Raw genomic sequence first — 72,089 nt, forward strand, 5'->3', positions numbered from 1 at the left:
TGAGATATTTGTTGAATTCTAAGATATGCCTCCAGAGATTATCTTGTTTGAAAATGTTTTTCTTCTTCTTTTATTTTCAAAAGTATGAAAATATCAATTAAAATAATTTTGAAAAATGTTTAATCAAAAGATATGAAAATATTGCCCCTTTCAAGGTTTCACAATTGACAAATCATAAAACAAGAGTTCATTGGATATCAAAGAATTAATTACACTTTTAATCCTTCAATAAATTATAGCTATTTGACAAGTGTCAAGATCAACGCTATCTTTGAGAGATGGTTAAGTAAGGGAGGATAAAAAGTCTCAAGTGGTTATCTTTGATCAAAAGTATAGTGTTCTCATTTATTTGATGTTCTCTGATCTGATGGAGTAGCTTCTGTACTCAGTTATTGGAAGTGTTCTCTGACTCCCAACTCTCATGTTCTCATTCATGTAGTGTGATGCCTCATCAAGGGATTTGAGCAATCGTCTCCTATGTAATAATTTTCATATTCGAGCCGCCCTTTCAGGTTTTCAACTCGAATCCTCCTTTGGTTTCAAGACGTTACTCAGAATTTTACGTCTTTAACCCCCCTTTGTTATTTTTCTCTATCATGCATTAAAGATTTTAGAAAATCTTTATAAGTAAAATATTTATCCTGATAGGCGGGATGAAATATGAGGATAGTCTCTTCCGCTTAGAAATCCATGTATGATTAGAAGGGACTTGTAAGGCACGTAATGTAGGTCATGGTTCAGGGTTATGAAAGAAAGGGATAAAAGGCCCAAACATGTGTTTTAAGGGTATTTGAACCAAGGATCAATTAACCCTGATGCCTTCAATCTTGTCTTGCTCCATTTGAATATGCTCGTATGAGTCCTTTGTCTTCTCTTGATGTTCTATGATCTTCTGGTGAACTAATTCTGGATCAATCTCATAGTTTGAAAATTGATGTGCCATTTGAGTCGAGAGACTCTTTGTATGTGCTCTTTGTCCACTTTCTCTTCTTTTTCTTTTCACTTTGTTTCTTTCTCTTTGCTTTTCTTTGATTTTGCTTTGATTTTTCTCTTTGCTCTGTGTTTTTTTTTGGTTTGATCTTTGCACTCTGCGTCTGGTTCACCTTCGGTATCTCATTTGGATCAATTTTCTTCACTCAGATTTCCTCACATTGCCCCCCAGTGTGGAGGGTGATCCTTGGTTAGGGTTGAATCGAAAGAAAATATCATTCAGGCTCAAAGGGGACACAAGGGATATTTTCTCCTTTTGTGAAGGGATAAAGAAAGAAAGCCGTTCATCATCTCATACACAGAAGTCCTTGCAGAAGAGGTATCCCTAGGGGGATAGATTTTCAGGATTTAATTTTATTTAAAAGAAAATAGTAATTAATGCATGATAGAATTATTTTGAATGAATTCTATTTTTTTCTTCGCTTCTTGCTCTCAACATGTCTCAATTGCTCATGCTCGTCTTCAGAAAATTGATGCGAGATGCCTCACACTGTGTCTTCTTTGTAGGAAGGTTTATGTTCAATTGAACATCTTGTACTCAATGTCTGTAGGTTTTATTGGTAGAAAATGTTGGTTTTACGTCTAAGAAGACGATGATGACTTATTGGCTCAAAGAAAGGTACGGGTATGACTTTGTGTCTTAAAAATAAATACAGTGTTTCAAGGTGGAAAGAATATTTCAAGGTCTCAAAGAGAGGGAATGTTTCAAGGTCGAAAAGAATATTTCAAGGTCTCAAAGAGATAGAATGTCAAAAATTGGTTATTTGGTAGTGACCAGGAATTATTTCGGGTAAAAAAATCGAGAGATTTTATTTTGGGTTTTAGACAGGATAAAATAGGTCTAATCTTGCCATATGTCAAAAATCTATAATTCTTGAAGAATTAAAAGAATATGTAATTCATTCGATATTCAAAGAACTAAAGATTAAAATTTGTTCAATTATTTAACCTTAGAAGGTAGCATCATTTCAGTCATCAAAGATTAAAAATATTTAAGCAAACATTGAAGAAAGAACAAAAACGAGTTCAAACAAAACAATCTCTATGGATGCAAGTGGTTGATGCAATGACTTCTCTGGCTTAGTATTAGGATACCCCTGAATAAATCATATTATGGATTTTGTGCTTTAGTGTCTTGCCGTTGTCAGTGGTATGCCCCGAGCTCCCAACATGATAGCTGCATATGGCGTTAATATCATGGCCTTCAGGATATGGGGTCTCTCTTGGTTTGGATTGAACTGGAGTCACAAGGTTCCTCTCAACTAGCATTGGGAGCAATTCCTCATATGTCATTGGGATTGGATTGATGCGACAGAATGCCTTATGAGGTTTGGTCCCCAGATTAGCTAGATAAGATCCTTCAATGTTAATATCATCTCTTTCCTCATTGTCGGAATGACTAGTGCCTCCTATCTGGCCATTCTTGACTGCTCTTTCGATCATTTCTCCACACATGACAATGTCAGAAAAACTCTTAGTGGCAACCCCTATCATGTAGTCGATATATGGAGACTTCAATGTATCGATGAATAGAGTGATGAACTCTCTTTCAGTCATTGGTGGATGCACTTGAGATGCGACATCCCTCCATCGTTGAGCATATTGTCGGAAACTCTCATAATTCTTCATCTTCATATTCTGAAGCATTGTTCGATCGGGGGCCACATCAATCATGTGCTTGTATTGGCCCAGAAAAGCACTAGCCAAATCCCTCCAGGAGCGGACTTGAGTATGACTCAGTTGATTATACCCCTTAGAAGCGGGTCCAATCAAACTATCTTGGAAACAGTGGATCAACATCGGATCATTGTTAGTGTATCCAGTCATCCTTCGAATAAACATCGTGAGGTGGGCATTAAGGCAACTGGTTCCACTATACTTTTCAAACTCGGGCATCTTGAATTTGGGCGGAAGCACCAGGTTAGGAACTAGTACTAGTTCTGTTGCATCCATCCCGTTGTGAGAGTTTTGTCCTCTCATTCCATGGAAAATGTCTCTGCACCACTGTTTCAAATTATCTGGGATCTCGTTCTTGGCTCTTCTCGTCGCTAGGTGACTAGGAGTCCCGTTGGACGAGATAATTGGTTGCGAACTAGCATGTGCTTTCACACATTTAACCGTTTCACGGGTCAAGGAAATCTTCTCTTTGCCTTTTCCTTGGTTAAGCTCAGTCAATCTTGTTACCATTTGATCCACCAGGTCACTTTGATTTTGCAAGATACAATCCACGGTAGTCTTTTGCATCTGCTCCATTTTAACCTCCCACTCAGCTTGTATCTTTTGCAAACTCTCGTTCAACTCTTTCTTCAATACCTCAAATTTTGCATCCATTCTCAGTACTGGTGAATGCAGTTGCACAGTTAGAAGTGCTTCCTCAAAGTTTCCCGCAATGTATGATTAATGCATGTAAACATGCTTAAATGGATATTGTGCAAAATGCAATGATGCAAATGCAAATGCAGAAATGTTGATCCCAACGATGAATATTTTAGAACAATTTTCACCAGAGATAAAAGCCTTCGCCTCACAAGACAATCCACTTTACAGACATGCATTCGCTTAGATGCTGAGTCTGAAATGGGTCGCTGCTTCATCTTGGACCTACATCCTTGAAAATGATGCCCCTCAAGCGTTTTGTAAACAGACTCTTTTAATGCCCCGGCGATGCTGAAGTCAGTGCATCACTCTTCGATGAATAACGTCGGAACGATCATAAATAATAATCTACTGCTGAATTAATCCCCAGTCTTCAGTCTTAAATGTTGCACGATCTTCGAGCTCACTGCTTTGTCTCGGATCTTTGTATTTGGAACTGATGCCCCTAAAACATTCTGTAACCTAACTCTGTTAATACCCCAGTGGTGCGGAAGTCAGTGTGTCGCTCCTTGATAAATAGCGATGAAATGATTGTAGATAAGACTCCACTGCTAGATTACTCCTTGAATCAGTGGATCATCATCTCAGTATTGAATGATGCACGATCTTCGAGAAAATCTCATTCTTGTACTCTGGACTTCTTTTTAGCCCTCGATGCATGTCTGTGCATGCGATCGCTTGATTGAAAACTTTTATCTCTTCTTGTGAAAATTTTCTCTCGAATATCCCCTTACGGATCAACACTTTTGCATTATGATGATGCAATGCAATGCAATGCAAATGACAAAATGACACAAACAAAAGAGAAGAAATAAGTTAGTATACACAAACAAAAGAGAAAAATAAGTTAGTACATGTAAAATAATTGATACAAATAAAAATGTAATTCAGAGATGGATATAACACCTACCCCGTCATGATATCTACCCAAACATGCTTTCAATTAAATAACAATCCTACCCGGACATGCTATCTACCCAAAATGATCTATTTTCAAGATATTGGTCCTAACCCGCATGGTATCTAGTTCGCATGCTTTTATTCAAAAAGAAAACAAATTCTACGAAATTAAAACAAAAGATAAGGGTTTAGAAACACTCCTCCTTTGTGTACACCTAGTTTGGGTACCTACTGACGGACAGAGGTTCGATATAACTATACCTAGGGTGATCGTTCGACGGTTCACTATATGCTTGGTTTCGGTTCTAACGAAAAAAAGGGACTCGAATTGTCCTTGATGTCGGTGCCCCCTTGGGCTGCCAGACCCTCGATCCTCACCCATTATAGGTTTCAAACGGAACGGGTTCAATTCGAGGGGATTCACTGTCATATACCCGTACGAGGAATAAATCCCTACGAAGGTATAAGGTATGTATCCCATGGGTTACTTGCTAAAACTCATACGAAGAATAAATTCTTACGAGAGTAAAGCATTCACCCCGACTAACTTGGATCGAAGCTCGTGTCTAGAGCTTATGTTATGCCAATGCGAGTGATGTGTGTGAAGAGGAACATACATACCTTTGACTCAAAATGAAAAGAAAAAAAACTCGACAAAAAACTTGGACAGAGCTGAAAGCAAAAAGATAAAATGTTAGTATGATAATTAAAAATGAAGCAATTAAAAATTTCAATAAACGGATCATAAGTTAACTATGTACTCAAACTTATAATTTCCACTAAGACGACAATGTGTAAACGACATACAGCCTGACTCTCTAAAAAAAGTCCCCAGCAGAGTCGCCAAGCTGTCATAACCAATTTTTAGGTATTACAATTAAATATTATTTTTTAAAAAACAATTATGACTTTAAATTGAAAAAAATGGGTGATTTTGAATTGATTTGAATAAAATTAAAAAAGAGTCGCCATCAACCTTTGGGTTAGGTAGGTCGAATACCTAAAAACGTCTTTTAAAATAATTTTAAGAAAAATCATTTTTTAAGACAAGATTCGGTCTGCGTTACCAAAGATTCATTTAAATGGGTTCGGGAGTCGGTTACGTGCAGGGAAGGGTAAACACCCCCACAACGCCCAAAATTGGTACTGTGTCGCTTACACCTCGTTGTAAATGGTGGAAATTATAAATCAAATATAAAGTTAAAATATGATCTATTTATCGAACGTTGATTAATTTGCTTCGAATTAAATAATTAGAGAAAATTCTTTAACTCGAAAAGAAATCTCGAAATTAGCAATCCTCCATCGGGAAAGCTAACTCGACTATTTCTCATCCATAAAGAATATTTCTCTCTTGATAAAATGTGAATCGAATATAAATAAAATTGACGTTTGCATACAACAAAATAAATTGATTAACTAAAATGTGAATTGAATACAAATGCAAATTTTGAAATTGACATTTACATAAAATAAAATAAATTACTATTTAAAATAACACACATTGCATCATTTGCACTAATTAATTAGTGAAATATACTCGAATTGTTGCAAGTTCCTATGTCGTTAAAATGCCGTATCGGATCGCACCACTTCGACCAAGTGATACTTTCCACGCTCATTCTACGCATACGTGTTCTTAAAAGTATTTGGATAATATTTAAATAAAGAAAAATGGAAATAAATAGAAATAAAAATATGTGAAATAAATATTTACAACAAATAGAATTAAGCATGTTTAATTACATATGGTATAAATAAATACATAACATGAAAAATGTACATACATAGGGGATTAAAAGAATGTTACAACCCAAAATATAATGGTCAAAAAGTAAGTATTTAATAATTACAATGACTAACATGGTAATAACAAATTAAAGTGCTAAAACAGAAAAATAGAAAATTAAAAGACTAAAATGGCAAAAACAGAAACGTAGGGACTAAAATAGTAATTAAACCGAATGCAAACTAGTGGCTAAAATGAACAGATTTACAAATCTTAGAGTCAAATTTGAACATCAGCCAAAACATACAACATATAAAAATCAATGACTAAAATGAAACTAATACAAACATTGTGGCCAAAGTAAAATATGAGTACAATAATATAACATGGGTTAAAATGTAAACATGCAAACATGGCAAACCATAATGCAAATAAAATAAAATAACTAAGCTTTATAGACAAGTGACTAAACTGTGTAAATTGAAACTACAATATTAGAAACATAAAATAAAGAAACTAGATTAATCAATGGCTACAATAAAACAGAACAAATCAGTGGTCAATTTAGAATAAACAGAAACTTAAAGATTCAAACAGTAATTATACCAAATACCAAACAGTGGCTAAAATATAAGAAACATAAATATCATGGCCAAATTCGAATAACACAAAGATTATAAAATACATTGAATCAGTGATCAAATTGAAATATTTGAAAATATTAAAACCAGAATCAAATATAGACAAAATGCCATAAAGCACGGATAGTGACCAATATGTAACAGTGAAAAGATGAAGGCCCAAAGTCAAATAAAATGAAACTTCATTCAATGGTTAAATCGTGAGATTACAAAGCTCAAGGACCTACAGAGTAGTTTACCCATAACTCAAAAATCAGATGATATTGGGGGCAAAACGACTGCGTTTTGCTCGGCATACCCCCCCCAAAACCGAGCTCATCTCCCACATTCCCTCATCTCTTCATTTCAACCAAAAACCAGAGAGAAAGAGTTGGAGAGAACTCTCCCAACTCTCTCATCGGAGAAGATGCCAACCGCTGCCGCCGGCGGAGTCCACGGCGACGCACGGTGGCCGGAGGGAACAACCTATCTCAAAAAATCCCCTCGTTCTCCTCAATCCAAATCCCCAACCATCTTAGTCTAAAACCCACTCTAGACCCCCAGATCTACAAGTTTACCTTTCGAAGTAATAAGACACCGTCGACCTTTGGTGTTCTCGATGGCTTCCTCCGACCGAGGTAAGGGTTCTATCTTTCTCTCCTTGTTTTTTTTGTTTGATTTGCTCTTTTTTTTTTTCTGTTTTTTTCAAAACCCGAATGCTCTCGTTCTTCTCTCTGTTTTTCTTTCAACCGAATGACCCCCCCTGTTCTCTGATATCTTGCTTGATTTATGGTTGATTTTTGCTTCGTTTGGTGAGATGATGATGCCTAGGAATAGGGGAAATTATGGGTTGTTGATTTAGGGTGACCAATTTCCCGATTTACCGGGATTTAGGCATTTTATATTTTAGGGTTTGGATATATATATATTTTTTTGATTTGGGTTGATTTGGGACTGATGGGGTTGTTGTGGTTTACTGTAGATGACGATGGTGGCGCGGGAACGGCGGCTGGACCATCGGAGTGGAGCGAGACGGGCCGGAACAGTGACGGCGGCGCGGCTGTTCACTTGCTGCTGGCGGCGGCGGCGGTTGGATGATGGGTTTAGGGTTTAAAACCCTAATTACTGCGTGATCTGGACCGTTGGATGGGTCCAGATCCAATGGCCAGGAATGAGGCGGCTGGAACATTTAGGGGATTAGGGTTTGAAACCCTAATCTGATTTAGGGTTTGAAACCCTAATCTGATGGGTTGATTGTTGGGCTCCGGGATTGGGCCTTTGGCCTGCAAAAATTGTAATATGTAATTAATAAACATAATAATAATAAATAATAATAATAATAATAATAAAATAACGATAAAAAAAACCCGGACAAAAACGGGTGTCCACATAATACATGTGACATTATGCCACTACCACAAGGAATGAAGCAAATTGGTAACAAATAGGTCTTTAAAATCAAGCGAAATGGTGATAATCAAGTTGAGAGGTATCGTGCAAGACTGGTGATCAAATGATATGCTCAAAAAGAAAGTGTTGATTTCAATGAAATCTTTTCTCCTGTGGTTCGACTAACAACAGTTCGAGTAGTATTGGCAATGTGTGTTATATTGAACTTACATCTAGAGCAGCTATATGTTAAAACAGTTTTTCTTCATGAAAATCTTAAAGAAGAAATTTATATGCTCCAACCTAAAGGTTTTGAAGAAGACGAAAAGAAGAATTTAGTTTGCAGGTTGAACAAATCTATGTACAATCTAAAGCAGGCGTCGAGGTGTTGGTACAAGATATTTGATTCCTTCATTATGTGTCTCGGATACAATGGTCTTAATACAGACCCTTGTGCTTATTTCAAGAGGTTTTGTGATAACGATTTTGTTATATTACTGTTGTATGTGGATGGCATGTTGGTTGTACGACCCAACAAAGATCATATTGAAGAATTGAAGGCACAACTGGCTAGGAAATTTGAAATGAAGGACTTGGGATCAGTAAACAAGATTCTAGGGATGCAAATTCATCGAGACAGAAGTAATAGGAAGATTTGACTTTCACAAAAGAATTACTTGAAGAAGATTTTATCACGATTCAACATGCAAGATTGTAAGCCAATTTTTACCACTCTTCCTATTAACTTCAAATTATCCTCCAGTATGAGTCCTAGCAATGAAGAAGAGAGGATGGAGATGTCTCGAATACCGTATGCATCGATAGTGGGAAGTTTAATGTTCATTATGATATGCACAAGACCAGACATTGCACAAGCCGTGAGAGTGGTTAGTCGGTACATGGTGAATCCAGGCAAAGAGCATTGAAATACAACAAAGAGGTATAAGGTGGAAAGAATGGTGTGAGATTGTTGAAAATTGATGCACATGCACTGAAAAAAAGGCTGCAGAAATTGTCAAAATTAGGCCACAGATTTTGTTGATTTTTTGGTATGGAAAAATTGTAAATTTAGTCTCTGCACTTTAGGGTATTTACAATATTAGTCTTTAAGATTCAACTATAAATACCCTAACCCATTTAACTTCAAAATCATCTCAAATCATTCTAGCTTTCTCCCAATAATAGAGAATTTAGAGAGTTTTCTTGAGAGTTGTTTTCTCCATTTTATCAAGAGAGAATTGTTATTGTTTTTCTTGTTAGATCGAGAGAAGTTGTAATTCTTATTTTCTCATATTAAAATTCTTCTACTGTTACCTGTGATTTTTACCATATATTATTTAAGGGTTTTTTACGTAAAATTTGTCTTCTTTATCTTCATTTTTATTTTATCAAATTATCAATTGCGATTTTACTCTATCTGATAGTTGTATTTCACAACATGTTGTCCATAGTTTGTTCTTAATCCTATACCATAACAAGCAATAGATTTTTGAAATATTTCAAGGTTTACTGCCCTGTCACTTTCCCAATAAAGGAAATCTAAATGCCGACCCTAAATTCCATCGGTTTGCTTAAATTTTGAAGGAAAAACACAAACCAGATAGAGCTAGTTAGCATCTAGGCTAAGGGCCTAAGGCTATCCCTAAAACCAGCAGCCAAACCATATCTTCCTCTCTTTTACGTTCTCCGCGTGACTTCCCTAGCAAGTTAAAAACTCGAGCAAGCTGACATGTCCAATGGTCCGAGGCGATATAGTAGACAAACTAAATTATGTATGTGAAGTTTCATGCTCGTTATGAACGACTGTTTGTAGCTTGGTCCTACTCTTACTGGTATGAATTACTGTTAAGAGAAAGTACCCAAGGCTAGCCCTGGTTCACTCATGTTATGCATGGTCCCATATTATATACAACTTGCAAGTCCTTGTTGTTACTGTTCCCTGCATTAACCTTTCACCCTCTTCTTCACTTTGAATCTTGATCCTCCACGACCTTTCAACAGTCATTTCGATCGGTGAAAACCCGAGATTCAACCCTACATGTTTATATATATCTGGAGTTTATTTCAATTGGTTCATGCTTATGGTAAGTCCGAGATTTGAAATCATTGAGCATATCCACATGAGTTACGATGTAAGTTCATTCATTCTGGGTCTAAAGAATCAAACGGAGAGCATAGTTTTATCTTGTGGGGTTGATGTAAAAAGGTTTTATAGAACAGGGAAGAATAGAAGATTATGTTTCATTGAATCTGTCCCAAAAATAAATAATAAAGAGGGAGCATTGGCCACCTCAAGTAGCTGACACTGCATTTTGTCACGGTTTGCCTGTGAAATGACTAAAATGGATTAATGGAGATATGAAAGAAGGGTATATATGGGTGGCTAGGATTGGGAGTTGTTTAGCCGAAAGAAGACAGGTCTCATAGAAGACTGAAACTGATATTTACATATACCATCCGAATGAGATGTACGGTGAATTTCCCCAAGTAATAAAAGGAAATGTTGATCTCTCTAGAGATTTTGGGTTCGAATAATAAATATGTAGAATGTTATGAGTTAAGAAAATTTTAAACAAATATTACATTGAAATCATCTCAGGCTATTCAAAAATAAATGATGCACAATGGAACTTAAACTATTCGTGTCGAGTCGAAAATGAGTATTTACCTAAATTTGAAAATAAATACAACATCAAATATCATAATGAAATAAAATTAGGTGAAAAATATTTAATTTTGGTGTGGAGATTGAATCGGTCACACCCGTCCTACTGGAAAACTATTGGTTTTCATTGATTTATTCATGAAAAGGAGATTGATAGAAGAAAGGTTAGCTGGGCATGGCTATGGTTTATGTGGTATCCTGCGTAGTAATGAATAAATTATAGGTATTTTCACTTTTCAATTGCATTTAAATCAACAAAACTACAGTAGATTAGTTGAACTTGATCATATATTATAAACTCTTAATTAACTTTGGTATTAATTAAAAACCGTCTTAATTAAAAACTACGGTGAATGGATTAATAACGGTGTTTGACTGTTATAATCCAAGGTGTTTGACTTGTTATAATCCAAGTTAACTTGTAAATATAAAATTACATAAATTAAAAATAATAATTTTCATCTATAATTAATAATAGAGCTAATTGTGTCACATGTCCATAACCTAAGATCCTCATTTTAAATCGGTCCCTAAACTTTGGGATATTTGATTAATCCCCTAAACTATGAATCTTATTCTAAATTAGTCCTTAAACTTTTAAATATTTTAATTTTATCCCTAAACAATTACCCTCTTTCTAAATTGGTCACCAAACTTCTAAATATTCCAAATTCATCCCCCAAATTCATCCAAATATAGAATTAGTTTCAACCAAAATTTAATCTAAATTTTTCTCTTTTTCAAAACATATAATAATAAACCCTAACAATTTTATTAACAATGAATGTGATTAGTATATATGCATAACTTGGGATAAAAGTGACATGTTCAAAAGTTTGAGGACTAATTTAGAGTGATAATCATATTTTACAGATGAAATTAAAAAATTTAAGGACCAATTTAAAATAAGGGTCATAGTTTGAGGACATGTGGTGCAGTTAATTCTTAATAATAAGAACAAACACTTGAATTAAATTTGAACATTTTTAAAGAACATATTTATATGTTTTAGAATTAATTAAAATTCAAAATATATTTATTCTAATAAATAAAACCGAACCAATGCGAGCATAGAACAATTCCTCATCTTACCATACCATATTCCCAAAAGCATTACATATAGAGATTTGGATTCCATAAATCAGGAAAGAATATTATTAGTGTTAAAGAATCGGGTAAAGAAAAACGAAAGAACACAAGAATTTTAACGAGGTTCAGCAATGTGCTTACATCCTCGGTGCTTAGGCGACACTAGAAGTTTATTCAATGTCTCATAGGTTTAGGTTACATATCTATTTATAATAGATAAACCTGGTACATAATTAAAAAATTAACCCTTGTACCGTACCGCGGGGCTGCACCCACATAATCGTAACCCCACAACGAGACTTTCTTCGTAAGGACAGTTGATGTTCGCTTCGTTCACTCCACTCCATCCCTTGTCCTATTTACCGATATATTTATGAGACATACCTAACAAATCTCCACCTTGGCGAATATCCTGTCCCTTAGGAGACATTCAATGTGGGTTGGTTACCTTACTTCTTTAACAACTCGAAACATTCAACAAGTCCAAGCAATGCTTGAACTTGTCTGTCGTAACTGGCTTGGTTAACATATCAGCGACATTCTCATCAGTATGTACCTTCTGAAACAAAATCTCTCCAGATGCAACCAAATCTCTGATCTTGTGAAAACGTACATCAATATGCTTTTGTTCTAGCACGATATACATGATTCTTAGCCATGTGAATAGTACTTTGATTGTCGCAAAGCAACTGAACTCCACCTTGCTGAACACCCAACTCATTCACTAGACCAGTAAGCCATAAAGTTTCTTTTGTAGCTTCGGCTACTGCCATGTATTCAGCTTCGTTGTATATAGTGCCACAACAGATTGAACAGTAGACTTCCAACAAATAGGCCCTCCACCAAGAGTAAAGACATACCCTGTCGTAGATCTTCTATTATCTAAGTCACCTGTATAATATGAATCCACATATCCTACAACCAAAGGATTATCCCGCTGACTACCAAAAACAATTCCATGTCCCACGGTACCCTATAAATATCGAAAGATCCACTTGACTACCAAAAATTACTGCTGTTGACGGCCGAACACCTAAAGTGCTAATATTTTTTATGTTAGACACCTTAATAAGCAATATATATAGACTCATTTAACACAAAAGACACTTATTTGGGAACTTATTTGGCCACTAACCCTTAAATAAAAAGCCTTTGGTAGTGTTTGTTTTTGTAGAGATAAAATGTCTGCAGTCTGCGGACCACATCTGCAGGCATCTGCAGCAGAAGAGATTGACCAAAAGTCTGCAAGAAGAAGATTGTTTGTTTTTTAACGTCTACAGACTGCTAAAATAAACTGAAATATAAATAAATTGATTTTTTAAACTTAAAAGAGTTTTACAATACTGAGATTTAAATAATTTTAGTTTTACAATACTGAAATTTAAATAATTTATACAACTACAATAATAATATTTTTAGAAAAACAAACACCACCTTATTAATTCTATTATAAGTCTCACATAATCACATGTATTATTAATTTTATAAGTTTTATAGAATAAAATTTATAAATGACCATTAAATTATATGATTTTTTAAATATGCAATTATGTAATACTTTTAATTTTTTTTAAATATATATTCATAATTTATTTTTTATAATTATATGATATTTTTAGAAAATATTTTTTAATTTATCAAATTATTTTATGATTATTTTTTATTTAATTGTAATTATATTTAAAATTTTAAAAACATAATTTATAATTTTTTATATTTTAAAATCTTAATTATCAAACAATGAAATCATTTTTTATTAAGCAACGTGGTTTAAATACTTACATTTTGTATAAAAAGTTTAAATATAATTTAAAAATAACAAATTCAAAAAAATATTATATTTAAACTTAAATCAAAATAATTAAAATAAATATAAAATTTTAATAATATATAAAATAATTTATATGATATAAAATTAAATATCTATAATATAATATTAAAAAATTAATATTTAATTTTATTTAAAAAATTAATATTAAAATTAAAATCAAATCAAATATAATATAAAATTAAATATAAAATCTCTTTGAAGAGGTTAGAAGACGTTTGCAGACATAAGGTCACGTTTGCGTCGCACAGACCACGTGCAGACGTTAGAAGAACTTATATCTTTTAAAAAATAAAGATCTTCAAAGCTCAATATATACGTAGTCTACACGACACAAATATAAATTTTACAAATCTTACACAATAAAAATAAACATTACTTTTATGAGTTGTAACAAGGAATTATAATACGCAGAATAAACCAACAAAACAGACGTAGCAAACTCGGCAATGGTTCCTTGGTCGACTTGGTCTCGGTACATAGTTCATAAGCTCGAGTATTCTCTCTCATACCTGGAAGGTCCCGTCTGCGTTAACTTCTCTCTTCCCATTTTCTATCGCTTTTGCTTTTGATTTGATTTTAGGTTTTTGTGTGCGTGCGCGTGTATGTGTGTGAAAATTTATGTTTTTGGAGCATTGGGTATGTTTTTTTCGTCCTTTTTAACGGTTTTCGGGATTTGAGGTATTTTGATGGCTGGCTTTTTTGGGTAAAGGTTTAGATATTTCTTTATTGTTTAGGGTATTTGGTTAGTTTTCCGATGTTTTCAATCTGTTATTTTAATGCATGAGAGCTTTTTTTCTGAATTTGTTTGGAGCTTATGCATGAGTTTTCTGAATTTGATGATATAGATTCTGACTGAATGTCATTCAATTTCTTTGTTGACCTTGATTTTCAATGGGTTTTAATGGAGTCTTATGCTGGTATATTGTCTACATTACATGATAAATTCTTAGACTTTGTTGCAAAAGTCTATTGAATATAATGATAGATTGTTATCGATACAACTTGAAACCTGTTTCCCAGATGGAATGCTGATATCAGTGTTTGAATCTAGGTTTATTTGTAGCGAAGAATTTGATGTATTCACTTGCATTATTGTCTTGTTGGGCATCATACATTAAATAATTACTTAAATGTCATTTGGTACCCTTTACATATTCCAGTTCAGCTCTAAGATCTAGTAGGCAGGAGCAGGACACCAAAGTCATTGTTGAGGCATGTTCAAAGGAAAAACCCTTGTTTGAAACAATCTGATTGTCTGCACGCACCAATCTTGCAGCTGATTAACACTCTTTTAACACTCTTTTAGATCGACTTTTGTAATCAGAAATGATGCAATAAAGTGATATGAAAACTTTGTGGTACACAAGATGTTAGGTCGCTTTATTTCAACATTGGACTTGAATAGTAAAGAGAAAAAATTAACTTTTAAAAGTTATTTTTTCCTTGCACTTGCTTCCTATTTCAGGAGATCCCAAAGGGCTTAGGTGGAGAGGAAACTTCAGTTTATATTATTACCTTAATGATGAACTGTGATGAGATTTGTTATTATACAACTTTTGTGGTCAATCAGTCGCAAGAAAACATCATTTTTGCAACTCTTGCATTAGTTAACAACCACTATGCTTATTGTTAGGCATTTACATTTATGGAAAAATTTCAGCAAACCATGCTTGTGGCTTTAGCCTGATGCGCAAAAGTGGAATCTTTCTGTACCTTCAGTTTATCAAAAGTTTTAAGAATAAGGCAGCAACTTCAAGTTTCACTACCTCAAGACAACCTTGAATTTTATGCACTTTGTCAGTCATTTAATTTTTCATATCAGTACAACTTCTTACTCAGAAATGTTGGAAATTTGAAGAGGATTAGATGAATAATTTTAAATATAAAAAGGTTTATCAGCATTATTTGTAAAATCTCCATGCTTAACTTATGATGCAGAGCTACTTCTGTTGATAATAGAACTTTTAAAAGTTTAGACAGCTTTTGTTCTACTGCATAAACTTTACTGGTTTCAGAAATGAAGAATTTAGGATAGGTCTCTGCTTTCTAGCATTCTTTATATTACCATAACAGAAGTCTTGACATGGAACAGAGCTATAAGAGAGGTCAAATCAGTGACCGGGAATTACAAGATGCAGTTTGGAAAAATCTTTTTCAGGGAAAATTGACTTACTTACACTGGAATAAAGGAAAGGCAATGGCCCCAGCTATTGGAGAACAACAAAGTACTCTTCTTGTCCGGAAGATTCCAATTGCTGCCCAACGCAATTCATCTTTCGCTCTCTCTCTCTCCCACCTTGGAGTGAACAATTTATCTCTTTTCAAACTGCAACATTTTCATATTATTATTCTTGGGAAAGCTTCCAAAAATCACTATGCCTTGAAAACGTAAATGTGCAAGTTCTTACTGCATCTGAGAAATAAACTTGTGGTTTTGTAACACAATGAATCCATTCAATCACTCAAGTATCTATGCATATAGACGTCTTTTTACCCAACCTCTGTGAAAGGTTATACTTTTCATTTAAGTTTAATTTTTGTCCATTATAATTTGTAAATTTGCATGTCATGCTCTCATGTGAAGGTATGCCTGTATGTACATATAATGTGACTTGCAGAGGTCTCTCAATGAATCATGAATCAATGACATCTAAACATAATATTTTTATGTTCATTTAACTTTAAGCATAACTTTTGGGCAGTCGAGTTTTTCTTGGAGATGTCATTGTCTTGAAGGACCCTGACAATTCCGAAAACTATCTGGTCAGAAGATTGGCTGCCACAGAAGGATATGAAATGGTGTCAAAGGATGAAAAAGATGAGTAATTTGTTCTTGAAAAGGACCAATGCTGGGTATTGGCTGACAATGAAAAACTGAAGCCCAAGGTATAAAATATAAGTAATACAGCCTAGAGAAGTTTTAGTTTCTATATTAAGATGTGGGGGAAACAGAAAACAGAACCTAGTTCATGATCTTGATTCTAGAGGCTGTTTATCTCTTTACTATTGTGAGCCAAGTTCTTTAATCCTATCTGTCCGAGTAATAAATTACATTAATTTTCCTTTGTTTTCTTTTTCTTCTTTTGAGATGGTAGGAAGCCAAGGACTGTCGGTTATTTGGTCCAGTTTCTATGACCGACATAGCTGGCCGAGTTATATATTGTCTGCAAACTGCCATTGATCACGGTCCCGTGCAGAACAGGTAGCTCCATTTTAGTGATTCTTTGTCTCAAACGATTTGATTTTGCATCAAGTAAACTTTGCTGGTTGCCGAAACGTTTGTATTCCTCAAAAAGTCAGTACAGCATGCAAAAGGATTCTCCAGTGCTGCAGGTAGAGCTGGATGTCGACGATATGATGAAGAATCACAAAGCTTAAACTGCCCATCACTTGATCCCGACTCCTTTATTGCATCTATAATCTTAGTCGCCCATATTCCTCAATGGGTATCGTTTTAGTTTAACATGGAAGTGAAAGGGAAGGGGAATAAACAGAAATGGTGTTGGATAATTTCTTCATTATTTGCAGCCTGTGTTGAATTTTGAGCTTCTACTATAATGAGCACTTGGGTAAAATATCTTCCCTGAAACTCTGTTATTTTTTCTCTGAAGAGTCTTGCAATGTTTTGTGCTAGGATTTTTCTTTTGAATGAATGGGTTCGGTTGATAATATATGGTCCGAAAATGTATACATCATGGATACTGATTGCCTTGTTGGTAAGGGCACTTTTAACCCCTGAAAAGAGATTCTATAAAAAAAAAACCCTGAAAAGAGAGAGAGGGAAAGTTGGCCAGAAATGGAGTCGGAAGCTTTAAATGATGTCCCAAGGTAGATAAGATTGTCTTCTTTAAAGTAGAAGCAACAAAGGAGCCCCACCACCAGTTGACGACATAGGATTTCATATTTAAGGAATAATTTATAGTAAAACTTTAGGTATAAAAACAAATTTTTAATAAGAACATATTTAAAATATATAAGAATTTGAAATTTTTATAAGACGACAGTCTCTACTTCCTCATTCGGTCTATCCCCGCTCAAAATCAACTATATAGTACAACTTTGTTATAGTTTGATTCTGCTAAGACCATTGAAACAACTTCTAGTATAGATGAATTATTTGATGGTGTGGCTAGAACAGGTTGTTTCACTTGGTGGCCATGTTCAACATAGATTAAAGGAATGGAATGGAATTTTTGATGAGCAAAAGATGTGAATTACATTTTGTTGGTTTGAAGAAGACAACCAGAGCCTATATCTGCCATTTATCTTCTCCTTAAAAAATGTCAAATGAAAATGACAGAAGATGGATGCTTCTTCCTTCCTGATGGAATCCCGAGAAAAAATAGAGTTTCAACATCTACCACTAGACTTGTAAACGAATCAAAAGTTCAGTGAACCGTTCGACGGGAAGTTCGTTTATGTATTAAACAAACGAACATGAACAAGATTTTGTGTTCATTTAATTAAATGAACGAACACGAACATAGGGCTAGTTCGTTCATTTACGTTCGTGAACGTTCGGTAATATGTTCGTTTATGTGCGTTCATTTATGTTTAGCACAATCTCTCTAGACTCATTTCAAATATTAAAGCTCAATAAATTTTAATCTGATACCTATAAATATTTTTAAATTCAATTAATTATAAATACAAATAAAAAAGCTCAAAATAATTAAATAAAATATAATCCTAAAATTGTTAGGAAAGAAAAAAAATCTATGTTCATTTATTGTGTTCTTTTATGTTCGTTCATTTGTGTTCTTTTAAGTTTGTTTATTGTGTTTGTTTATAGTTGTTTATATTCGTTCATTTGTGTTCGTTTATCATTTAAATGAACAAACATAAACGAACACGAACAAGCTACATTCCTTAACGAACAAACACGAACAAATTTTTTTTTGTTCGTTTATTAAAATTAAAAGAACGAACATAAATATATTTTATTCGTGTTCATTCGATTTGTTTACAGACCTATCTCCACGCATCTCTTGCCCAAAATTCCCATTGATTTTTTGTTTTATTTATTAAATATTATAGAATAATTATTTGAGAATATGAACAAAAATGGCTATCATCAACCCAAAGCCGGAATTTTTATTCCCTATGACATTAATCAATTTGATGGCAAACATTGGAATCGAATGAAAGTTGAGATCTTTAGAGAAAAATTTTGTGGTTGGGGGATAAGGACTTTATTTTATCATGATTAATCTTAATTAATTAGCTTAATACCACAATAAGTACCTAAACTATACTCATTTTCTCAAATAGGTGCATAAACTAATTTTCGTCTCATCTAGGTGCTTAACATTACAAACGTTATCTATTTAGGTGCATGGACCGATAACGATGTTAATTTTCCCGTTAAATGTCACGCATCACAACCTGTTAATTTTAAAAATTTTACTTAAAATAAAAAAATTAATATATATATATATATATATATATATATATTAAAAATAAAAAACATAAATTTTGAAATAAACTTAAAACTTTGAAAACCTTCATTTCAACCCCTAAAAACACGCCAACCGCCACCTTTTTCCATCGACAAAGTTCCACCCGACCTCCCCTCCCTCGACAACCAAAACCCCCATGAAATCATGATCGATCGATGGTCTATCAACGACGAATCAATGTTTTAAATTGCTCGAACCCTAGGATTAAAATTGCGATTCCACCCGATTCTAATGACCAATCGACAGAAAATACGATAGAGTATGAGTAGGATGATGCATGAGCTACGTCAGTGGCGGTGGTCGGTGCTAGTGGATTAAGGTTAGAATTTGAGATTTTGAGCTATTTTATAATATAAAAAATTAGTTTTTTTTATAAATATCATAATATTTTTAATATTTTATTAAAAAATTAATTTCAAAATCACTAGATAATGACATGTATCATTTAACAAAAATTAATTTAAACACCTATTAAAAAAATAGTACAATTTAATCACTTATTTCGATATTAAGCCTAATTAATTCCAACTCTCTCTCTCTCTCTCTCTCTCAACACCCAACAAATCTTCCACCACATATGGCCCCATCTGGTTTACTCCTTTGTTTTCTTCCCCCCCCCCCCCCCAAACACTACTTCCCTATTTGTTTTTCCAGTTTTGTTTCTTTATTTTCTTGTTGCAGCTCTTTCTCTCTGTCATGCAGCTTTGTTGAGAAAGGGGAACAAAAAAGGAAGAGAAAGAGTTGAACTTGAGGCTATTATGTTTGATGCTTAAAGGTTTAATATTTGGTTATCTTCCATTGAAGATTTTTGATCATTCGAATGTCTATCAAGATCCGTGCTTCTTCTGTTTCGCCAACTTAAACCCATTTAAAAAAAAAGGGTATGGTTTTAGTGACAGGAACATCATTTTTATTGTGTGTTTTAAATGCTTTGCTGGTTTTTGATTACATAAACTGGTGGCTATTGTCTTGGGATTGAATCTTAAGAGAAATTGGGAAATTCTTCTGCTTTTAAATTGAAGTTATATATATATTAAACCCCATTTTATTTGTTCTGTGAATTTGCATAATACCCTTTTATTTGATGCTCACAAGCTGGAAATTTTGGATCTTAAGGTAACTATTTGATACATACTTTTTGATGGTGTTGAACTTGAAACACTTATCAAGCTTTCTCAAGTTTCTAAATGAAGGGTAAAGAGTTTCTTTCATCTTTGGAGTTTTGAGTTCTCTATTTATGTCTCTTTCACTCCCATAACATAAACAATGGTTTTTTTTCTTCCTTTTTCGCTCTGCATGACCACAATTGCTAGCTGTGTTTGTTTCTCATGAGGTTATTAGTCAAAAGCTTCTTTCACAGGCCAAGCTAATATCAGCTAGTGGAGACCTTCTAATTTATTTTATTTCATGGTATTATATTCTGTTGGAAAGCTAGCTTTCTTATATGGGAAAAAAGTCGACATGGGGACTGCCATGAATGTGTGTTCAACCCTTGGGCATTAGTCAAAAACCTTCCTTTTTTTTAATTCTTGAAGTCTTGAAGCCATGGATATTGAACATTGAACCTTGACTATTGGAACTAAGAGTTCAACAGTCTACAAATAAAGCACACTGTTTTTGGCCAGTATAAAGCCTTTTTGTTTACACTGAATCTTATAAAATTTGATATTTTGTTTGAATTTTTAATTGAAAATTTAGTCAACTGGACTTCCTTAGATTATGGAAAAAAGTCAACACAGACAATGATGCAAGCTTAAGATTTTTCAAAATCACTTCTGTACTTATAACAGATCATGCCTGAGCAGTATTTATACTACTTTGGATTAGATATATATATGAATTAAATTCTGTATGTTCCATTAAAATACAGGTCAAATGGACACAACCTTGGTGAAATGTCTTATCAACAGTATTGCTCGATTCATTCATCTCGTATCATGCATGGAAATAAAAGTTACAATTGAAAAGGAATACAGGAATATGGTTATGGTGTCAAAACATTTAAAACCGCTGCTTGACGATGCTGTTGATTGTGAGATACCTTCGGATGAAGATTTGTGCAAAGAGTGTGAAGAGCTAGACAGGCTTGTTAACGAGGCTCGAGAATTCATGGAAAACTGGTCGCCTAAGATGAGCAAAATCCAAATGGTATGTTTAATCTTTATCTTTACTGCTGGGGGATCATACCTTGTAAAAAGTAGTAGTGTTGGAAACAAGGATTTGTGTATCCTGTTAATTTATCTGTGTTTCTTGGTTCTAGTATTAAAATGGCACGCTTTTTAGAACACTCAAATTATAAAATGGCAAAGGTAAGATAATCCCGTTCATTATAGATTACTATAAAGCGCATATCTTTCCTCATGTTTTTCTTTCTGCAACCAAATGTTGCGTGTAGTAAAACAAAAAATGAAGGTGCCAGCTATCCTAATTGTTAAAGTTATTTGACAGTATACTGAGAACTCGAAACAGTGCCTCATCATGGGAGGGGGTATTGTCCTAGTTCATCTGAAAGAAAAGAAGTAATATTTGATGTTGATATATATTATGCATGCCTTTCCCTCTTGAATAAAAGAAACATGATTTTCAGGCTTCTGCAACTATTCTATTTCAACCACTTTTTTTTTTTCTTGAAAATGTGTACAGGTTATCCAGAGTGAGCTTTTTTCTGATAAAAATGCAAAGCTCTTCACTTCAGATATGTTGCATGTTATATAAATCATTGCAGTCACCACCATCGACTTCAAGTATAACTAGTGTTGAGGTAAGAAAAAAATCAACATTATTGCTTAACTAGTATATTTAGATGACAAAAGTGCTATTCGTTTTCTTTTTACGATTTTTTTGCCCTTGTAAAATCTGTTAAGGCAGCCGGATGTGAACTGCTATCTCTTTCTCAGGGCTGAGTAAGCTTTGAGGAGAGTGACTAGTGATACTAATTGATGTTCAACTGTTTCAGCACTGTATTCGGGAAATTAAATGTCTGAAGCAGGAGAGACAATCGGAATATATAGGAGAGGCTTTGAGCAGTCTAAAAGAAGGTGCTGTTCCTTGCACTGATCATCTGGTGAAAGTTATCAAGTCGCTGAACTTGGCGTCAAATCATGAACTGTTAAAAGAAATCGTGATTGTGGAAAAAGAGAAAATGAATGCGCAAGCCAGCAATGCGAAAGGGAAATTAGATCAAATCAATCTGATTGTGAACCTCATCTCTCATATACGTGATTATATGCTTAAAATTGAGCGCCTTGAACCCACAAGTGGCATTTTGAAACCTCCACATTTCCTTTGTCCCCTTTCATTGGAGCTGATGATAGATCCGGTTAGGGCAAACTTATGACAGGACCTCCATCCAAAAGTGGCTTGATAGTGGACTGAGCATTTGTCCAATGACTCGTCAAACGCTCGAACATACAAATCTCATTCCGAATCACACTGTCAAAGCTATGGTAGCAAATTGGAGTGAAAAACACTTGCAACTTTCGAATAACACTGCTAAACTTGTCTCGATCTCTTCTCCTTCAAATCATATACCCTCACAAGATTTAACCCATACTGATAGTTTCCATTGCTTAGCAAACAGTAGTTGTTCCACTTCAAGATCATCTCTCGAGGTCGGGAATGGTTTAGAGAAGCTGAAGATTGAAATTTCATCTAGATTGAGTGGAGAATGGAATAGATGCCAAAGCAGGGAGATTGACAAGTATGACCAGTCCTCTAATCATTCATATATTCACAGCAGAACTGAATCAGCAGTGAGTGAAGTTTCCAGTATTGATTATGCACCCCCTGCTACTATTGACTTGTCAAGAAGGCTGAAGAAACATGAAATGCCGGAGGTAGCTGAAATTTCATCCGAGTGCCTTGGTACTTTTCCTTCAGAAAAGAAATCTGGAATCTCTTCCTGGCCAACGGGAAAACAATTGCAGGTCTCTGGAACAAAAGAAGAAGAGGCAGTTAACGGAAACTGTGATTATAACAGTGCATACTCCATTAAATTTTCAGTGTCTCGATGTGATGATTTGACCACAAGTTCACATGTGATGGAATTGGTGGACAACCTTAAAAGCCCCTCAAATGAAGTCCAAACTATAGCTGCTGCAGAATTGCGCTTTCTTGCAAGGAAAAACATGGACAATCGTATAATTATCGGTCGCTGTGGTGCTATTGCACCATTACTATCTCATTACTAGTTGAAGTTGTTGAATCAGGATCACAGAGGGGTAAGGAAAACGCTGCCTCTGTATTGGTGCAACTATGCCTTAATAGCCCCAAGTTCTGTACGCTTGTTTTGCAAGAAGGGGCTGTGCCACCCCTCGTCGCATTGTCCCAGTCAGGCACGCCAAGAGCAAAGGAAAAGGTATGCATCTTAGTTTTCCCCCTCGTCTGTCACGGTGATGCGGTCCTTGCATTCTCTGCTCCTGTATCAGCTCTTAATAAGCAAATTGTGATTATATTCCTTCTGTTGTCTTCGCCTTGTAAGTCGAGTTGGGATTATACTGCTTGTGTGATGAATCTATTCAAGGGTTCTACCACTTTTCCGTTTACTTATTAGAAATGGACCTAGCATTTGTGATTCTAATTTTGACATATTAGAAGGGTAGGAGCAATGTGTTATTTTTCCAAAACTCGTTGCGGAAAGTAGTGAGTGACTTCACAGCATAAAGGTATAAGATTTCTTGTAACGCTCATTCAGTCTTAAGAATTAGAACTGATGACTGGTTATTAGTTACTTGTTCGATTACATTTTAATCCGAGAACAAAATTTCTACTTGCGCATGCGAAAATACATGATATGTTCTTTCCTCCTGTTGTAGCAGGCACAACAGCTTCTCAGTCATTTTCGGAAGCAGAGAGAAGGTGGTGCCACTGGGAAGGGCAAGAGATGAAAACTGACTAATTTTGTTATATTTTTCTTTTCTGATTTTTGGATATCCTACTACACGTAAGTTGTTCTCCCTCCATTGGTCCTTCTGGAGCTCTTGTTTCATATATTATTTAGTCCTCCAGCTATATGCATTAGTGTTATGCACTCTATTCTTTGTTTTTTGTTCTATAATGCCCTTTTTTAATGGTGGTTAGAGGGTGGGGAAATAGAGAGTATTGCCGTTCCCTCGAGGCGGTGCGTTGTCTATAATTTGCTGCAATATTTTCCTTAGAAAACTTGGCTTGCCATAGCATCGAGTGTAAGCTTCTGTTTAGTTTTAGTTTTTATAGTGACGAATTTGGCCTTAGATTTGTAGATATATTTGTACATATGCTATATATACTTGTAATCTGCTTTAGGACCTCGTTGAATGATATTCTTTTTGCTGTTTGTTGTGTTGAAAATTGGTGCACATGCACCGAAAAAAAAAGTTGCAGAAATTGTCAAAATTAGGCAGCAGAATTTGTTGATTTTTTGGTATGGGAAAATTATAAATTTAGTCCCTGCATTTTGGAATATTTACAAGATTAGTTCTTAAGCTTCAACTATAAATATTCTAACGCATTTAGTTTTAAAATCATTCCAAATCATTCTAGCTTTCTCCCAATACTAGAGAATTTTGAGAGTTTTCTTAAGAGTTGTTTTCTCCTTTTTATCAAGAGAGAATTGTTATTGTTTTCTCCTTGTTAGATCGAGAGAAGTTGTAATTCCTATTTTTTCATATGAAATTCTTCTACCGTTGTCCGTGATTTTTACTCTATATTATTTAGAGGGTTTTCACGTAAAATTTGTGTATTCTTTATCTTTATTTTTATTTTCTCAAATTATCAGTTGTGATTTTGCTCTATTTGATAGTCGTATTCCGCAACAATTGGCATTAGAGCCAGATTTGAGTGTGTAATATCTATTTATTGTCTTTATGGTTGCCACCAAAAGGTGGATCCTCCAACATAAGAAAATAAGAAGGTATTATCCATTCTTTGAAGGTTCCAGGGAATTATTCACGATAGTAAAATAGTGAGAGTTATCCGTAATAGAAGTTATGATAACGAAATTTGATATTAAATAGTTCAATGGGAGAAATTTCTCGTTGTGGAAATTGAAGATGAATGACATCTTGAGGAAAGACGGTTGTCTAGCGGCAATCAGTGAAAGGTCAGTAGATTTCAAAGATGACAATAAATAGATCGAAATGGACAGTAATGTTATGACAAACTTTCATCTAGCATTAGCAAATGAAGTATTGTCAAGCATCGAGAAGAAAAAGATAGCTAAAATGATATGGGATAAAAAAAATCCAAGAAATGCAAATTCTTAGGGTATGTCGATGGAATAAAGAGGTATCGCTTGTGGGATCCTACTGCCCGCAAAGTGATCATCAGCATGGATGTTATCTTTGTTGAAGATAAACTACAAAGAAAAGAAAAAGATGATAGCACTGAAAAGTCAGAGACTACACAAATACATGTGGAAAAAGAGTTTGAACAAAGAGATTTTTCTGAAGCAGAACCAGCACATGATGAACAAGAACCAGAGAGTTTTGAAGCTCCAACAACTCGTCAATCAGATCATGTGAAAATACGTCTCAATTGGCACTTAAATTATGTTATAGAAAGAAATATTGTATACTGCTTTTTAACAAAGGACGATGAGCCATCAACATAACAGGAGGCAATAAATAACTCAGATGTTTCATTGTGGATAATGGCGATGTAAGAAGAAATTGAAGCCCTTCATAAAAATAATACATGTGACATTATGCCACTACCACAAGGAATGAAGCAAATTGGTAACAAATAGGTCTTTAAAATCAAGCGAAATGGTGATAATCAAGTTGAGAGGTATCGTGCAAGACTGGTGATCAAATGATATGCTCAAAAAGAAAGTGTTGATTTCAATGAAATCTTTTCTCCTGTGGTTCGACTAACAACAGTTCGAGTAGTATTGGCAATGTGTGTTATATTGAACTTACATCTAGAGCAGCTATATGTTAAAACAGTTTTTCTTCATGAAAATCTTAAAGAAGAAATTTATATGCTCCAACCTAAAGGTTTTGAAGAAGACGAAAAGAAGAATTTAGTTTGCAGGTTGAACAAATCTATGTACAATCTAAAGCAGGCGTCGAGGTGTTGGTACAAGATATTTGATTCCTTCATTATGTGTCTCGGATACAATGGTCTTAATACAGACCCTTGTGCTTATTTCAAGAGGTTTTGTGATAACGATTTTGTTATATTACTGTTGTATGTGGATGGCATGTTGGTTGTACGACCCAACAAAGATCATATTGAAGAATTGAAGGCACAACTGGCTAGGAAATTTGAAATGAAGGACTTGGGATCAGTAAACAAGATTCTAGGGATGCAAATTCATCGAGACAGAAGTAATAGGAAGATTTGACTTTCACAAAAGAATTACTTGAAGAAGATTTTATCACGATTCAACATGTAAGATTGTAAGCCAATTTTTACCACTCTTCCTATTAACTTCAAATTATCCTCCAGTATGAGTCCTAGCAATGAAGAAGAGAGGATGGAGATGTCTCGAATACCGTATGCATCGATAGTGGGAAGTTTAATGTTCATTATGATATGCACAAGACCAGACATTGCACAAGCCGTGAGAGTGGTTAATCGGTACATGGTGAATCCAGGCAAAGAGCATTGAAATACAACAAAGAGGTATAAGGTGGAAAGAATGGTGTGAGATTGTTGAAAATTGATGCACATGCACTGAAAAAAAGGCTGCAGAAATTGTCAAAATTAGGCCACAGATTTTGTTGATTTTTTGGTATGGAAAAATTGTAAATTTAGTCTCTGCACTTTAGGGTATTTACAATATTAGTCTTTAAGATTCAACTATAAATACCCTAACCCATTTAATTTCAAAATCATCTCAAATCATTCTAGCTTTCTCCCAATAATAGAGAATTTAGAGAGTTTTCTTGAGAGTTGTTTTCTCCATTTTATCAAGAGAGAATTGTTATTGTTTTTTTCTTGTTAGATCGAGAGAAGTTGTAATTCTTATTTTCTCATATTAAAATTCTTCTACTGTTACCTGTGATTTTTACCATATATTATTTAAGGGTTTTTACGTAAAATTTGTCTTCTTTATCTTCATTTTTATTTTATCAAATTATCAATTGCGATTTTACTCTATCTGATAGTTGTATTTCACAACATGTTGTCCATAGTTTGTTCTTAATCCTATACCATAACAAGCAATAGATTTTTGAAATATTTCAAGGTTTACTGCCCTGTCACTTTCCCAATAAAGGATATCTAAATGCCGACCCTAAATTCCATCGGTTTGCTTAAATTTTGAAGGAAAAACACAAACCAGATAGAGCTAGTTAGCATCTAGGCTAAGGGCCTAAGGCTATCCCTAAAACCAGCAGCCAAACCATATCTTCCTCTCTTTTACGTTCTCCGCGTGACTTCCCTAGCAAGTTAAAAACTCGAGCAAGCTGACATGTCCAATGGTCCGAGGCGATATAGTAGACAAACTAAATTATGTATGTGAAGTTTCATGCTCGTTATGAACGACTGTTTGTAGCTTGGTCCTACTCTTACTGGTATGAATTACTGTTAAGAGAAAGTACCCAAGGCTAGCCCTGGTTCACTCATGTTATGCATGGTCCCATATTATATACAACTTGCAAGTCCTTGTTGTTACTGTTCCCTGCATTAACCTTTCACCCTCTTCTTCACTTTGAATCTTGATCCTCCACGACCTTTCAACAGTCATTTCGATCGGTGAAAACCCGAGATTCAAACCCTACATGTTTATATATATCTGGAGTTTATTTCAATTGGTTCATGCTTATGGTAAGTCCGAGATTTGAAATCATTGAGCATATCCACATGAGTTACGATGTAAGTTCATTCATTCTGGGTCTAAAGAATCAAACGGAGAGCATAGTTTTATCTTGTGGGGTTGATGTAAAAAGGTTTTATAGAACAGGGAAGAATAGAAGATTATGTTTCATTGAATCTGTCCCAAAAATAAATAATAAAGAGGGAGCATTGGCCACCTCAAGTAGCTGACACTGCATTTTGTCACGGTTTGCCTGTGAAATGACTAAAATGGATTAATGGAGATATGAAAGAAGGGTATATATGGGTGGCTAGGATTGGGAGTTGTTTAGCCGAAAGAAGACAGGTCTCATAGAAGACTGAAACTGATATTTACATATACCATCCGAATGAGATGTACGGTGAATTTCCCCAAGTAATAAAAGGAAATGTTGATCTCTCTAGAGATTTTGGGTTCGAATAATAAATATGTAGAATGTTATGAGTTAAGAAAATTTTAAACAAATATTACATTGAAATCATCTCAGGCTATTCAAAAATAAATGATGCACAATGGAACTTAAACTATTCGTGTCGAGTCGAAAATGAGTATTTACCTAAATTTGAAAATAAATACAACATCAAATATCATAATGAAATAAAATTAGGTGAAAAATATTTAATTTTGGTGTGGAGATTGAATCGGTCACACCCGTCCTACTGGAAAACTATTGGTTTTCATTGATTTATTCATGAAAAGGAGATTGATAGAAGAAAGGTTAGCTGGGCATGGCTATGGTTTATGTGGTATCCTGCGTAGTAATGAATAAATTATAGGTATTTTCACTTTTCAATTGCATTTAAATCAACAAAACTACAGTAGATTAGTTGAACTTGATCATATATTATAAACTCTTAATTAACTTTGGTATTAATTAAAAACCGTCTTAATTAAAAACTACGGTGAATGGATTAATAACGGTGTTTGACCTGTTATAATCCAAGGTGTTTGACTTGTTATAATCCAAGTTAACTTGTAAATATAAAATTACATAAATTAAAAATAATAATTTTCATCTATAATTAATAATAGAGCTAATTGTGTCACATGTCCATAACCTAAGATCCTCATTTTAAATCGGTCCCTAAACTTTGGGATATTCTGATTTAATCCCCTAAACTATGAATCTTATTCTAAATTAGTCCTTAAACTTTTAAATATTTTAATTTTATCCCTAAACAATTACCCTCTTTCTAAATTGGTCACCAAACTTCTAAATATTCCAAATTCATCCCCCAAATTCATCCAAATATAGAATTAGTTTCAACCAAAATTTAATCTAAATTTTTCTCTTTTTTCAAACATATAATAATATAAACCCTAACAATTTTATTAACAATGAATGTGATTAGTATATATGCATAACTTGGGATAAAAGTGACATGTTCAAAAGTTTGAGGACTAATTTAGAGTGATAATCATATTTTACAGATGAAATTAAAAAATTTAAGGACCAATTTAAAATAAGGGTCATAGTTTGAGGACATGTGGTGCAGTTAATTCTTAATAATAAGAACAAACACTTGAATTAAATTTGAACATTTTTAAAGAACATATTTATATGTTTTAGAATTAATTAAAATTCAAAATATATATTTATTCTAATAAATAAAACCGAACCAATGCGAGCATAGAACAATTCCTCATCTTACCATACCATATATTCCCAAAAGCATTACATAATAGAGATTTGGATTCCATAAATCAGGAAAGAATATTATTAGTGTTAAAGAATCGGGTAAAGAAAAACGAAAGAACACAAGAATTTTAACGAGGTTCAGCAATGTGCTTACATCCTCGGTGCTTAGGCGACACTAGAAGTTTTATTCAATGTCTCATAGGTTTAGGTTACATATCTATTTATAATAGATAAACCTGGTACATAATTAAAAAATTAACCCTTGTACCGTACCGCGGGGCTGCACCCACATAATCGTAACCCCACAACGAGACTTTCTTCGTAAGGACAGTTGATGTTCGCTTCGTTCACTCCACTCCATCCCTTGTCCTATTTACCGATATATTTATGAGACATACCTAACAAATCTCCACCTTGGCGAATATCCTGTCCCTTAGGAGACATTCAATGTGGGTTGGTTACCTTACTTCTTTAACAACTCGAAACATTCAACAAGTCCAAGCAATGCTTGAACTTGTCTGTCGTAACTGGCTTGGTTAACATATCAGCGACATTCTCATCAGTATGTACCTTCTGAAACAAAATCTCTCCAGATGCAACCAAATCTCTGATCTTGTGAAAACGTACATCAATATGCTTTGTTCTAGCACGATATACATGATTCTTAGCCATGTGAATAGTACTTTGATTGTCGCAAAGCAACTGAACTCCACCTTGCTGAACACCCAACTCATTCACTAGACCAGTAAGCCATAAAGTTTCTTTTGTAGCTTCGGCTACTGCCATGTATTCAGCTTCGTTGTATATAGTGCCACAACAGATTGAACAGTAGACTTCCAACAAATAGGCCCTCCACCAAGAGTAAAGACATACCCTGTCGTAGATCTTCTATTATCTAAGTCACCTGTATAATATGAATCCACATATCCTACAACCAAAGGATTATCCCGCTGACTACCAAAAACAATTCCATGTCCCACGGTACCCTATAAATATCGAAAGATCCACTTGACTGCTTCCCAATGTTGCTTACCAAGTTTAGACATGTACTTACAAACTTGACTAACAACATGAGCTAAATCAGGACAAGTACATATCATTACATACATCAAGCAGCCAACAACATTAGAATACGGAACCTTTGTCATATCTTCAACTTCCTTATCTGTCTTAGGGCACTGTACTGATGAGAGCTTAAAGTGATTCTCCAATGGAGTGCTAACTGGTTTTGCACTGCTCATCGCAAACCTTTCTAGCATTTTCTCAACATAACCTCGTTGAGATAGCCACAGTTTCCTTGAGTCTCTGTCCCTGCAAATTTTGATTCCAAGAATTTTCTTTGCAGCACCTAAATCTTTCATATCAAATTTCCAACTCAATAAAGTTTTCAAACCGATAACATCATTCATGTTCTTCACAACAATTAACATATCATCAATGTACAATAACAGAAAAATAAAAGAACTATCATCAAGGCTCTTAACATAGACACAACAATCATACTCACATCGCTTGTAGCCAATCTTGATCATATAGGAGTCAAACTGTTTGTACCACTGTCTCGGAGACTGCTTCAACCCATACAAAGATTTCTTCAATCTGCAAACTAAATGCTCGTTTCCAGGTTGAGTGAAACCTTCAGGCTGTCGCATGTAGATTTGCTCCTCTAAATCACCATGTATAAAAGCAGTTTTTACATCCATATGCTCTAAATGCAAATCCCAAATAGCCACCAAGGATTGAAGTGTGTCTGACCACAGGAGAGAAAATTTCATCATAATCAACTCATTTCTTCTGTGAAATTTGCTACCAAACGAGCTTTGAAATTATCCCCCTCTTTTTCTGTTACTGCTGGTTTCTTCTTATACACCCATTTACAACCAATCGACTTCTTACCCTCAAGAAGGTGAACTAACTCCCATGTATGATTGTGATTCAAAGACTCCATCTCCTCAACCATGGCAGCCATCCAGTTGTCGTTTTCCTGACTAGTAACTGCATCATTAAAAGTAACTAGATCATCACTACTAACAGTAAGTGCAAAAGAGACCAAGTCTTCAAAACCCAATCTGTTCGGAAGCTTTATATTCATTTGTCTCACCCTGTCTATGGCGAGACTATAATCCTGCAAATCATTTGTAGCGGAACCACCGGAAGTCGGTTGAGAAGTTTCTGTTTTCTCAACTGGAAACTGCTCGAAATCCACTACTATCGTGTCTTTCTTCTGCTGTAACATGGGATGTTCATAAAAAATAACATCTCTACTGATCACGTTTTTCTTCGCAACTGGATCCCAGAACTTGAATCATTTGACACCTTTCTTGTAACCCAGAAAAATGCACTCATTCGATTTTACATCAAGTTTGGATCTCTCATCAGCAGGTACATATACATAAGCAAGACACCCAAAAATTCGTAAGTGATCAAAAGTAACATCATGAGCAGTCCATACCTCTTCTGCAACTTTCCCAGCCAATGATGCCCTTGGCGATCTATTGATAAGATAACACGCCATGTTAACAGCCTCAGCCCAGAAGTCAAATTCAACTTCATATCTTTCAATTTAACCCTTGACAAGTCAAATTCAACTTCAAAATCTATTAACTCCTTTTATTTCACTAATTCACTTAAAAACTCTTCATATTTGATCCTTCATAACTCATCCATTTTGAAGTTTCGACATACTTTAATCTCTAAATAATCCTTCTTAGCACCCCAAGAATCAAAACTAAGCTTAAAACTTAAGAATTAACCAACTGAAATTAAGCTTACCTTTGCTTGAGCTCTCGCGTGGAGGAGGAAGAAGAAGGGAGAAGAGTTTCTAGATAACTCTCCCCACAAGTTTATCTCTTTATTAAGAGATAAAATACTTATCTTTAGATAACAAAGACCATTTTTCCCTTAATCTCTTTTAATAATTACTAATAATTTTCAGGAAATGTCTCCACATAAATCATTGAACTATTCAACTTTTCTACTTTTATCCCCAAATTCCTAAATTTTACAATTTAGTCACTAACCCAGTATTGAGGATGTTACAAATCTCCCATCATTTTAAGAACATATCTTTTAATGTTCTTATATTGCTTTCACAATTTTATTCCTTACGCAATTGTAACTAATGATTTACCTTCAATTTCCAAATAACTCAATCCATTTCGATCTTTTCTCTTCTTTGGTTATACACTTACTTTTGACCGTTGAAAATCAATTTCCAACCAATGACTTACTTTTGCCTCCATTCTCATCACTTTATATCATAAATCAATCTATTTCTTCATTAATCTCTAATTATCTTATAACAATAACTCAAACTCTTATTCCATTATTATTTGACCAAAGCACAACCTTAACTCTTCTTCAAATTTGATTAAACATGCATTTTACAAAATCAAACAATCTTTTCACATCACCTTGCACACTTTTCTTACTTCTATAATAAACTTATCGTCTACTCATCCATATAACTTTTATCATATCTATCCTTTAAACTCAATTCTTTTCATTCTTTATTCATTCCAAATCAAAATCTCCTTATACACAAATCGTATATTTCCTTTCATTTTCACACATTCTTGCCCTATCACCTATACTCATCTCTGTGTATCAATCTTCATTGCATCCTCGTAACTTTGATAACTCAATTTACGTATAAAAAACTTTATTCTTTACCATCTCTTATTCATGTATTTCCTTGTCTACATCATATCTATATGATCAAAACCATATCTAAATCCACATCATAATTGATTAACTCAACTTTATATTTTCTTGCAATCTTATAACTCTATCACCTTTACTCTGACAGCTAGTCAACAACATCTATTCAATCTAGAGAACATGCCCTAATTAACCAATCATATCCTCCAACCTTTCATCATTTCTAAATTCTTATCTGTACTTTAAGGCACATGATCTTTTCATATTACTTTATACTTCTCTTTTAATTATTATTTTCCCTGAAACATAAGAATCGTTATTTCCTTCACTATATCACATTCATATGATTAACACATTTTTCATCGTGTAATCTTGTTAGCCAACGCTAACTCTTTCTTCTAGAGTACAAACCCTTATTATTCCCACATTCTTGCTTATACACAGTACTACCCCTTGGTTTCCTATCCATAACTCTGATTTTATTCATCTTATAAACGTATCACTGATGCACTTATTCTTGAATCCTTTTTCAAATTCTAACCACATCACTTGATCTTTTAACATTCTTATGGTGATATTTGTTCACCATATTCTATATTATCCACGTAATAACGAACTTCTCAATTTAATTTCTCCATTTTGAAGAAATGAACACCTTCTAGCATTATCTTAATATCATTTATTTAAAGGTCTATAACAGTAGAACCTTCCTCAAATTCAAACTTGAGCTCGGGTGCTCATAACTCTTTTAACTATTTCGATACATTCGTTCTATGAATTAACGAAGTATATAATTGAAAACGTATTGGAACATCTTTCAACATCATGATTCACTCTCTAATCATATACAGGCATTCCCTGAGGTTTTCGCTCTTCTCCCTGCCTGGCCAGGGCAGGTGAATGCTATTACCTTCATGTCTATCGCCTTGTGCTTCACTTTGGAAGCTCTCATAGATTTATGTGCTCATATTATTTCTTCTATCACATATCACGTGTGTATATGATCATCCAATTCATATTATATAACATATGTCATTTGCATATGTTCACATATCTTCTATCATATCATATAAACACATATATCTCATAAATCATTCTTAAGTATTTACTTATCTTATATAACATAACAATTTAACTTATTAACAAGATAGCACACTCATTACCCTATCAGATCAGAAAATTTTCCACTTTGTGTTGGCAAGTGTATTTTTTTAAAACACTTTTTGACTTCGTTTTTAGCCTAGAATCGGCTAAACCTTAGCTCTGATACCATTAAATGTAACACCCCCAACCCGAATTCGACCTTGATCTGATTTTAAGGTGTCACATTGACTTTTTAAAACATTTACTTGTATAAAATAGTGAGTAATTTAAAAACTTTTATAACATAGAACTTATTCAAAACGTTTACAGAAATATTTAGAGCTTATACAATTCAAATCTTTTAAATACATGCAAACTAGACTTTTATACCATAAAATACATTTAAATCATCTATTTTCTGATCTGAAACTTTGTAAGGAAAAATGCTGACCTGACTTGCACCTCAAAAATCCATAAGCTTGTAAGAACCTGCGTGTGAAACACACGCTAAGTCTATAACTTAGTGAGGCGAATAAATATATAATGTAAACTCTAACTTGTAATCATGCAGGAACAACTATTATGATCATATCATATACATCATATCAAATCATCTCACTCATATGCTTTTCATATAACAATTACATACATCTCATCATTTATATTTTTATCATGCTCCTATACTATTCTACTTCATATCTCTTATTTCTTATTCATATGATCTTTTATATTCATATTCTCTAACTTATAACAAATTCTTATATCATCATACATAAGTCATTTATACTCACTCACATATACATCAACATCTATTCCTGTAACAGATACAATAACCCATATCACACATATATCATATCATGTAATTCATATACATATATCACATACATTGATTTCATAATTATCTCTTTATTAGCCCATGTACACATGTGAGAACTATAGATATGTGAGTCTATAGAGGTTGTGCACTAATATTGTCACCACAATTCGTATAAATGCACCGAAGTGCCACGTAGAATTGCACCGTAGTGCCGCGTAGAAATGCACCGAAGTGCCATATAAGGTTGTCCCTATGGACCTCGTAGAAAATTCCTTAAGAATCATATAAATATGCCAATGATCAAGTATGTGTCTCAAAAGACCTCACACATGTTCCAAAGAATACATATATGTCCCGAAGGACCACGTAGACCCTCGACTCTTGGCATGCCAACTATACCCCTAGCTCTCATGACACATAACATGGGCATTATTTTCATGTCATTTCATATTCACACATTCCTAACACTTATCTCTTATCGCATGTTTGATCTCTTATAATCATGTAATCACATAGATATTGTCATTTCTTGTGAAATCATACATATCATGTAAGACATATCAGACATGTACACACAAATCACTTCCATATAATTCACATGATTTATTATCTCGTAGATCATATCACATTTTCATAATTTCTATCAACTTTTCATGTTATTTCACATTTCTTGTATCCTATTCTTATGACTTCTCATAGATATATATTATTTATAAACTTGCATTCCCATGATTTATAATCTTCTCTTAATCAAATATCTCATATTTAGTAACATATATCATATAGGTATATACTAACTTATATAATTTCCTATAGCTTATTCTTTCTTTTCTTATATTCACCTAAATCATGTAACCTATGTCATACTTATAAACACATATCACTTCTATTATTCCTCTTATATATCAATATAATCTCTTTACTTAGTTCAGTTCCACATAGCTCCTATAATGTTTCTCATATGCCTTCATAGATATTTACCATCTACCTCATACCTTAGTTTCATTTAGCCCATGAAATGTTTACCATATAACTTATTTTACTTATTCATATAATCACTTATGTCTATGCATCCTAACTTAATTATTATTCTCATAGAGTTTTATAACCTTTCTCATGTACTCACTTATACCATATAGTATAATTTATACTTGGTCCTCTTATGCTCACATATTCATTTCTTTCCTTATGTCTTTCTCACATAACTTATCACATATGCAAGTCTTCTAATAAATTATCATCAAAAGTTCCTAATATATATATATATATATTATTCTCATATTGTTCTTAGGTCAATGTTATTTAAATTATCCCACTTTTCCTTTCATCCTTTAAGTTGATTATACCAATTCTCTTATATCTAACTCAAGTAATTTATGTCTTGTTTTATGTCTTATGCCACATTCTCTTTTTATCAAATAAGTAATTTGTATTTTACATAGTTCATGATCCTATAACTTATATCCCCATTTCATATAGCTCGTATAACATTTTTCCTATAATACCTAAATCATTTCCATATAACACAGATCATATAAATTTATACCACATAACATGTAATACAAACAAAACATATTCACGAAATATCAAGCATAATTATACTTCTAATCATACACTCATATATTCAACATATTGGAAACAGACTTGTCGCAAGTCCAATTTCCATATACAATATGCATATTCTAATAATATGCACTCACCTTGGCCTCACTAAGTTCCAATCCAGTTTTATAATTTCCTCTCTTGCGATCGAATCATAACTTGATAATCATTCCGGGACTTGTTCGTGCTCAATATCTATACAATCATTCATTGATACATATTAGTATCCAATTGATATACACTAATCTATCATTTCTTAGACCAAAAGAAATGTCTATTTCAATTTCCCCTTGAAGGGCATCGATGCATTCTACAGTGCATCGATGCATTCTTTAACATGTTCATCGATGCACTACCCATGCATCGATACACAAATTACCTTCGATGTTTTCATTTTAAAGGGATGCATCGATGCACTCCTTATGCATCAATGCACCAATTGCATTCAATGTTTCTTCTTTAAAGAGTGCATCGATGCACATTCAATGTGCATCGATACACCTTGCCCAGAATTTGCATTTTAAGCCCGAAAATCCATTTACTTCAACTCAAATGCTTTATATTTCATCCCCTTTCAAATTCCTAACTTATATATACATGTTTAAACTCATTTATATTCATTTACCTTTTCTTGAACCTTAATATCCTCTCATCTTTATTAACTTCAAGAATGATACCAGATTTTCAACATGTTTTAAAACTCATTTTATCACTTCATATCTCTCAATTTAACCCTTGACAAGTTAAATTCAACTTCAAAATCTATTAACTCCTATTTCACTAATTCACTTAAAAACTCTTCATATTTGATCCTTCATAACTCATCCATTTTGAAGTTTCAACATACTTTAATCTTTAAATAATCCTTCTTAGTACCCCAAGAATCAAAACTAAGCTTAAAACTTAAGAATTAACCAACTGAAATTAAGCTTACTTTTTCTTGAGCTCTCACGTGGAGGAGGAAGAAGAAGGGAGAAGAGTTTCCAGATAACTTTCCCCACAAGTTTATCTATTTATTAAGAGATAAGATAATTATCTTTAGATAACAAAGACCATTTTGCCCTTAATATCCTTTAATAATTACTAATAACTTTCAGGAAATATCTCCACATAAATCATTGAACTATTCAACTTTTCTACTTTTATCCCCAAATTCCTAAACTTTACAATTTAGTCACTAACCCAGTATTGAAGATGTTACACCAAACATCTGTCAATTGAGTCGTTGAAATATAGAGCATATCACCCTCGCTGCAATCAGAATTGTCATCCTCGACCATATTCACAGACTTGGATGAGTCATCATACTTCTCATCAGTCTACTTTTTCAACTTCGGACAGTCTCGCTTCATATGTCCCGCCTCCTTGCACTTGTAACAATGAATTGTCTTCTTGTCGCTGGATTTGGATATGGAATTTTGCTTCTCATACCCTTCCTTCTCTAGCTTCCGTCCACGATCTTGTTTACCCTTGACATATAAACTATCAGCTTGAGAGCTTTCCCCTGCATTCTGTTTCTGCTGGTTGTGAGCCAACAAGGCTGCAGTAATCTCCTCAACTTTGATAGTCTCTTTCTCATGTGTAAGAGTAGTCACCATGTGTTCGTAAGAGGGAGACAACGAACATAATAAAATCATCGCTTTGTCTTCATCCTTAATTTTCACATCAAGCCGAGCCAAATCAAAAAAGATTTGATTGAAGACATTCACGTGTTGCGTCAAATCATGATCGTCCTGCATCTTCAGCCCATACAACTGGTGCTTGAGATACAATTTAGTCGTTAAGGATTTCGACATAAACTGACTTTCCAATTTCTTCCAAATTTCATCTGGAGACGACAGATGCATGACGTGATACATGACCTCGTCCGCCAAACATAACCATATGATTCCTGCCGCTCGCTGTTGCAATTCTTCCCAATCTTTCTCCTCCATCGACATAGGCTTTGTAAGTTGCAAAGCCTTCAGGATCCCTTGCTGCACCAACAGATCATTCGCCCTTGTTTGCCATAATCCGAAGTTAACCTGACCATCTAATTTCGCAACTTTAAATTTTGCTCCTGACATCTGATACCAATTGTTAAAGAATCGGGTAAATAAAAATGAAAGAACACAAGAATTTTAACGAGGTTCAACAATATGCTTATGTCCTCGGTTTCTAGGCGGCGCTAGAAGTTTTATTCAATGTCTCATAGGTTTAGGTTATATCAATATTTATAATAGATAAATCTGGTACATAATTATAAAATTAACCCTTGTACCGTACCGCGGGGCTGCGCCCCCGCACCCCAACCCACATAATCGTAACCCCATCCCTGTCCTCTTTATCGGTATATTTATGAGTCATACCTAACAATTAGTAATTATTTAATGATTAAATAAAGATTTAGCTGAGATTTGATTAATTTATAACAAAATGATTAAAGCTTTGACCAACCATAATAAAATAAAATATTATTATTCCTCAAGGTAAGAAGAATTAAGAGAATGAATCAAGTGACTTTAGTAGTAATTGCGATTGTAAATGGATCGAGTTTAAATGAAAATGATTGTGCTTGTTTGTTTGTTTTTAAAGGTATTCATGTTCGATTCATGTTCATTTAAAATTTTAATATCATGTTTGTGTTCGTTTATTTATTTTTTATGATGTTCATTATTTTAGTGTTCGTGAACATATTTATTTATATGTTTACGAACACGTTCATTTGGAAGCTAAAAATGATGATGCTCGTTGTGAAAACAAACAAAGAAGATATTTACTCTCATAATTCATTCATACTTTCAACGTTTACACAGTGGCCATTATTAGATAGAAGAAGATATACAACTGTCTAAGGTAAAGTCATAATAACCATCTAACAGAATACGGCTCAGTAACAATTATAACAACATTCTCTTTCTTTCTCTCTCATGATAACAGCTCATGCAACTCCATACTCCTTGTTATGCATAGCCTCTACATTCTCCCTGTAGTCCCGTTCCTTCACCATCTGAAACATGAATACGCTGACGAAATGAAATAAATAATGGCTTGGTTAGACCATCTGCAACTTGATGATCTGCAAGTACATAGTTCACGTAAAGTTCTTTACCCACCATATTTTCTCGAACAAAACACATATCCAATTCCACATGATTTGTTCGAGCATGAAACATAGGATTAGCGCTCATCAACACCGTGCTTATGTTGTCACACCAAATCACAGGAGGCTCTGCAAGCTTCTCACCCAGATCAGCAAGCAAGATCTTGATCCAAACAACTTCAGAAGCAGCGTCAGCAACACTTCGAAACTCAGCTTCTGTGGTGGATCTGGAAACCATCTTTTATTTCTTGGAGCTCCACAAAACCAAATGCTTTCCAAGAAAAACGTAGTAACCCGAGATAGACCTTCGATCATCAAAATTGTTGGCCCAGTTGGCATCACTGAAAGCTGTGACTTTGTTGTGTGAGTTATCCGCATAGAAGACGAGACCATGATGCAATGTACCATAAAGAATTTGTTTGACTGCCAACTAGTGTCCCTCATAGGGATTATGCATGTATTGAGTGACTCTGTGAACGCTAAAAGTAATATATGGGCGCGTATGTGTAAGATATAGAAGAGCCTCTACAACACTTTGAAATATTTGTGCATCGGCTAGAGGATTGCCATCATTTCCCGTGAGTTTAGGTGACAAAACCATTGGACTTGGAGTTGGTTTGGCACTACTCATCTGTGTACACTGCAGTAGATCTCTTATAAAGCTCCTCTGATGTAAAACCAGTTGCTTATTACTCCTGGATACTTTAATGCCAAGAAAGGATCTTAGCTTGCCTAAATCCTTTACAGAAAATTGACTGCCAAGTTGGTGAATAACTTCTTCAACATCATCATTTGAGTTACTTGTGAGAACTATATCACCAATGCAAATTAAGATGAATATGTGAGTAGTATCAGTATGCTTAACAAATAATAAAGCATCTGCTGCATATTCTTTGCACCCTAACTGTAAGAGAAATTGTTTTAATTTGTCATACCACATACGTGGAGCCTATTTTAAGCCATATATGGCTTTCTTTAATCTGCAAACTAAGGGAATATCATGAGAGGTTTGTTGCTAAAAACCTGAAGGTTGTATCATGAAGACCTCCTCATTGAGATCGTCATGAAGGAAAGCATTATTGACATTGATTTTTCACAATGACCAATTATTCAAAACATCAACATATAAAACAACATTAATCATGGAATAACGCACGACCAGACTAAATGTGTCAGCAAAATCATGGCTCGGAACTTGGGAGAAGCCTTTGGTGACCAGACGTGCTTTGTGTCTTGCCACAGAGCCATTAGAATTCCTCTTCAATTTAAATATCCATTTACACCCGATGGCATCACGATTGGGTGTTAAAGGTTCAACTTTCCATGTCCCGTTTGCTAACAAGGCATTATACTCATAAAAAACAATTTGTCTTCACTTTGGGACTTGGAGAGCTTGAGAAATCGAAGTCGGTTCAACCTCATCAACTAAGGATGAACCATCAGAAAATAAATTCTTAGGTTTATAGATGCCCATTTTGCTTCGTGTTATCATAGAATGTTGATTTGTAACCGGATTAGAGATCGGAACAGACACTTCAGACAATGAAACTAGATCAGTAGGTGTAGTGGAAGAAGAATAATCATGAGTGCATTTCTGAGTTTGTACCACAACATCATCCACAAGAGGTGTACTACTTATAGTATTAAGCACGCTAGCCAGTTGCGCAGAACATGAAGTGGAAGTTGGGGCAGTTTCAATAGCGCTTGAGCATCGATCAAGAACTGGTAAAGCACCAGGAATTGTGTCCAAGGAAGAAACAACTTGTTGAGGGGAGCTAACAGAGAACTTGTCACATTCTTTTTTACTACCATATGGAAAAACACATCCATCAAAGACAACATGACGAGAGACATATGTTTTGCCATCCTTAGCCAAACACAAGTATCCTCACTTATTTAAGCTATAACCGAGGAACACACATGGATTAGAATGAAAATCAAGCTTATGTGATTGAAATGGACTAGTATATGGGAAACATAAGCAGCCGAAAACCTATAAATGCTCATAAGTTGGTTGTTTTATAAATAACTTCTCAAACGGTGAACATCCTGGTAAGACAGGAGTTGGCAATCCTGTAGTAACCGTATAGGACCAGAACCGATAGGGTAAAGAAGCACGAGCAAGCAAGGTCAGTTCCATTTCAATGATGTGACGGTGTTTCCTTTCAACAACACATTTCTACTGAGATGTGTGAGCACAAGTGATACGTTGTTGTATCCCAGCTCGAGTAAGAGCATCTGCCAGCAGCCGAAACTTACCCCCAATCGCTTTGAGCATCCAAGATAGTTGTACCAAATTGAGTCTTTATCATTTTTCGAAACAAATGGAAGATACCAATTGCTTCACTCTTATTCTTTAAGAGAAATAACCAAGTTTGCCTAAAGTAGACATCGACAAAAGACAAATAATACCAAAAACCATTAGAGGTTATGCTTGCAGGTCCCCAAAAATTAGTGAAAACCAATTAAAAGGGTTTAGTGCAAATAGTGGTCGAGAGTGAAAAAGGTAAAGCATGGCTTTTGCCCAGTTAACATGCAATAATTATATTCTTCAAACAAAGACTATTACAAGTAGTACTTAGTCTATGTAAAACATCATCAGATGCATGACCCAACCGATCATGCCAAACACCAAAATCAATAGCAGGAGTATTTGCTAAGAATGAAGAGCATCATCCTATTATTCTAATAAGCATAATTTTCTCCATTGAAATAAGGTAACTTGTTGATCAATTGAGAATCTTTACTGTAGTATGAGTCGGAGGTTAAAGTCATCTTTATCGGTTGGTTGAATAAGTTGATAGAGCTCTCATAGGACATTCTCAACTTTTTTAAACCATCGATAGAGACACGCTCTGATATCAATTGTTAGTTTTATCGATCAACCAAAAACCTCCAAGAGGGGATGAATTGGCCTTTGAATGATTTGTGGTGGAAGCAATTGAAATTAAAAACTTTGCACAACGATTTAGAGTGGTTCGACTTCTAAACCATGTCTACATCCACTACCTTAGCTATCCACACTAAGGATTTTTCAAATCCACTAGATTTGCTTACCTTTATGGACAATGTGTAACCTTACAAACAATTTAAGGTTTATGCCCCAAAATCTTGAATACATACTCTCCCAAAGAGTAATTACAAATTTGGTAATTAAAAATTTAGCAAACTAAAGAAAGACCTCACAAAGGCAAGTAAGTTTGCACAATTTAAGCACTCACTCAATGCACACTTGAGCAAAATTAATAATGTAACTCACAAGTGTGTAACAAAAGATTTGATATTTTTTTCTCTAAAACACTATTAATGTTGGATTCATCTTGCAATTGATTTTCTAATTATTCTCAATTTGAATCTTGGTCTCTTTTATGTCTTCTAACACCAATCTAGTCATTTTGAGCCATTGGGGATTTAATAGAGCCGTTGGATTCATTAATTTTGAGGATTTAATGCTCACCTGCACATTTGGTATCGATACCAACATGTTGGTCTCGAGATCGAGCCTTCCAACAATCAAATTTATAGCCGTTGAACCTTCAGTATCGATATTGTTTGAATCAGTAATCCCACCGGTCTGGAGACTAAGACCATGGTATCGATACCAAAATACATTCTGGAATTTTGGTATCGAGATTGAACATAGTCTCGAGGCTGGCAGTGGTTTTGACAAAAATTAAGTGTTTTGAGCTTTAAAAATAATGTTTATAAAATGTGGATTAACTCAAAAACACTTGGGATTATATTTTACACTTAAATATGATTTAAAATTATTTATGACATTATTTTCATGAAATGTAAATTTTAACAACTTAAAATATTAAAATAATCATGTTATATCAAAATCAAAATTTAGTTCAACATAAATGTATCAACAGTTTCTAAATTATTTTTAAAATTTATTTTCCATTTTGTATTCTTGTACAATTGAATTTTTATATAATTTTTATTTGAGAAATTTTAATCCATTATTTTTTTAACTTTTATTAAAATTATAATGATATAATCAACTTTTAGTGTTTGCACTAATGATCGCTTTATATTTTCCTTTTGAGAGTATTCAATCTCTTAATATTTCAATTTTTTTTATTAAAACATACTTGTTTGATGGAAAATGTTAATTGATTATAGGTCTACGCATATTACTGAACTTGACACATTTCACATCATAATTATTAGTGACGTGATACATATCATGTCATTATATCAATTTTAATGGCATAATATATGTCATGTCATCATTTTGGTGATATAACACGTCAAACAATCAATTTTAGTGACGTGACTCATATTATATCATTATTGTGGGTGACATGGCACATCAATTGAACACGTATAAAAATGTCATGTTAATAATGTTGGAACCGTCGGCGCACCCCATGACGCAGCGGAAACAAAACTCGACAATCTCACCAGTGATCCAAGTACGAAAAACTAAAATCGGGAGGAAGGGATGCGAATACTTACAGCGGGTTCCTTGAAAAACAACAAGGACAACAGTGAATACTGGTGGTGTAGATCGGTTCAAATCGTAAGCCTTCACGAAATCACGTCTCGACCTCTACTCAGTTCACCCAATTGAGAGCAATATTTTCTTCCCCAAAACAGTTTTGAGAGAAAAACGGCTGAAGGTTTTGTGTGTGTGTTCTAAAACGGCTACTAGACCTAACACGCCCTTTTATAGCCAAGTTACCCTAATCATATTAGGGTTTTATTATTTCAAAATAATTAATTCTATATTTAATTAATTGGAATTTAATAATCATTTTATATCTAAGTTACCCTGATCATATTAGGGATTTTATTATTTCAAATTAATTAAATCTATATTTAATTAATTGAAATTAAATATTCGAGATTATTAAAACATATATTTAATTAACTCTAGATATATATTTTAGTAACGTACAACAAATTGTACATCTTTGCTCGTTTCAATCCTAAGGTGTGACCTTGTAGGTTCTTGTAACGTTAGCAGTAATTATTAGAACAATTCTAATATTACATACAATGAGTGACATCTAGCAATATATCATTGTCACCTAAGTTACAAGAAAATATGATTCGACATATCATCTTGGTGATTAACTCTTTTATGTAATACATCCTTATGTCCTTTATATCTAGAATAGGCACAAGTCTAGGAATAGTCACACTTGTATAGCCTTTCTATTGTTTCTTGATATCTAGAGTAGACTTTAATTAACGCATAGTTTATGATATCTCATATCAACTTATTCGAGCATGGCCATGCGTTTCTAGTCTTACTCAATCAAGTGGCCTGTGATATATTTCCTATTATGTAGGAATGACAAATCATATCTTAATCATACACACCCACTACATATATTGAGATATATTCAATAACAGTCTTTATAGAGCAACCAGTTACGGAGCTTGTTTAGCTGCATCAAAACATACAACAATATATGTTAGGATAGTATTGATCTCAAGTCTGAGGATCATACATATAGTCATCACCATGAGCAATGTTATGATTATCACATAATAATTCAAGACATATGCTCATGGTCAGTCAATCCAATACATTGTTCTCTAACAATATAATCATGTATCAATTCTGACATCTCTATGTCAATGACAACGAGTTGTCATCAATCAATAACATGTTAGTCTTAAGCGTATTATTATTATTCATGCCCATAATAATACTTGAGTAGGGATCTTTTAATAATAACAATTATGTCATTATATGGACTTTATTATCTTCCAGTTTATGTTAAACACACATATATAAATGAAAATAATAGCGGCAATGCCTTTATTCAATAAAATTGGTAAATAAAAGTATTATTACAATCATCATATGATTGATCTTTGGGCATACTCTAACAAATAACATAGGTTGATCATTAGTTAACTAACGGTTTTCATCCATCATGGTCTATTTTAACCAAAATTAAAATGTTAGGAAGTAAAATACTCTAAAAAAGGGTAAAATGACCATTTGTACAAACGTTGGGAGGTATTTTTGTTATTACGCCTTTATTTAAGTCTAGGAGTGTTCACTTTTCGGTTTTAACCAAATTAACCGATCAAACCGAATTAGTTCAATTAATTTGATTGGGCACCGAATTAGTTCGGTCGGGAAATTGTTAATATTTTTTTGAATATTTTGTTAACAATTAATTCAATTCAAGATCTATTAATTAACCGAATTAACTAAAATTATTAAATATTATATATGTTAAATACTTACTTTAAGCTCAAACTCGTTAAGAATTAAGACTCAATTATTATTTAATCACACTATACTCATTAAATTATCAATACTAATTAAATTTTAAGCCAAATAAAAAATATATATCTATTATATTCAAATTAATCTAATTAAAATTTATTAAAAAGTTATGTTAATTCGATTAACCATAATTTTTCTCGGTTCGATTAATATTTTCAAAAAAAGTTTGGTTAATCCAATTCGGTCAGTGGTCAATTTAACCATTTGAACACCGCTATTCAAGTCTAGAATCTGTTAAGTGACCTCAGTGATAAAAGAGAATATTGTTATTTTAAAAATCCTTAATTTAAATAATTATATATATAAAACATGTGTACATTATTAATAACTAATAAATATTCTAAACAAATAATACTTTGTAATAATCTCATATTGTTAAAAGAATTATGAAAATTAAGAAGTAAACTTTAAAATAATACACCAACCTTTTAACATATTTAAACCTAAAATAAAAAGATTTTATGGTAGAAAAATGGCCGAAGGGTATTATTGTCAATGAAAAGGGTCTGTCATGTCGAAATCACATGCTCAAGAAACAAAATTATGTGATAGCCTTAAATTTAACCTATTGCAGAACCATTTTATTTATTTATTTATTTCACTATTTATTCTATTTCCAATTGTCCTAACCTATTAACTATTCCACCGAGAATTTGGCTTAATTTTAATTCTTATTATTAATTTTACAGTAAAATATAATTAGCGTAAGGAATAAAATTTTAAATATAATATTATTAAAAAATGATCACAAATAATAAACATATACAGTAAAACAGCTTAATTTATTAAAATATCAATCAATAATTACCAGGTCCTTCCTTTGTTCATTAGTTCCCCAGTTCTTATTTTTTCCCCCCTTCATCTTGCTTGTGTTGTTTTCGTATAAACAGTAGAAATCTGCCAAACAAAAAGTGGAGTTACCTGGTGGCTTATAGCCGAGTTTTCAGTTCCTTCACTTGTCTTGCAGCAAACAGTTTGATTTGCTGTCTTTCATGAGCTCTATAATAGGCTGTGTTCTGGCAAATGAGAAGCTCTTCTTATAATCAAAGCCCTAGTTCAAGATCCAAAGCAAAAGGAACATCCCCATTACTCTGTAACGACAAAGACCAACGAGATCTTCTTTCTTTCATGGATTCGATTCGAGTAATGGATCACACCGGCGGCGAAAACGGCGCCACCAACCTTGTAAACGTTAGCCATGACGGTGGCACTTCGTCTTCTTCTCCTCCTCCGACCTCGAGCCGCTACGAGAACCAAAAGCGCCGTGACTGGAACACTTTCGGGCAGTTTTTGAAGAATCATAGGCCGCCGCTTTGCTTGTCCAGGTGCAGTGGAGATCACGTACTCGAATTCCTTCGCTACCTTGACCAATTCGGCAAGACTAAAGTCCACACCCCAATCTGTCCTTTTTACGGCCACCCGAACCCACCAGCTCCTTGCCACTGCCCGCTTCGTCAAGCCTGGGGTAGCCTCGACGCTCTCATCGGCCGCCTCCGTGCCGCCTTCGAAGAAAACGGAGGAAACCCCGAAGCTAACCCGCTCGGGGCACGAGCCGTGAGGCTTTATCTTCGTGAAGTTCGTGATTTGCAGTCGAAAGCAAGAGGGATTAGCTACGAGAAGAAGAAGCGTAAACGACCACCACAACCTCAACAAATCCCATCTCTCCCACTCCCACCACCGCCACCAGGTGCAAGTTAAAAAAACGCCGCCAAAAACCCATCTCTCCTTGCTTGGTCCATGTGGGGTGGTTTTTTTATCTTTAATTTTGCCATATAAGTACATTTCTAGGGTAGTTTTTCCACTTTCCTGTGCTCCCAGTTTCCTATTCGCAGTGGTGAAAACTGGTAATATCACTAGCTTTTTTCTACAGATTTCAGGAGAAGACCTTTAAATCTACTTTTGATGCAAACACTGCTATTATTCCTCGGTTATGACTACTACTAGTACTTAAAAAAGTTATTCTTAGTATCAGTTTGTTACTGAAGTGGAACCTAATCTTCTCGATCATGGCTTTTTTCTCATGTACTTCGCCAAAAAAACCATATATATTTGCACTTCATCTCTTTGGAGATTATGCAAATACCTTCATTTGCCTGTTCAATTTGTCTACCACTATAAGTTGTTTAGTGTTTTTGTTGCAGATTGTAGTCAGTGTTTTTCACCTCTGACTTCTTTTTATTAATTTGTCTTGTCACTTTAATTTCACTGCTTTTACTGCCTGGAACTGATTAATAATATAAAACATCAAAACATTGAAAGATTGATCTTTAGCATTGTTTTGTTCACTGAAATGGTGGATTAGACGAGTGCAATACATATGGGTTGGATGATCCTTCAGGCTCTAGTCCTTGCTGCTGTCATTTCAATGTGGGAAGTTATGGCAGACAATGTTTATGATTTATATATAGATTAATATTATTAAGTTAAATTATCACTAAACTTTTAGCATATTTATATTTTGATGATAGAAATCGAAACATTTTTTTATTAAAACAATGAATTTAGGGTATGTTTGTGTTTTGATCATTGTCGTTTTCTTCACTAGGATCTCATGTTCAAAACACATTTCTTTATAGGGTCTCCGGTTGTTATATAATTGAAAAGAATAATATTTAGATTGAATCATGATTTCAATTTATATGATTAATTAATTATTTTATTAATCAATAAAAATTGATATAAACATTTGGATGTTTGAATCTAATCTAATGGTTGTTGAGATTAATTATATTTATGTTAATACAATTATTCTAATGATCATTGGACTTTTAGATTGCTTACACTTTAGTCACTGTCCTCATAACTTGTCCCTTTTGATATAATGGAATGGAATTTTCTTAACTGAAGTGGCCGACAGAAAATATATGATTGCCAAAGGGGTTGGGTCATCTCTTTTGGATTTTGTGATTAGCATTTGTCTTTAAACAATAACTGAGACATCCCCTCTTAATGTTTTAAGTATGCAATGGGAGTGTTTTATAAAAAGAAAAAAGGTATAAATAAACCGACACTAGTGTGGTAGATGGATGAGAACCTTCCTTTCCCTTTAAGGGGAGAGTCGAGTCCATAGATGCTACTAATTGTGGTTTAGGTTAACTATATTATGAATTTGGTACCATTATGTTTTAAATTATACAATCAGGGATCCCTTTCGTGTGTGAGAAAAAAAGGGTTATACACAAAGCATGAACCTTTTTGATGTCACCACATATGCATATCTAAGATTGTGTTGGAAAGATTAGTTATTTAATGATGAAAGTTTGATCATACAATACATAAATGCATACATCTTCGTGATGTTGGAACTACTTTCATGCATGCATACATACGTCTTCGTGATGTTGGAATTTGAAAGGCCAAAGTATCATATAATATTTTAACATTTATTTTATACAAGATAAAAGGAAAAAGAAACCTAAACCAGCAGCAGCAGTAAAGGAGAGCTTTTATTGCATAATCAAAGTCAAATTCAGCTGCTGCGTACGGTACAATAGACAGGAACTTTTCGAAAGAAATAAAGAAAGGGAAGTTTGATTTATGCTTGTGTTCCTTGATCAGAATGAGACGACAGAATTTGACCAAACACACATAAATAATTAGCTTCATATACATAAAATATACTTCAACTCCTCGTTTCTGCAAAACTTGGATGCCATTACCTGCATTTCTTATGGACTACATGTCTGGTGAAATGCGTACTACGTCCTCATTCCCACCAAGTTATGGGATTTTGGGGTTTTTTTAAATTTAATACTTTTCACTTGTTTCTACATTGAAACAGTACAAGAATGGAGGCAATAGAAGGCAAAGGTTGATGATAGTAAGCCCAAAATTTACCTTCTCCATAACCCTATGTGTGAGTTATACTTGTGCATGCTATTTCTCTGCAATCCGCTCCTCCGTTGCCATTTATCAGATCCCTTCACGTTCCTTCTGTTCCAAATTCTTCCCAACACCATTGACTCATCCCCGACTAGCTATTTCGAGATAATTAGGAAAAGGTTATAAAATTACTCCGACTATAGGTTATAATGTTTTTATTAACTACTTGACTATTAAAAGTTACAAAATAATCCTCTAACTATAGAGTGTTACTTTGTTGAGTCCATCGACTATTAAAAGTTACAAGATAGTCACCTAACTATTCATTATGTTCTAAACTCATCATTTTCCATTAAAAAATTAATGTTATTTTAAGTTAAACGTTAACTTACTAACTATGATATATGATACTCAAACGACTATCATATCACAACCATCATGTTAACGCCCATCTTAGACAATTGGTAATTTTTTAACGGAAAACGACGAGTTTGAAATATAATGAAGAGTCAGGTGATTATTTTGTAACTTTTAGCAGTTGAGGGATAACACAATGCGACACTCTTTAGTTGATGAACCATTTTATAACTATCAATAGTTAAAGAACTTGATAAGACAGTAATATATAGTCAGGGGATTATTTGTATGCTTTACCCTAAATTTTATTATAAGTTTTTCAATAATAATAAAAAATATCGGAATGGATAAGTGTTTATTTTTAAATATTTAAAATTTCTTTGAGTAAATATCCTATTTTTAGTGTTCTCATTGATTTTATATATTTTTCTTTATCCACTAATGCATAAATGGGATGGACGATCTAAAAGAAATGGAATATATAACAAACATGAATAAAAGTTTCATATACCATATAAAAACAAATAACATTAATAATTTATTTTGTTACAATTTGAATACGACACACTTAACGTGACACATACAATTTATATATTAAAATTATTTATTAAGTATATTATAATTATATATTTACATTAATATAATTATACAATGAATTTCCAAGCATACTCTTAATAATACATAGACGGGGAAGTACCAGAATCCCGCATCAAACGGTCAATGAGGTGGGCCATCCGGATTTGACGAATAATAACAAAACGCGAGATTGGACCCACCATCCACGTGCGCACCAGTCACCCATGTCCGCTTCCCTATAGTCAGGCATTTTTATTTTATTTACGGGTAAACTGTTGTTATCAATCTTTTGATATTTAAATTTTTATTTTTTTTAAATTAATATTTAACATATAATTTTTGTTTTATTTTAGTATTTTATCGTTAAAAATTGAACGGACGGGCTTGTTAGTCATTGCATTCATCGATCAACTAAATCCAAAATTTTCAACTCGCACTTTTTCGACCCCATAAACATAATTCCGACTTCCGTTTCATCGCTCAATCTCCCCAAATTGACGATAGATTTTTCGATATTTTTATCCTTTGGTATCCATCATCAACCATCTTAAGGGCCTGAAACTAGACTATATTGGTCGACTAATCATTCTCTAATGTCCACCGTTTGGATTGGTCTTCTGTCTGTCGGATCTATGCCCCGTCAACTTTTCCGTTAAGTTTTAAATGGTGTGTACTAAAATCAAATAAAAACTAAACATTAAGTATAGTTTTGAAAAAAATTAAAAGTTAAAATATTAAAACAAACCAAAATTTATAGTTTATGCACTAAATGCGTAGTTTATCTTTTGTTTATTTAAATATACAAGCTTTTTGGATTTATATATATATATATATATATATATATATAAACTTTTTAGTATTTTGTTTTGTTTGCTCAATATTTTCTAAACTACATTAGTGGTTACTAAATTTTATAAGGTGCTTTTGTTATAAAAATTATATCACGTATTATTTTTCTTAATAAAATAATAGTTTTAATAAAATTGTGTGTTACTATATATTATTATTAGTGGTGTGAAAAATAAAGGGAAAATGTAGGTAAAAGATTATGGTAAAACGAAGTTGAATCTTAGAATAACATGTACAACACCTAATTATTAAATTAAATAAACAATAATTATGTTGTGAGAAAAAAATATTAGAGTTATGTTAAATTTCAAAAAGAAAGTGTCACTTCATTGTAAATCAAACTTAGATATTAAGGAGTTAGCTACTACATATCTTCCCCAAAGGTTTGGATTTGATCTGTCGTAACCGGTTTTCGTCCGGGCACGAAATATTAATTTTGGCGGGGAAATTGACGTGAATAAATAATTTTGAAAATAATTTAGGAGTCGCCATCGGCCTTTTGGGTCAGGTAGGTCGAATACCTAAAAATTATTTTTTTTAAAAGAGTTTTAATAAAACACCAATTAAAAAATAAACTGATCTGCATTTATAACCAAAAATTCATTTTTTTTAATAATAAAAAGGGATTCGTGGTCTGTTACGTTTAGGGAAGGATTAGCACCCCTACAACGCCCAAAATTGGTACTTTTTAATTATAAATTGTCTCTATTATTAAAATTTTTAAAATTCAAAAATATATTTAATTTATAATTCTATTATTTCAAAATTATATAAAAAAATTTATTTATTTAAAAATATCCGAAAAAAACTTATAGGTGCCTTAAGACAGCTCTTTTCTTTGATATTGATAAATATTAATTTAAATAATATTGTTTACTTTTTAATTTTAAAATATCAGAATAGGACATCCAGTTGTATTAAGACTGTCATTTTCTTCGATATTAAAAATAAATATTTAAAAAAATTACTATTTAATATATGTATATTTATGAATATATAAAAATATTGAACAATATAATAAAATAAAAATATCACTAAAACAATATATTTTAAGCAGTAAAATGAAAACATATAAAATAAATAACTAAATTATAATAAAAATAAAACTAAATCTAATTTCTAATTAATTGAAATTATAGGGATTAAATATTTTATTTTCTAATTTAATAATTTAGTGACCAAAATAAAATTATCTAAAATTCGAATTTTATAATAAAATAAATTAAAAATATGAACTAGGGATTAAAAAATTATTTATTAAAATTAAGGGATTAAATCTGTCATTTATCCTAAATATATTATTTTAATAAAAAGGACTAAAATGAATAAAATTAAAATTCAAAGACTGAATTAAAATTATTATAAATTCAGTTTAGTGACCAAAATATAAAATTTACAAGTTGGGAGGACTACGGACGGGATTTAACTATTTTATAATTACGCGCATAGTCCTTCCCGAAACGACGTCGTTCGGGAAGGACTATATATGGTCCAAACCCGGCTGGCCCGAAGGGCCAGCCTTCATTTTTCATTTTCCTTCTCTCTCTCTTCTCTGAGAGAGAGAGTTTTCTCTCGCTTCTCTCTAAAACAGAGAGAAGCCCAACCGGCCGGCAGCCGTTAGCCGGCGTTCATCCGCCGTCAACCACCGCCGCCGGCCACCGTCTTCGGTGGCCAGAAATTTTTTTTTTATTCTAAATGTAGATCGGACCGTCCTAATGACGGTTCCGATGTTTTTTTCCGTTAAACGGCTCCCAATCGGAGCAAATCTAAAATAATACCTTCGGCTTTTCGAAGGTTTTGGTGAGATCCGGCGACGGTTGTGGTTCTCCGATGACAGGGTAAGCTTCTTTCCTCTCTTCTCTTTTTTTTTTTCTTGCTGCGTTGATGTTGACTGAGATCGTTGGTATATTTGTTTTTTTTTTTCCTTTCTCTGTTTTTTTTTCGTTCTCTGTCTCTGTCTCTGGTTTCTGTCTCTCCTTTGTCTCTTTTTTTCAGGTTCGGGTGGTGGCTTTTATAGCCACCACCGTTGTAGCCGTCGGACCGGTCCGAAGAGGGGGTCTCGGTGAGTCACCGGACTACCAGTGGTGACTCACCCCGTAGCCTTGCATGGACGGCTGGCGTTGATCTTCTGGAGTCTTCATTTGGGACGTGGCAGCGGCGGAGGCGGCGAGAAAACTGTCGGCAGCCGCGTGGAAGCTGGGGCGGCGCCGCGTGGCCCTAGGGTATCAAACCCTAGGGTTTCTCTCTGGAGCCATCTGGACCGTTGGATCGTGCCAGATCCAACGGTTGTGATGAGGCGGCTGGTTTAGATTAGGGTTAGGAAACCCTAACTGGAAACCCAAATGTTTAGGGTTTCTGGTTTGATTTGGACCGGTTATGGTTGGTTTGTAACTGGGCCGGTCCAATTGTAATTGGTATGTAATTATTATTTATATATATATATTTAATATATATTTAATAATAATAATAATGATGATGATAATAATAATAATAATAATAATAATAGTAATAATAATAATAATAATAATATAAAAATACTAATAATAATAATATGGATAAAAAATTAATATCTTCAGCTGCCCCTCTTTGCTCATTCTTGTGTTAACAAGAATAGGGCAAAGATGAAAAGATAATAAAATTTTTATCCATTTGGCTTCACTTGATTATAATGGAGATATTGAATAAATTCTTCTCTTTCTTCAGATGAGTTCTTCTCATTATGAACTTTCTGCTGGGGATGATGATCCATCAAATGATGAATTCAAGCAAAAGATTGAACAAGTTCTTCTCATTATGAACTTCTTCTTCCTTCTTCAGATGACGAGTTCTTCTCATTATGAACTCTACCTGCAATGTTGATCCATCAAATGATGAATTCAAGCAAAAGATTGAACAAGTTCTTCTCATTATGAACTTCTTTTTCCTTCTTCAGATGACGAGTTCTTCTCATTATGAACTCTACCTGGCAAAGATAATCCATCAACTTGATGAATTCAGGCAAAAGATTGAACAAGTTCTTCTCATTATGAACTTCTTCTTCCTTCTTCAGATGACGAGTTCTTCTCATTATGAACTCTACCTGGCAAAGATAATCCATCAACTTGATGAATTCAGAAAAAAGGTTAAACAAATTCTTCTCATCATGAACTTCTTCTTCCTTCTTCAGATAAGTTCTTCTCATTATGAACTTTCTCTGGAAAAGATTGATCCATCAAATGATGGATTCGGGTAAAAGGTTGAACAAATTCTTCTCATTATGAACTTCTTCTTCCTTCTTCAAATGAGTTCTTCTCATTATGAACTTTACCTGGCAAAGATAATCCATCAAATGATAGATTTGAATCTTTGCTAAAATCTTTGAAATTCCTGTTAAAAATTCAACAAGAATAAAAATGAATGAAAATGCACCTATTTTTGTAAAAACCTAAAATATGATGCATGAATGTTAAGTTATTTGATTTCAGATTGGTGAATTGAGTATTTCTTCAATTGTAAAAACCCAATAGATCTTTCTTCTTCAAAACAAAGAATCTATCATCTTTGACAAATGTAGATGTAGATATAATGTCACAAAACCTCTTGAGAATAAAACTCAATAGTATAGGCTCTTGAAAAGCTTGCATTCAGGCAACATGTTGATTCTGATAACAATTCATCTGATTATGAAGTGACCTTTCAAGATGATTTCACAGATATCGATAGTTCTTCTAATACCGAGAAATCTTGACTTCTGATTCTGATGAGGAGAATAAACTGTTATACTTGGCAAAAATGGGATTATCATGGGCTGAAACTTCAATAGCCCTGGAGAAATATGGTCCAGATTCATCAATTGCAGAATTGGCAAATTTTATATGTGCCGCTCAAATGACTAAGGCTGCTGATGCACTTCTTCTGGTAAAAAATAGGAAGTCATTATGCAATGATCCCAATTACAAGCAAAGGCAAAACTCGGGCCATGATTTTTGAAAAGGAAGAAGCAGAGGAAGCTTGAAAAGAAACTTCTTAATGAAGATAATCATGCAGTTCATCTTTTAATTCCAATGATTGGTTCTGTAGTTCTTACCAAACCAGATCAGATAACTCAAAGAACACTTCCAGAAGATGCTATTGGCAAATTCATCTTCACAATTCAATGATTGGTTCTGCTAAACCAGATCAGATAACTCAAAGAACACTTCCAGAAGATGCTATGAACAAATTCATCTTCTAAATTCAATGATTGGTTCTGTCCAACCAGATCAGATAACTCAAAGAACACTTCCAGAAGATGCTATGAACAAATTCATCTTCTAAATTCAATGATTGGTTCTGTCCAACCAGATCAGATAACTCAAAGAACACTTCCAGAAGATGCTATGAACAAATTCATCTTCTAAATTCAATGATTGGTTCTGTCCAACCAGATCAGATAACTCAAAGAACACTTCCAGAAGATGCTATTGGCAAATTCATCTTTCATTTAATGTTTGGACTAGGATATCACAATGCTTATTCGATGTAGAGCCAGAATTTGTAGATTCGAAGCATTTCCATGCTACTACACTGAAAAGGGCTATATTCATAATTCTGCCAATTAAGAACAGATTTTCTCTTTATTCTGCTTCCTCCATGTGCTGATGCTTTTCCATTGACAAAGAAATGATGGCCTTCCTTTGAGTGTCCAGAAGTATTTTCTTGATGAGTGCTGAAAATGGAATCTAGTATGGGTTGGAATGAATAAAGTTGCTCCACTTGAACCTGATGAGGTGGAAATGCTTCTAGTTTTCTTTAAAAACCATACACAAGGATCTGTATAGAGACATATTTCCCAGTGATATCAATGTCTTGTTTCTTTTTGCTGGAATCAATGCTACAAAAGTTGCCTTCTACTGTCTTAGTATATCTTTGAAAACAGATGTGCAAGAACTGAATGGTGATCGGTTGGAGCAATTGATGAGTAGATTTGGCGGATTCGACCTTGTTGTCGGTAGCACCACTTGTAACAATCTTGATGTTCATGGCTTTAAGCTAGTGATGATTTGCCTACTTTGTATTCCAAGTATTTAAAAGTATTAAATTATTTCAAAATTATGTTAATTCAATAGAAAAGAATAAATTGAATTTCCAAAAATAAATTGAATCTCAAATAAATTGAAATTGAAATATATATAATTGTATTCAAAGTTATGGCAAGCATAAGAATAAAAATTCAAATGTCTCAACAAATTATAAGTATAAGTATTTCTAAATTAATCAAGTTGACACAATTTAGAGTAATGATGTAAGCTTTTGTCTGGAAGATCTCAAACGTTGTCAAAATGCTTGTAGATGTGAAGTTTCTCCCAAACTGTCAAAATCTTAAGAGAGTTCAATTGCCAGATGCCTAATATCAAACTGCATTTGAGCCGCCTTTTCAGGTTTTCAACTCAAATCCTTCCTTTGGTTACAAGATGCCCTTTGCGGGTTTTCACCTTGACCCCCTTTCTTTTTCTTCTCTTTTTTTTTCTTTTTCATTTTCTATTTTTTTCTTCTTTTTCTTCTTTTTTTTTTCTTCTTTTTTTTTTCTCTTCAAGCATAATATTTCTTGACAGAATCCGAGTTTATTGGATTTTTCAGAATTTTTCCATCCATTTCTGCCAAGATCAACGCTCCTCCGGAAAAGGCCTTTTTCACAACGTATGGCCCTTCCCAATTAGGCATCCATTTCCCACGGAAATCTTTATGTATAGGCAAGATCTTTTTTAGTACTAGATCACCCTCTTGGAATTCTCTTGGATGTACTTTCTTATCATGAGACTTCATCATCCGTTTTTGATACATCTGTCCATGTCAAATAGCTTTCAATCTTTTCTCCTCAATAAGGTTCAATTGATCAACTCTAGCTTGGATCCATTCAGATTCATCCAATTTTGTTTCTCTCAATATTCGGAGCGATGGAATCTCAACTTCAATTGGTAAGACTGCTTCCATCCCGTAGACTAAAGAAAAAGGCGTTGCCCCAGTAGATGTTCGAACAGTAGTTCGGTATGCATATAGAGCAAAAGGTAACTTCTCGTGCCAATCTTTGTAAGTTTCAGTGGTCTTTGTAATGATTCTCTTGATGTTCTTATTTGCTGCTTCAACTGCCCCATTCATCTTTGGACGATATGCCACTGAATTTGAATGTTTGATCTTAAACTGCGCACAAAGTTCAGTCATCATTTGGTTGTTCAGGTTCAGAGCATTATCTGTAATGATCCTTTCTGGTAGGCCATACCGGCAAACTATCTCTTTCTTTATGAATTTACAGACTGTGGACCTCTTAATATTAGTGTATGAAGCAGCTTCAACCCATTTGGTAAAATAATCAATTGCTACAAGGATGAAACAATGTCCATTCGATGCTTTTGGTGTGATTGCTCCAATGACATCTATTCCCCACATAGAAAATGGCCAGGGTGCTGTCATTACATGTAAAGGAGATGGGGGTACATGAATCTTGTCTGCATATATCTGGCATTTATGACATTTCCTTGCGTAATCAATGCAATCTGTGTACATAGTAGCCCAATAGTATCCATATCTCATTATTTTTCTGGCCATGGAAAGACCATTTGCATGTGTTCCACATATTCCACTGTGTACTTCTTCAATGACGTTTCGAGCTTCGCTGGTATTTAAACATCTCAATAGCATTTGATCATTGCTTCTTCTATACATAATCTCTCCATCAAGAAAATATCCAGCAGCCATTCTTCTCAAAGTTCTTTTATCAATTTCCGATGCATTTGGTGGATAACTTTGATTTTTGATATATTGCAGGATATCATGATACCATGGTTTACCATCTACCTCTTCTTCCACACTATAACAATGTGCAGGAATTTCATATACTTGCATTTTGATTGGCATCATATCAACTTTCTTAGTTGCCTGAAACATAGCAGCTAATGTAGCCAAAGCATCTGCCATTTGATTTTCTTCTCGAGGGAGATAATTGAAGGTAACTTTCTCAAATTCTTTCACTAATTCGAGGGTAAAATTTCGGTATTCCAACAATTTGGGATCTTTTGTTTCCCATTCTCCTCGTAATTGATACACCACCAACGATGAATCTCCATATATCTTGAGAAATTTGATTTTTCTTTCTATAGCTGCTTTCAACCCCATGACACAAGCTTCATATTCTGCCATATTATTGGTGCAAAAGAACTCCAGTCTACTCGTAAAGGGATAATAAATATTTTCTGGAGAAATTAAGACTGCCCCAATTCCTCGTCCCAAAGCATTAGATGCTCCGTCAAAATAAAGCTTCCAAGTTGCAAATTCATCATTTTTTCTGACTTCTTCATTCATGGATATGCACAACAGATCTTCATCGGGAAAATTAAAGTTCAAAGGCTGATAATCATTTGATACACGACTGGCCAGAAAATCAGCTATTACACTTCCTTTTATTTATTTTTGGTTGACATATACAATATCAAACTCAGATAATAACATCTGCCACCTAGCCATTCTGCCTGTCAAAGCTGGTGATTCCATTAAGAATTTCAAAGGATCAAGTTTTGATATCAACCAAGTAGTATGGTATAACATATATTGTCTGAGTCTTCGAGTAGCCCACACCAAAGCACAACATAATTTTTGTATTGGTGGATATCGAACTTCACAATCAGTAAATTTCTTGCTCAGATAATAAATAGCTTTTTCTTTCCTTCCTGATTCATCATGCTGTCCTAGTACACATCCCATCGAATTTTCGAAGACCGTCAAGTAGAGAATTAATGGTCTATCAGGCATTGGTGATACTAAAATTGGGGCATTGGATAAATATTTCTTAATAATATCCAAAGTTTCTTGACATTCTTCATTCCAGACTTCAGGATTGTTCTTTCGAAGTAATTTGAACACTGGATCACATTTGTCAGTTAATTGAGAAATGAACCGAGATATATAATTTAATCTTCCCAAAATCCTCGAACTTCTTTTTTTGTATTGGGTGGTGGAAGATCTTGAATTGCTTTTACTTTATCTGGATCAATCTCGATTCCTTTTTTGCTGACCACAAATCCCAAAAGTTTTCCAGAAGTTACCCCAAAAGTGCATTTAGCGGGGTTGAGCTTTAATTGATACTTCCTCAATCTCTGGAAAAGCTTTCTCAGATTTTGAATATGTTCTTCTTCAGTTCTGGACTTAGCAATCATGTCATCTACATATACTTCAATCTCTTTGTGCATCATGTCATGAAACAAAGTTACCATGGCTCTTTGATATGTTGCCCCTGCATTTTTCAATCCAAATGGCATCACTTTATAACAGAATGTGCCCCACATGGTTATAAATGTTGTTTTTTCCATGTCTTCAGGATTCATTTTTATCTGATTATATCCTGAAAATCCATCCATAAATGAAAACCATGCATGTCCTGCAGTATTGTCTACCAATGTATCTATGTGGGGTAAGGGAAAACTATCTTTCGGACTAGCTTTGTTGAGATCTCTGTAATCCACACACATTCGAACTTTCCCATTTTTCTTTGGTACAGGAACAATGTTGGCTACCCATTCTGGGTATTTAGATGCCTGTAGGAAACCTGCATTGATCTGTTTCATCACTTCTTCTTTGATTTGCAACAACATTTCTGGCCTCATTCTTCTGAGCTTTTGTTGAACTGGTTTATATTCAGGATTGATTGGAAGCTTGTGTATCACTATATCTGTGCTCAAACCAGGCATATCTTGATAAGACCAGGCAAAGATATCTTTGAACTCTTAAAGGAGATTTATCAATTCTTGTTTTATCTGGAATGTTAGAGTGGTACCAATTTTCACCTCTTTTATTTCTTCATCTGTTCCCAAATTCACAGTCTCAACCTCTTCCTTGTGGGGTAGAATTTGTTTGTCTTCTTTTTCTACCAATCTTAATAATTCAGTAGGAACATCACATTCCAGTTCATCCTCACAACCATTGATTTCTTCCAGACATATAGGATGCTCTAAATTTATCACTGGATTAAATTTAGGAATACACATGCTATTAACACTGTGACACCTGCAAATTTAAATCGGACATATTTCCGAAAGAATATAGTAAATTTATGAAATAAATAAATGTAAAAATGTAAGAAAATGTAAAGAATGATTGCCATCTGAAAATTTTAAAGAAAATTTCTTATATTTAACATAATTTCTTTTGCAATATAACAAAAAGTTTTCATATTTTGAGCTAAACATAAAGATTAGTTCTGAATATTACTCTGCATTAATATTAAAAACTATAGGAAGATCTTCAGTGGTCCAATTGGTGAGTGTTTCTCCAGGAAGACATGGGTGAATCCTATTCAAGTACTTGCCAGTTTTGTTGTCATTCGTGATCATGTTGATAAATAATCCATTCATAGCTTCTTCAACTATGTCTTGATCTTTCGTCAACTTTTCTTCTTTAAAGGCTTCAACAAGCTGCTGTTCCACATTAATTGTTCCCCCTGATCTGAATGTTGTCTTCAACTGTGGGAAAGACATGTGTTTCCAAAAGATTTCCCCCCCTTTCAATTTTGCCTTTCTGTCTTCACATTTTCTTTTCATCTCTTTGTTCCTTTGCTGAAGATTGGGCTTAAACCCTAGCCCAAAACGGTCTTTTTTCATCTTTATACTGACAGGAACTGAAATCCCTTGAAGATTCTTTCCTAGACCTCTCCCAGTTTTAGCTCCGATGCCTAAAGTTTGTTGTACCGTCATCTTGGTGCAATCAGACAGTCTGGGATATGGAATTTTGCTTCTTTCTGCAATAAAGGTTGTATTTACAAATTCAAGAGCTCGAAAAGAGCATTCAAGAGCCTCATCATTGGTGTCGATATATGGAACATCGCTTGTTACAGACGCAATGATTTCTTCTTCAGCACTGACGCATATTAGTTGTCCCTCAACAACAAATTTCAATTTCTGATGTAATGAAGAAGGAACGGCTCCTGCTGAATGAATCCATGGCCTCCCTAATAGACAATTATATGTGGGGTGGATGTCCATCACCACAAAGTCAATATTGTACACGACTGGGCCAATTAATAACGGTATTTCCATTTTCCCAAGCACTTCTTTTTTAGTACCATCAAATGCTCGTACCACATTCTGATAACTCTTCATGTGTGATTGATCCAGAGGCATTCTTTGAAGTGTAACTAGAGGCATCAAGTTGAGAGCGGATCCATTGTCAATCAATACTCCTGGCAACACATGACCATGACAATGTGTCGTGATGTTCAAAGCTTTTACTGACCCCATTCCGCCTTCCGGTATTTCATCATCCGTGAACGTTATGTAATTGTCAGCGGCTATATGTCCCACAATTCTATCAAGTTTATTGAGGGGTATATCTTCGGGGATAAATGTTTGATTGAGTATTTTCATTAAAGCATTTCTATGTGCTTCTGAATTCATCAATAAATCAAGAATAGAAATTCTCGCTTGTTGTTTGTGTAGTTGTTCAACCACACTATACTCACTATGTTTCAGGAATTTCAAAAATTCTTGAGCTTGTTTTTCTGTCACAGGCTCATTGAATGCTGGAAGAGATTCATCCTCAAATACCTTCTGAGGTATTGCCATGGCTTTTCCTTTTGCTTTCACTTGTTCTGAAGCATTGGATGTTTCGGGAGAGTAACATCTCCCACTTCTCGTAAAGAAACCGACTTCGCTCACTGCTTCGGACGTTGATGTTGTACTCAGACTTTGTATTTTCTCTTCTGTTTTTTCTAGAGAAACAGATCCTCCTACCATTGAAACATTGGTAGTATAATTCCAAGGTACCCTGCGGGTATCTTTGTATGGAAATGGTAGAGGAGTGGTAATAACTACTTTTGGCCTTATTGGTGCAGGAATCACCGTGGATGATTTCACATTAATGATCACAGGATCATTTATTCTTTGATTTGGTTTAGAATCCTCTGATGAGCAAACATCATCTTCTTTTTTCCCGGGTTCTTCTTCAAAGACTTCTATTTCTCTGTTGTTCATCAATTTTTGCACCAAATCTCTAAACTCAGGACATAGTTGAATTTTATGCCCTTTCTCCTGATGATATTCACAATAATTCTTGCCTTCATTCTGCTTTGGCCTGAATTGTTGTGGAATTATACCGGCTAAAGAAAGTTGTTGGAATATCCAAACAAACGGAGATTTAATTTCAGAAATGTCAGTCTTTGCTTTCTTTCTGTCCTCTTCCTGAATTGCATTCACGTTTTTATCTCCATGATTTGGCAATGGATGACTTGATGCGGATGGTGTATTGATTCCAACTTCCCAGTGTTGATCAAATTTGAACCACCCTTTTGAATGCTAGACAGTTTTCAATAGAATGTCCTGTAATTCCTTCATGGTAAACACAGTGTGCCTTTGTATCATACCAAGGAGGGAATGGTGGTTGCATGGGAACCAAAGGATAGGGCCGTATAACATCTGCTTTTAACAGCGAATCATAGATCTCTGCATATGGTACTGGTAAAGGTGTAAAAGACAACCTTTCATTTTCCTTTCGAGATCCTCTGGACTCTGCTCGATTAGTGTTTGTTTCCTCTTTCTTAACCCTTGGCTGGGTTATTGTAACACTTTTCGATGAATCCTTGCTGTAAGAATTGGCATTGTTGACTTCATTCTCCTTTTTCCTGTACGTAGGTCTTTTGGAACTAGACCCATCATTTGATTCAATCTTGCCACTTTTCAAGACATTTTCAATTAATTCTCCAGAAATGACCAAATCTGCAAAATTCCTGGTTGCATTCCCCATTAGATGGTTTAAATAAGGAGCTTTCAATGTATGGACAAACATTACTGTGGCCTCTTTTTCTGACAAAGGTGGTTGAACTTGGGCTGCAGTGTCACGCCATCTCTGGGCATACTGTCTGAATGTTTCGTTATTCTTTTTCTCCAAATTCTGGAGAGTCCATCTATCAGGAACCATGTCTGTTACATGGCGATATTGCTCTAAAAATGCTTTAGCCAAATCTTTCCAGGATCTAATGTTGGCTTTGGTCAATTGAGTATACCATTTTAAAGCCGGTCCTGTCAAACTATCCTGAAAGCAGTGAATTAACAATTTCTCGTCCTTCACATATCCTGCCATTCTTCGACAAAACATAGTAATGTGGGATGAAGGGCATGTAGTACCATCATATTTATCAAATTCGGGAGCTTTGAACTTGATGGGAAGGATTAAGTCTGGAACCAAACTCAACTCACTAGCGTCAAACCTATAGAATGATTCAGTTATTTCCACAGATTTCATTCATTCTTCTAAGCTCTTGATCTGTCTGGTCAGCTCTTCATTTACTTTTTGTTTCTCATTCAGCTCATTCAAATCTGGGATCAAATGCTCAGTATTAAGATCCCCTATTTTCACATCGGATATAAGCGGATTTTTGCTTGAAGATGCAGGATCCACTTGTTGATCTTCATGTGGTTTGACTTCTTGTAATGCAGATGTACGAGCATTGATTTGTATAGGTGTAGTACCAGAATGATAAATTGGTTCTGGTGGAAAACCTAGAGGATACATAGATTCTTGATCAAAAGATACAGGATTTTCAGGCATTTTTCCAATAATAGCATGCCTTTTAAACATATCCTCTATTTTCTTCATCATACTGTCTTGTGAATTTGCAATACTAGCTTCAATTTTTTTCCAACTTCATTCTCATTTCTTCTTGTTCTTTATGATGCTGTTCCTCAATACGCTGTATTTTATCCTCCATAATTCTCTTAGTAGCTTGTCTAGTACCGTAGTGATGTAGTATTTCTCTTTTGGCCAGAGTAACTGCGATTAAAAAAATCTTTTAATATTATTTTTTTCAAATTTTAATTAATGAATTTTAACTTAATAAAATAATTCATAGCGAAAATTATGAAATGAATGATGAATGTATGCAAAATGCATGTATGTAAAAAAACATTGATCCCAAAAAGTTAACTGTCATAGAACAACTTTCATCGGCATACAAAAGTTTCTTTATAATAATTCATAACTACAGATAAGGCATAGCTTTCCTATTAAGCTCTATAATTTCTTTCATTAACCATGACACCTTCTTTCCGCACTTAGAAACTGGATCAACATGATGCTCAATTATTTTGGCTTCAACAGCTAATTCCCCAACATATCTAGCAACTTCGTTCATTTGTACCATGGCCTCGAACACCATATTGCTTCTTTCTTCACTTCTTTCGACATAGAACTCAGTTGACTTTTGCCATTGTTCATTCGTTCCTTCAAGAGTTTGCTCTAACTCAGTGATTCTGACTTGACAATTGTGCAGAATTTTTTCAAGATCTCTAATGCGTCTTCGCAGTGAAGCATTTTCTTCATTACTTTCTTTGAGATCATTAGGTCCTAGACGAACCTTTTCTTGAAACAATGATTCTTCAAGTTGCAAAATGTAAGCATTAAACTCTGAGTTTTTGTTTCTAGACTGATCCAGATCCTCTTCAAGTTTTGTTCGTGCTTCTTGTGTTCTTTGATTAAGCTTCTGGATTTGAACATATTTGTTTCTGCATCTTTGCATCCAATTGCTAGCGACCTCCTGCTCTACCTCAAGTCTAGTGTTGAAATTTTTTCTTTCTAGTTCCCATTTTTCTTTTTCAACATTAGATTCTTCTATCTTTTGGCCTCTGACTTCAAGTTCAGCAATCAACTGGTTCATTTCGGATTCAAATCCCTTGAACATGCTATTTTTCTCGCCTTCAAATTTAGCAAAGATGGAATTCTTCATCTCTTCTAAATCTTTGGCTCGATCTCTTTCTCTTTGCATTTCATTCATGATCTCACGGTGTTCAGCCTTGTGTTTTATAATTCGCTCTCGTCTGTCGATCTCAAAATCTTCCATTTTTTGCTTTCCTTTTTCCAGGCTTTTGATTAAACGGCTATTCTTTCCTTTCAGATCTTCAACTCGTCTTTTCTCGATATTCAATTCTCTGGTCATCTGTACCGTCGATTGGCTAGGTCCTGATGCTTTTCGGGATTTATATAACTCCTGGTAATTTTTCTGTAAGGCTCTGTACTCATCCTCACCTTTTTCTTTATCTTTTCTCAACATTGCACATTGTGATGAATGAAAGTCAATGTCAAACCCCAAGATAGCTTTATCTTGTCTCATTTGCTCTAATTCTTTCGACCAGCCTTCTCTTTCTGCTTCAAACTCAGCTCTCAAGATTTCAATCTCTGACGGAACCACCTTAATGCGATCTTCCATAGAGATATCCTCATTTTGATCTGGTAGATGAATATTTTCATTTTTTCTGACAGATCTCCATTCTTCATAATCAGGAGTTAACATTTCTTTTGCTGCTTTAGCTCGGATACAAAAAGTTGTTTTCCAAGCTGTAACGGCTTCCATGATACTTCTTTTATAATTTTTGCTGTGGAATGCGAATTCAGATGACTGTAATCCAGCAGTGACAGGTACAAATTGACGACCTTCATACTGTCTTATAACCAGAAGTGGTGCATATCCAATTCCTCCCCATAATCCGAGCAGCATTATCCAGTTGTAATTACCACACCTGTAAAAGAATTCCCTTTGGATTTGCCACGGGGCTCGCCAAACAACGTCATTGCTTTGCAGATTTCGAAAGGCATTAATCCACATATCTTTCTTAATTTCTTTCGGCCATTCCTGCTCCAGAAATTCTTTTAATGGTGAATAATCCGTATTAAAGCGTCTGTATGAAACCTTTTCTGTCCTCCAAAAATGACTACGGATCCAAACATATAACAACTGAGTACACCCTGAGAATCGTCCACCTCCTAGCCTTCTGCAAGCATTTAACGATCTGAAGGTCTCTGCTAGGATTGCAGAAACAGGATTAATCTTCTTCGGTAGCTGTTCAAACAAGTCTACCACTGCAGCTTCAATATATCCCAATACTTTTGGGAAGATGACCATACCATATATTCCCAGAGCAAATAGATCGAATCGTAATTTACTATCTGGATGGCTTTGAATAAGTTCTCTGATGTTGGTCCAAGCTATGCCTTCGCTTTTGCCTTTTTGTTTTGTACGGGATGCTACCCATTCTTCTCGTACCCCGGCAATCTTTGCCAATTTAACTCGAAAGGGTTGAGTTTTAATTGACTTTGAATATATTCGATTCTCTAAAGCACCTTCAAGATGTAACAAAGTTGTATATTCTTCAATAGTAGGGACCAAGTCCTCCTTATTGAAAGTGAAGCAATTGTACCCTGGATTCCAGAATTGAACTAGGGCTCTGAGTAATTCATCATCAACTTCAACATAGAGCAAATATGGGATGTCTCCGTAAGTCTGATAAAACTGCAATTTTTTGTTTGAATCCCAACTTTCCCAAATGCTTCGCAAATCTTGCATATCATTTCTTTTTAGTGAAACTGAAGCATAACTGGCCAAGTCAGATACATAATCATCCTGCAGACTGTCTCCTTCTTGTCTTTGTAAATCCTCAGCCCACTGTCTTATTTCTGAGTTTAGAATTATTTGACTTGAACACTTTTTATCCATAGATGAAGGCTTTCCAATGAGACAATTAACACAAGGATCAATGTCTTTTATCCTGTATGATGCAATGCAAACAGAAAAATAAAGAACACACAAAAAGAAAATATTAGTTTACATAATAAAGAAATTTAATAATAACATTTACATAAATATTCTTTATTTAAACATGCTTTTCTGAATTTAAATAATTTAAATAAACATGTAATTTAAACAGAAAAGACAGAATTCATTTCTCCTGTGTGTACACCTATTTTGGACAAAATTTCGGCATGACTTCGGATTGGAAGAGTTTCTAAGGTTTTTTTATATGCAGGGTTTCAGATCTAGGAGTAAAGGTATTCGAATTGTCCATGTTAGTGCCCCCTTAGGCTGCTAACCCTCAATCCTAGTCCATTACAGACTAAAGTGGATTGAGTTCAATTCGAGGGGATACATTTCTCTATGCCTGACACGGAGAATAAATTCTCACGAAGACATAGAGCATATGAACCCCGAAAGTTACTTGCTAGGTCTGACACGGAGAATAAATTCTCACGAAGACGTCGCTTTCACTTCCACTTAAAAGGGACAACTCAATTATAGAGCTTTATGTAATGCAATGCAAGTGTTGTGTGAGGAGAAATGTTCAAACCTTTGACAGAAAATAAATACTGAAATAAAATACTTGCAAATAAATAAAACATATAAATATTATAAAAATAATAAATAAATAAAAAATTTGAAAAGAAAGAATTAAAATTAAATATAAATTTTTAATTTTTAACTAATAGAGACAATTTATAATTAATTTTTAAAAGTTTGACCAGGTCCCCAGCGGAGTCGCCAAGCTGTCGTAACCGGTTTTCGTCCGGGCACGAAATATTAATTTTGGCGGGGAAATTGACGTGAATAAATAATTTTGAAAATAATTTAGGAGTCGCCATCGGCCTTTTGGGTCAGGTAGGTCGAATACCTAAAAATTATTTTTTTAAAAGAGTTTTAATAAAACACCAATTAAAAAATAAACTGATCTGCATTTATAACCAAAAATTCATTCTTTTTAATAATAAAAAGGGATTCGTGGTCTGTTACGTCTAGGGAATGATTAGCACCCCTACAACGCCCAAAATTGGTACTTTTTAATTATAAATTGTCTCTATTATTAAAATTTTTAAAATTCAAAAATATATTTAATTTATAATTCTATTATTTCAAAATTATATAAAAAATTTATTTATTTAAAAATATCCGAAAAAAACTTCTAGGTGCCTTAAGACAGCTCTTTTCTTTGATATTTATAAATATTAATTTAAATAATATTGTTTACTTTTTAATTTTAAAATATCAGAATAGGACATCCAGTTGTATTAAGATTGTCCTTTTCTTCGATATTAAAAATAAATATTTAAAAAAATTACTATTTATTATATGTATATTTATGAATATATAAAAATATTGAACAATATAATAAAATAAAATATCACTAAAACAATATATTTTAAGCAGTAAAATGAAAACATATAAAATAAATAACTAATTATAATAAAAATAAAACTAATCTAATTTCTAATTAATTGAAATTATAGGGATTAAATATTTTATTTTCTAATTTAATAATTTAGTGACCAAAATAAAATTATCTAAAATTCGATTTTATAATAAAATAAATTAAAATATGAACTAGGGATTAAAAAATTATTTATTAAAATTAAGGGATTAAATCTGTCATTTATCCTAAATATATTATTTTAATAAAAAGGACTAAAATGAATAAAATTAAAATTCAAAGACTGAATTAAAATTATTTAAATTCAGTTTAGTGACCAAAATATAAAATTTACAAGTTGGGAGGACTACGGACGGGATTTAACTATTTTATAATTACGCGCATAGTCCTTCCCGAAACGACGTCGTTCGGGAAGGACTATATATGGTCCAAACCGGCTGGCCCGAAGGGCCAGCCTTCATTTTTCATTTTCCTTCTCTCTCTCTTCTCTGAGAGAGAGTTTTCTCTCGCTTCTCTCTAAAACAGAGAGAAGCCCCAACCGGCCGGCAGCCGTTAGCCGGCGTTCATCCGCCGTCAACCACCGCCGCCGCCACCGTCTTCGGTGGCCGGAAAAAAAATTTTTATTCTAAATGTAGATCGGACCGTCCTAATGACGGTTCCGATGTTTTTTTCCGTTAAACGGCTCCCAATCGGAGCAAATCTAAAATAATACCTTCGGCTTTTCGAAGGTTTTGGTGAGATCCGGCGACGGTTGTGGTTCTCCGATGACAGGGTAAGCTTCTTTCCTCTTCTCTTTTTTTTTTTTCTTGCTGCGTTGATGTTGACGAGATCGTTGGTATATTTGTTTTTTTTTTTTCTTTCTTTTTGTTTTTTTTTTCGTTTCTGTCTCTGTCTCTGGTTTCTGTCTCTCCTTTGTCTCTTTTTTTCAGGTTCGGGTGGTGGCTTTTAGCCACACGTTGTAGCCGTCGGACCGGTCCGAAGAGGGGGTCTCGGTGAGTCACCGGACTACCAGTGGTGACTCACCCCGTAGCCTTGCATGGACGGCTGGCGTTGATCTTCTGGAGTCTTCATTTGGGACGGGCAGCGGCGGAGGCGGCGAAAACTGTCGGCAGCCGCGTGGAAGCTGGGGCGCCGCGTGGCCCTAGGGTATCAACCCTAGGATTTCCCTCTGGAGCCATCTGGACCGTTGGATCGTGCCAGATCCAACGGTTGTGATGAGGCGGCTGGTTTAGATTAGGGTTAGGAAACCCTAACTGGAAACCCAAATGTTTAGGGTTTCTGGTTTGATTGGACCAGTTTGGTTGGTTTGTAACTGGGCCGGTCCAATTGTAATTGGTATGTAATTATTATTTATATATATTTAATATATTTATAATAATAATAATAATGATGATAATAATAATAATAATAATAATAATAGTAATAATAATAATAATAAAAATAAAAATACTAATAATAATAATATGGATAAAAAATTAATATCTTCATGATCTATTTTCGATCATACTGATCTAATTGCATGATGATAATTATAATTATTTAACAATATATGATTAAAAGTGTTTTTCTACTAACAAAACTTAGTTTAGTAAAGTTTAGTGCTTTTTTTTAAAATTTTCTAACAAAATGTATTTAATTTTTTTTTCATTTTAGTACTTATCATTAAAAACTTAATAGACAGGGGTCATCAGTCGCCGCATCTATAGTCATCGGTCGTCACGTCTCTCATTTGATGCAGTCTAAACTTTTTAGCTCGCACCTTTTCAACCACTGAAGATTCTGGCCTCCATTTTAGCAAAAAATGCCCTTATCTCTCCAATTCGACAATGCACTCTTCGACTTATTCATTCTCCGATCTCGTCGTCAATCGTCTGATGGGCTTAAAATTATATTATGTTAGTCAACTTATCATTCTCTCGTGATACACTATTCAGATTGGTCGTCAATCCTTTCGTTAAGTTTTTAACAATAGATACTAAAATAAAATAAAAACTAAATGTTAATTATATTTAAAAAATATATATATTAAAAATAATAGTTTATATAATAAATGCCTAGTTACCTAAAAATGTAGAATATTCTAACAGCGCCACATTCACAATCCACATGCGTATGTCTACGTGTCTGGATCAGAGTATGCCTCTACAATGCCTCGGTGAGTGTGACCCGTACGGGAAAGTTGTCGAGTCCCCATCATGACCCTTCTTTGTTTTTAATCTCTGGTGTTTTATTTATTTATAATTTTATAAATAAGATTAATAAATAAGAGGGCCCAACCAGTTGGGTCGATGGCGATAGTTATTCCATGCATGGCCCTCCTCTTTCCTCTGCTCTCTACAGGTTATACGTCATCACTAGTTGTTCTTTTATTTTCAATTTTCTAATTATAGAAAAATAATGCAATATTTTTCAATCTAGATGATATATGATCAAGTATTCGAGTTAATCTGACTTATATATATAAAATTATTTTAAAATTGCAAATTACGTATTTAATATTTAAACTATTAGTTTGACTCATTTTAATACTTAATTTTTTTAATTTTTTTTAAACTATATTTAATTTTTTGTCTTTATTTTATTTTACCATGTCATTAAAACTTGAATCGTTAGTATGTAAACTATTAGTTTTGGTCCATTTTAGTACCAGAAGTCAATCTTTTTAAAATTTAACGTTAAATTCTAAACGTTACTAAATAAACAAAAAATTAAAATTTTTAATGGAGTGATAATAAAATAAAACAAAACTAAATTTTATATATGATTTTGAAAATAAATGAAAGTTTAGATACTAAAATATATTAAAACTAATAAATAAGTACTATTCGTGTAATTTTATCAAATGAATAAATATAAAATTTGGATCAAAATAGAGTTTAAAGGAAAAAAAAGCTTTTTGTAATTAGACTAGATGAATACAATGTAATATTTATTTAAATAAACTAAATTATTTAACATTAAACATTTGGATATCCTTATATATATAATGCACAAATTAGAAACCTCAAACACGAAAATTGTTTTGTTCGTTAAAAAAAAACTTCTATCAACGTGTACGTATATTGTAATGATGCATTGCATGGGCGCCTCCCTTAAAAGAGTTTAGTAGCGGTAATCAGTTGGCAGTGTACGTCTAGAATTGATAGGGGACTGTCCATCGCTGTTATTACCACGTGTGGCTAATGGCTTTTCACTGTACCCTTTGATGATTATAAAACCATCGTATTAATCTCTTTATCTTGTACGTATTCTCAGTTTTAGAGGCATGCGTTTACAGCTAAACTAACGCAAAAATAGGTTTTTAATGATATTTTTCAGTCATATAACAACGTTTTTAAGCGACGTTAAAAATCTTTGTGACGTAAAATTAAACACGCTAAAAGAGCCACTGAATCTAACGCCGTAAAATATAACAATGTTTGTGGTTCATAAACGCCACTAAAGGTTATAATTTTTTAGTCACGTTTTTACAAACGGTGTTAAAGATAATGATATTTAGCACCAATATAGTGTCATCCATATGGAACTCCAAGATGACATCATTTT

The 72,089-nt window shown here is 33.9% G+C and overlaps 1 protein-coding gene and 2 pseudogenes across 1 annotated transcript; all 3 read left to right on the top strand.

Annotated features, from left to right (window-relative positions):
- The first annotated feature begins 16,280 nt into the window (after positions 1-16,280).
- Positions 16,281-17,113, top strand: LOC120152998 (annotated as a pseudogene).
- Positions 17,114-21,409: 4,296 nt separating this feature from the next.
- On the top strand, positions 21,410-24,075 carry LOC120152994 (annotated as a pseudogene).
- A 22,735-nt stretch (positions 24,076-46,810) lies between these two features.
- On the top strand, positions 46,811-47,916 carry LOC120152984 (protein LIGHT-DEPENDENT SHORT HYPOCOTYLS 4-like). The gene has a single exon (XM_039165031.1). The coding sequence runs from the start codon at positions 46,993-46,995 to the stop codon at positions 47,665-47,667; it is 675 nt and encodes a 224-aa protein (XP_039020962.1). The 5' UTR covers positions 46,811-46,992; the 3' UTR covers positions 47,668-47,916.
- The last annotated feature ends 24,173 nt before the right edge of the window (positions 47,917-72,089 follow it).

This window comes from Hibiscus syriacus, unplaced genomic scaffold (assembly GCF_006381635.1).
Source record: "Hibiscus syriacus cultivar Baekdansim isolate YM2019G1 unplaced genomic scaffold, ASM638163v2 tig00111097_pilon, whole genome shotgun sequence".
Lineage (NCBI taxonomy): Eukaryota > Viridiplantae > Streptophyta > Magnoliopsida > Malvales > Malvaceae > Hibiscus > Hibiscus syriacus.

Coding starts and splice junctions, on each gene's coding strand:
- LOC120152984 (XM_039165031.1), top strand. CDS start 46,993: ATGAGAAGCTCTTCTTATAATCAAAGCCCTAGTTCAAGATCCAAAGCA.